We start from the raw sequence: 51,026 nt of genomic DNA on the forward strand, positions 1-51,026 counted from the left end.
AGATTTATGACATAATCCTTGAAAGGTATTGTTAAGACTTGTTAAGATTGTTGTTTAGTTGATTGATTCCATTTACATTTCTCTAGCAATTCATTAGCTTGTAGTTTCTATCCTTTTTCCCCACTTTCTTTTCCCAGATAAGATTTCTATAGCCTAGGTGGATCTTAAACTCACACTTTTTTTCTGACTCAGCCTCCTGTGTGCTGGGATTACAATATTGTACCACAAATTACTGGCCTGTTGTTTCATTTACTTTGATTAACATCTGATAGCTCATAGTTGTATATTACAGTGATGTTTATATGTAATTATTAAATATAGTAAAAATTGTGGTCATATTAGATAGAGCTTCTACTTGGAAAAGTAGAATTGGGCATAATCTAGCTTTAAGTTTTATTTTTAAACAATAAGGAAGACTGGCAAGGGAGTACAAGTTAAGTAACTATTGGTTTCCTATTATTTGTGTGGCAGTGGTGCTCCTTATCTACAGTAATACAGTACAATCCCCATTTTAGAAATCTTACTTGAGAAATATGCAAGTTCCAAAACTAGCGTTCCTTGCAATTAGACAGTATTCACCTTCCATTTACAGATAAAGACAAGGAATACAATGTTATGGATTGTATGCCCCCACCCCTCCATACTTCCAACTCCACTATTCAATTTCTAAATCTTAAAAGTTTAATTTTCTTCTAACTATGAAAATAGCAGCTAAAAAAAATCATTAGCAACTTATTTATTTTGAAAGTTGAATAATTCTATGTTAAATTCTAATTCTAGTTTTATTTTTATAACTAACACTTTGTCATTAGGTTTCTAAAATGAATAAAAATACACACACACACACACACACACCACACACACACATGAAAACTGCCTTGTTCTGTATCTCACTTAGTTCTACTCCACTCCACCTCTGTTTCCTTTAGAAAAGAGCATGTCTTCCAACCAACATGACATAACAAGTTAAAACTAGGCACATACCCTCATATCAAGGCTAGACAAGGCTACCCAGTAAGAGGAAAAGGTTATCAAAAGCAGGCAAAAGAATCAGAAACAACCCTGACTCACATGGCTACACAAGTTTGCTTTGCAAGAAAAGTCAGTAAAATGTGAAGGAGCTAAAAGTAATTTGTATCTCCTCTTTGTAGAGTTTTGGTTATGAGTATCAGGAAAAGGACTTACCTCATTTTCTGACTTCACTTTTCTCTTTGCTTTTTCTTTCTTCCTTCTGCACCCCCTTTCTTTAAAGTAATACTTTGGAGAAAAGAAATTTATTACATTCATCATCTGAGGAAAAGAGAAAGTAAGGAGGCCAAGTGATGAGATGGAAAGTTTCACTGGAGTACACAAGGAATTGATTATAAGTTGACATTTATTTTGGCTAGATCAAAATGATAGAGGCCATACAGAAAACATTTAAATACTTGAAATTTACTGTTAGTATTTATGGACATAGAAATTAAAAATTTATGCAATTTTTTACACATGAAAAAATATAGTTTTTATTCCCAATGATTTTAGAATGTAAAACATTAAACTTGAACTGTTAAAAAAAGAGATGGAGGTCTAGATTTGACAAATGACCTATAATTTAGTGACTTTTGCTGTGTATGGATTAACATTTGACAGGAAGTTTATGAAAAGCCGTTAGTAGTGTGTATGGTTCCTAGTTTAGAGGCATTTTGCATGTCCTGAACGAATGTATATGTCTTTTATATGCCCTGAATTTGGCATTCAGGCAATGTAAGGTATCATTACAGTAATAAACAGAAAAGAATACTACTTAATATAATTGATTCTGCCAGTTTCTTGGAGGTTTTATCATGACCTCTTTTAATTTAACTTAATTTTATATTATTATTATTATTATTATTATTATTATTATTATTATCATCATCATCATCATCATCATCATCATCATCATCTTTGCAAAAGGTAACTCGGTGTAGAGAAGCAGGTCAGTATAAAGCAGTTACTCTGCAATCTCCCCTTTAGAAATAAATTTGAACAGTTCAAATTTTGGAATCAACGCTGGATTTTAATCTTTTATCAAATGTATGGATTCCTTGTCATTCCTCTTAGCTTTAGTGGAATGGGAGTTCTCTTGGCTGAGGCGCATACTTGTACAAATGATAGCAATTACAGCAATTGCAATAGTTATCCAATATTTACTAGTAGAGTCCAGTATATAACAGTATATATTCTACTAATTTTTTTAAGAATTTTGTACACGATACTGTGCATTTTGATCATCTTCACCTCTTGTGTTTCTTACTGCTCCCGAAATCTACCAAAATAGTGTAAGCACTTATAATTCTTGAATCATGAAGATTCCCAAATATAAATATCATCTTAATGAAGCGAAAGCTGCGACACAGAATGGCTAAGTAGTTCACCCAGTTACAGACCCTGTATGTGAACTTGAACAATCTGGCCTCAAAACTGCGAATTTCTGACTGCTACAATTTCAAACTTCTGGATTGAGCCTGCCAATAAAGTGACTAGCACATCCATTTTCAATAAATTAGAGATAGATTTATTTATACAATGATATATCATTTATTCAGGAAATTTATATACTGTACCTAGATAGTATACGTGATTGTGAATTTCAGATTGGAATTTTTGGAAGGTTTTGTGTTCTACTTGTATATTATTTACAGGATTTCTTTTTTCTCCCATGAAAGTTTTTCGAACTGCTGGTGTTAAGTAATTGTTCATAAATTATCATCTGTAAAACAGTGATTGGAAATATATTAGATTCTGAAACTGAAAGTCTTTCTGACTCCTTTAATGGTCATAGTTATAAGATCTCAATTATATGATTTGACTTTTTCAGCTCTGTCTCTTACTGGCTGTAGATTGAAAATATATTAAAGGTCAAGTTTCACATGATAATCAGAATGCCTGCCAGTGTGCTGAGTTTATTACTGGGCATTGAGGGACTGATAGACAAGTTAAAGGACTCAAGATAGTAAAATGAGGCCTAGAAAATTAGTTGTATAAGATCATGGAACTAATTACATGGGAGGAATGCCCTGAGTGGATGTAGCAGTTGTCAATAAAGCACTGTTAAGCAAATCAACTGGGCAGAAGAACAGGACGTGGAAGGCACGGCTTCAAGGGGCGGTTGGAGCAAGGGAGTAGACAGTGGACAGTTGACAGAGGGAGTTGGAGAGAAGCTGCTGGAGGAGGATCAGATCGGTAAGTGATGGGGATATATGTATGTTATGAGGACATAGGATTAGCTTATTTTAGTTTACTAGTAGTTTAGTAGTAGTTTAGATTGCTCTGATTTCTCCTTGCAGTATTGACAGTTCTTTATCCATCTTGTAGGGAAGCATTTTATATATACAAGGAGGGTTTTATGTCTTATTTTCAGACAAAACCTAGTACTCTTAAGAAAATATTTTGAACTTCAAAATAATACTTAAAAATCATGGATATAAACTGTGGACACACTCAAATCATGTAGATGCAGTTTTGAAACTGATTCTTACCTACTGATACTTAGTACTTTTTATTATTTAACTACATACTTAAAGGGGAAAATCATGGATGAATTAACTCAGTCATGTCATTTAGAAAATACTTAATATTTTGAAACAAACAGGTTCATCCGGCATCTATAACCCTGGCTTTTGTCAGGGATTTAGCAGGAAGGGTGTTGGTAATTATTTCATTTGGTGAATGCTGTCAGTTTATTGGAGCAGATTGTTGTCATTAGACATTCTGTTCTTCCCTAAATACTGGGATATATGTTTTCGTTGGTTGATCTCTAACTCATATTATACATTTTAAACTTTATTTTCTGTGGATGTATGTGACTGGGCATATGCTGTAGTGTGTGGGTAGAGATCAGAGGACAACTTGTAGTAATTGGTTCTGTCCTTTTACCAAGTCGGATCCTGGGATCAAACACCAGTCGTCAGGGTTGGCCTGTGGGTCATTCTCTATTTGCACACCATGTTTGGTAAATGTACAGAGAATATTTTTTAAATATAAGCACTGGAATTAGTTAGGAATTTTTGGCATACTATTCTTTGTTATCTGCTTGTGTTGTTTGGAGTTAAAATTTTAAGACTTATCAGTAGTGCTCTATTACTTGTTCACCTCTAGTGTCATTGGTCAGTTCTATAAATAACAAATAATGGCATGAAGCTTTAAGAATGAAATTAGATAGATTCTTCCTACTTGGAGTTTCTGTGCTTGTAAAGTTAAATCCAAAAGGATAGTTTTGAATTATATTACTGTGGACCGAGTATACAGTTCTTCTTAAATTGTGGTAATCTCAAATAATAGAATTTTAGGGTTTTTATTTTTGTTTCGTTTTTTGTTTTGTTTGGCTCAAAGATTAAAATTTTAGATTCAAAAGTATAGAGTTAGATTATTTAGAACAACTCTTTGGTTGGGAAAATAATTCATTCCTTAAATTTTATTGATTACTCTGCCTGGAAAATGATAATTGAATGTTAATTTTTATACACAAAGTTGATGAAGTAAGATGCATATGAATTTTCCCTAATGGAAGTTAAAATAGTTGTATTTCCTAGGTCAAGGATTTAAAGAACAGGTTAGGGACAAGTCTAGGCTCAAGGTTGTATGCCTTAGTGCTACTTTCTCTTGGTGTAATATGAGATTTAGATGGTTTATTTGTAAAGCACTTTTAAACAATAACAGTCTCATGATTGTTAATTGAGGGAAAATTTCTTACACACTAGAAATAAATTTGGTGTTAATTGCAATAAAGTATTTGAGAGCTATTAGAATGAATTAGTATATATATATAGGAAAAACTGGAATGGAGATATAACACAGTGGTGGACTCAGGATCTTTATTTGTTGTTGTTGTGCTAAACAGTATAAAGGATAACATCCCATCAAATTAAGCTTATCTTTTTAAACCAAGAAAAGTGTACCATATTAAAATGATAATTTTATAAGATGCTATATGTTATTGTAGTTTCTTAGAAAGTATTTCACTTCTGAAAGTATTGTTTTACTAGTTAACACTGGAAGGGGGCAATAGTGAGTTTCCAGTTACTATGTCTAAGTATTTAGTTTATTGCTTCATTGCTTAGCTAACTTTTGCCTTATCTGCTGGGCTTTATTTATGAGCTTACTAATCACTGTGCTTATTGTTCGACTGTCTGGTACAGGAAGCGAGCAGCTGCAAAGCATCTAATAGAACGCTACTAACACCAGTTAACTGAGGGCTGTGGAAATGAGAGGCCTGCACGAATGAGTTTTGTTGCTTCCTGCCCGACTTTTCTTCGTATGGATAACAATGCAGCAGCTATTAAAGCCCTGGGAGCTTTATAAAATTAATGCAAAACTCTGTGATCCTCATCCCTCCAAGAAAGGAGCAAGCTCACTTATCTTGAGAACTCAAAAGGTGCACCAAACAACTCAGAGATGAACAAGAAGGAATGAAAAGAGCTAGAGCGATTTTAAAGGTAAGAGATTGTATTTCAATAGAATATAGTTGTGAGCTAGATCAGATATTTAAATGTGTTGTTTTATTTTCTTTTCCCTCTTTGTGCTAAAGACATCAGAGTATACTAAAAGGCATTCTTTTGGTAAGGTTATGGTAAAGGACACTTTTTAATTAGTTGCTTATATTACGTCTTATCTATATACAAATATATATATGTGTTATATATTGTATATATATACACACACAAACATATATATACAATACACATTTGATCTAGTATTTGTCAGTTATAAGGAGATGTATATGTTAATGAGTTGAACTCAACTTGTGTAATAATTTGGATTATAATTAATAGTTTATTAAGTCACAAAAATTGTATTACATATAGTACATTTTCAGCAAATATATGATATGAGAACTGGAACTCCAGAGACTGTGGTTAAAGAAGTAGCAATACAAATATAAAGTAGTATTTGTTTTCCTGTTTTAGAAAGGTAGGCAAATTTGCAATACTTATCTGAAAAATGCATTTGCCTGCTAACATTTTCTTTTTTCTCTTTCTTTTTTATTGTTTACATTTATATTATTATACATATATACAATAAACTACCTATAGCAAGAAGAACCATGACACAATCAGGAATTATATAAATTTTACATTCTTAGTGTTTTGGCTATTTGTATTTAACAGCCTTGAAGAAAACATCTTTCCTATCTTGGTGCGTCTAAAATTCTGAATGTAACATTTGCAATTGTTATATGAAAAGTGCATTACCTTCTTACATTTTCTTACTGTGTACTGCTTTCTCTATCTCAAGCATTTGGTATTCTCATAATGCTTAGGGACCTAACGTACCAGTGGTAGTCTTCACTCGGGTCTTGTCGGGATATGTTTTGTTTGTTTTCTACGAGGTAGGTGAGACTGTTTTTTGAGTTTTAATACCCCTGCCTCTACTTACCCAATATAGAAATTAAAGGTTTGTGCCATCACACCTGATTTATGTGGTATTAAGGATGGAATGCAGGGTTCTCAATTATTCAACATAAGCAATAACAACTGAGCTATATCCCCAACGCATCCTTTTTTTTTTTTTTTTTTTTTTTTTATAAACAGTCCTATGTTTTGAAAATTCTTAAAACTTCCCACTTCCCCTCATGGTGGTTCTTTCTTTCTCATAATGGAAGTAATTGTATTAACAATAAGGCAATTAAAATTTTCAGATTGCCATGGGTATCACATTCTCAAGTGAATTAGTGAAGAAAGTTATGTTACAGCTTTATGCTGTTACTTCAGAGTAGTATGAAAAAAAATCAGAAAAAAATTAATTTATACAACTTTGTAACTCAAAATGTATAGCCAGTTCATGAATTGATTGCCTAAATTATAGATAAGTAGGGAATGCATTCAATATGCTGAATGTGGAAGCTGCATCAACTCCATTATACGTGTTTCTGCCCACAGGGTGGGCATCAGAGAGTCACAGTAAATGAAGTATAATGTGCCACCACCATTGTTGAATGCAACTAGCTGTGGGAGAATCTCGTATATAATGGCTGTATTGGTCTGGTTTTTTTGCCAATTTGTTCTTTTTTACAGGTTCTTGTTTGCAGGTCACTTTAATTTTTATTGGCCTTTACTTATTTTCTTTAAATATTTTTAAATGCTTAATCATATTACTGCTCTTTTTGATAACTGTATTTGTGCAATGTCGTCGATGTGTATGTATCAATTACATACAGTGTATTAACAACTCTGTTGGGCATGAAACTACTTTTAAAGAGTATAAAAGTTGTGTTTTAAGAATGCTTTTTGAACTCAGTCTAGTGACATTGTAGTCCACGTATTCAGGAAGCTAGGGAAGGAGCATCTTGAATTCCAGGCCAGTCCTGTTTACACGCTTGAGATGTGACCACATACTCTCAGACAAAACACATATATTCGAATGCTCTGGTGAATGTAAAAAAATGTTTCTTCACTACCTGTTTGTTGAAACACAGACTGTACTTTTTATTTCTGATTGTAATGCTTTTACACACATACACAAATACCAAACACACACACACACACGAGAGAGAGAGGGGGAGCGAGGGGAGAGAGAGACAGACAGACAGACAGACAAAGACAACAAATAGAGTACTATTTGGAATAAATATTGGTACATTTTAGTTCGTATATCAGAATCATTTTATGAATGTGCTCTGAAAGGACACATTGCAAGCAAAAGGTATGTAGATCTAGAATAGTATTCTCCTACAAGCAGAATATATATGTTTTCTATGTATAGAAAGTACTTTCTAAATATCTTATAATTCAGTGATAGGGAAATAAAACATCTCCTAACAGGCTTTTATTCATTATAGATTTTTTTGTTTACATTTAGAAAAATTAGATAGACTTGAATGCTCAAAAAAGATAATATTTTTTCAGTTAGAATAATGAGAAATGAGCTTCATGTTAGTATTCTCATATGTAACTTAGTTTTAATAAACTGAAAAATTAGAGCTTAGGTTGACATGCCGGCTCAGCTAGGTACATGTATCTACAACCAAACCTCATGACCTTAGTTGTGAAAACCAACTCCTTTGGGTCATCCTTTCACCTCCACATGTCTGCCATCCATTCACCACAGTAAATAAATAAGTATAATATTAAAAAAAAATTTTAGATCTTAAAATAAGCGTGTGTTAATACTCTGAAAAGGCCATAGATCAGGTTTATAGTGTATAAAGTTTAGTGCTTCATGGTTTATCTTTTGGAAGCCATTACATCAATGATGACGTAATTTTTTTTTTTTTTTTTTTGACTGTGCCACACTTTATTTTATTGAGGGAAAAAAGCTGTGGTTAACGTCTAACCAGCATGAGTTCTGACTGGGATCACGCATACATCACCCAACATTTACTGAAGACATTCCTTACGATTCCTCTGAGTACACGGCTGCCAGGGATAATGGGTCCTGAAGGAGCTTACCCTTCTCACGGCACATGCATTGCCAACTCAAATATTGATCACACTAAGCATTAAAAATGTGCTTTTGTGAGACAAGTCTTTTTGACTAATAAACATGAAAGCTCTCTACTGTGTACAGCACAAGAAGTCCATGAATTTATAAACACAGATTTCAGGGCACTGATAAGAATTTAATGCTTGTACAAACAGAAGAAAAATGAACACATAAGCACAGAACAAGAAGGCTTAATTAATGTGCGGCAGATGTGACAGGTGGATGACATAAATTTTGAATAATATGTAGGAATCATAATAATGATACTGTCAACATGGGATGGTTTATCAGTGTGACTATAAAATATCCTCCCTTAAATATATAATGATTATAGTATGCTACTCTTTGATGAAAGTCATTAAGTTTGGTTTCAGTATTATTTGATAAGTAATATTTGATTTCTAAAAAAATTAATATATAAAAATATTTTTTACCAAGAAGATGAAATATCTTTTGTTTTGTTAACCTGAAGTGGTAAAGCCTTTGTTGAAAGTAACATTTATCCTAAATACGAGAGGAGCTAGGAAATGTATGATCTCAATTCTGTGCTTAGGAAAAGTAAATGTAAGTTTTGGTGTTTATTGTCTTTGCTTTCTTAGCTTCTACTTTCTGTTTGTTTTCAATTGCCTCTAATAACTTCTAGTTGCTCTGTAGAGTGTTATTAGATCCTGAGTCATGATAACAGGTAGTTGTAGCAGTAGCAGCAGTTTTAGCTTCAAAGTTTACATGAGTAATAATGTCTTCTCAGTCACAGAATGGAAACTCTGGAAAAAATGAGGAATATATAATATGAATCTGGCTTAAATATAAACAAAAGTAGAAGAAGAGTTGCTTGCAAATGATGGGGCTGAGAAACCTTTGTTGTAAAAACATTCCCTTCTTAGTCAGGAATAATGCGAAGAAAAATGCATTCAGGATATTAGTGTAGTAGCTCTTCATCCAGGTTGTAATAAAGTATAGTGATGAAATGATATATATATATATATATATATATATATATATATATATATATATATATATATTCATACTTCTAGTTAATGTTGCATACTAATACATGTCTTAGGTACAAAGCAAGGTTTGATTATGAGATAATTAATAATCATATATAGCTGAATGAATGCCAAAAAAAGCGTGTGGTTGTTAGCATTACTTGAATGAAAAAGGGATTGGTTAAGTATAGTGTCTTGATAGATAATTAGTTATATTTTTAGTTCCCTGTTTATTAGATATTTATTAGGTAACTCAAGATGAGATTGCTTATTAGTTTACTTTTTTATTAAAACTTATTATGACAAAATAACATGTATATTACAACAAATATTTTTCTTCCTATTTTCTAGATGTGAATTACTTAACCGAAGAGATAGTATATGAAGTATATGAATTATGTAGAGAGAGTGAGGATTACTCCCCACTAATTCGCTTAATTGGAAGAATTTTTTCTAGTGCTGAGGCATTGGTTCAGAGCTTTCGGAAAGTCAAACAACACACCAAGGAGGAATTGAAATCTCTTCAAGAAAGGATGAAGACAAGGATGAAGATGAAAAGGAAAAAGCTGCATGTTCTGCTGCTGCTATGGAAGAAGACTCAGAAGCTTCTTCTTCAAGGATGGGCGATAGCTCACAGGGAGACAACAATGTACAAAATTAGGTCCTGATGAAGTGACTGTGGATATTGATGCTATTAGAAGGGTCTACACCAGTTTGCTCGCTAATGAAAAAATAGAAACTGCCTTTCTCAATGCACTTGTATATCTGTCACCTAACGTGAATGTGACTTGACATATCATAGTGTGTATACTCGAGATCCTAATTATCTCAATTTGTTCATTATTGTAATGGAGAATAGTAATCTCCACAGTCCTGAATATCTGGAAATGGCATTGCCACTATTTTGCAAAGCTATGTGTAAGCTACCCCTTGAAGCTCAAGGAAAACTGATTAGACTTTGGTCTAAATACAATGCAGACCAGATTCGGAGAATGATGGAAACATTTCAGCAACTTATTACTTACAAAGTCATAAGCAATGAATTTAATAGCCGAAATCTAGTGAATGACGACGATGCCATTGTTGCTGCTTCAAAGTGTTTGAAAATGGTTTACTATGCAAATGTAGTGGGAGGGGAAGTAGACACAAATCATAATGAGGAAGATGATGAGGAGCCCATACCCGAGTCCAGCGAATTGACACTTCAGGAGCTTTTGGGAGAGGAAAGAAGAAATAAGAAAGGTCCTCGAGTGGATCCACTAGAAACTGAACTTGGCGTTAAAACTCTAGATTGTCGAAAACCACTTATCTCCTTTGAAGAATTCATTAATGAACCACTGAATGATGTTCTAGAAATGGATAAAGATTATACTTTTTTCAAAGTTGAAACAGAGAACAAATTCTCTTTTATGACATGTCCCTTTATATTGAATGCTGTCACAAAGAATTTGGGATTATATTATGACAATAGAATTCGCATGTACAGTGAACGAAGAATCACTGTTCTCTACAGCCTAGTTCAAGGACAGCAGTTGAATCCCTATTTGAGACTCAAAGTCAGACGTGACCATATCATAGATGATGCGCTGGTCCGGGTAAGTTTGACTCTTACTGAAAATCAGAATTAAACTAAAAGCTACAAAGTCACATATTTCAGTGTATTCATTTTATCTATGATTTTGAAAAAAAAAAAAAAGATAGGAACATGTTGGTATTTCTGATCCATATTACTACACTTTGTTGGTACTCAGCAAAAATATTGGTTATACTGGTTGTCTAATCTAGTGATTATTCTCTTTTTGAACAAGAGTAGATTTTCTAGTGCTGGGGAGATGACTCAGTGAGTAAAGCATTTGCTGTGCAAACATGAGGGCCAATGCTTCGATTCCCTGAACAATGTAAAATAGGATGTGGTAGAACCGTTGTAATACAATGTCCTGAAGCAAGATGGAAGGTGAAGATGGAAGGATCCTCAGAATCTTGTGAGTCAGATAACCTTGTATATAAGGTGGCAAACAACTAGACCTTCACACATGTATTATCCCCTTTTAACATACACACACACACACACACACACACAAAAAAAAAAAAAAAAAAAAAAAAAAAAGAATCTATTTTCTAAATCTTGAAATTCAGCCCCAAGTATTTCCATTCAGAAGAAACACTTGTTTTCAAAGACTGGGAGACAGGAAACACATGACAAATGGAGATGTGATACTGAGTGTAAAGAACAGGCATAGTTACACTAGGGAGAAATAATCCAGTAAATCTCTTTGTAAAAGTATGAGAGCTGCCTATCAAATTCTATTACGTGGGAAACAGCTCAGAGTTGTATTATAAACTTGTTTAAATGAAAACATGTTAGTCCGTGTTACCAGTTTTTGGAGTTCTAAACCATTCACTGTCTTGTATGACACTGTAGGTTTTTTGTTTTTGTTATTTAAACTATAATACTGACTAATGAAAATAGCTATTTTGAGGATTTGGGGATTAATGCTAGTGCTATTATATCTAGAAGATTTAATGGGAAATCAGGAACTTCTAACTCCCTGTTTTTTGTTTTTTGTTTTTCAGATACATTACTTCTTGTCTATTCCTTTCTTCCACAGGTGACAATAATTGCAGAATCCCTGTCAATTAAACCAGATAACTGGTTTGCAAATTGCCAGCCATTTTGACAGAATTATATATAACAAATTCAGGGTATTCCTTGCTATTCATTATTCCCATCAGTGCTAGTTGTTTATCTTTGAATGTGATATAAAATGTAGTACCAGTTTTTTTTTTGTTTTTTTGTTTTTTAAATATTTTATTAATTTATTCATATTTCATCTCAATTGTTATTCCATCTCTTGTATTCTCCCATTCTTCCTCCCTCCCTCCCGTGTTTCCCTTACTCCCCTCCCCTAAGACTGTGACTGAGGGGGATTACCTCCCCTGTATATGCTCATAGGGTATCAAGTCTCTTCTTGGTAGCCTGCACTCCTTCCTCTGCGTGCCACAGGTCTCCCCATCAAGGGACATGGTCAAATATGGGGCACCAGAGTTCGTGTGAAAGGCAGACCCCACTCTCCACTCAACGGTGGAGAATGTACCAGTTACAATAGAAGTATCACTCATTAATAGATCTAATACTAACAATAATCGTAACTTGTAACAGATAACTAACAAATAATATTTACTTGAAGATGTATTGTTGTTTTAGAATGGATTTATCTAAATCTGAAAGATCATAAGCTTGTTTAATAAAAATTATTCACCTTTCCTACCTGTTTCTTCCTTATTTACTTCTTTTCCACTATTTTTTCTACAATAAATGAAGTTAAGAACCAGTAAAAGTTTACATACGATTTGGTACATTTAAAAATTTTGTTTAGGAGGAAAATTAGCCTCTTCTATATTTTCTAAAGGATTTGTTGGAATAAATAAATTAACAGTAAGCCTTGTAATTATGCTAACAAATTCTTCCTAGTAAATACTACTTAATTATGTCAACTAGTCATATGGTTTGATATGGTATAACTCATGATTTATTTGATATCTACTACCAGTTTTACAGAAGCCGTACCTTCAGCTAATCCCATGTGTCTGTCTTATTGATAAGTGGTAGAATTATAAATAGATAGTATTTATTGAGAAGTCTACCCAGCTTTTATCCTTTCTCCTATTTTGCTTCCTTTCCTCATTTCTTCCTCTTCTTTTAGAGGCATTTTCACTCACTCCCCTCAATTTTCTATATTCCAATACCAGTGTAAAGGGTTAGAAATATAAGCTTAGTCAGAGGCCTTAAAGATTAATTGAATGGGTCCTAGCATATGGTAATTATTATAATCACAGTAGATTAATAACAGAAAGTTGGAAGTTTACAGCAAGCAGTATTTAAAAAAGATTCCAACAGATGAACTGATGGAGTAAATGTAATTCTTTCCCTGTCTTATTCTACAGAAATCCCTTCTGTTTTCTAATTACTTAGTCTTCTTTTATAAAACAGCTTCAGAATAATCCTGTTGGTTATACTTCTTATGACCGATCATTTAGAACTGCATAGTAAGGTTGTATAGAGAAGAAGGAATGAGAAAATTTGTAATGAATTCAATATGAATAAATAATAAGCGTTACAGTACCCTAAACAAGTAAATTTTTATCCTTAGTTTACAAAATGAAGCCTAACAAGGATAAATTGTGGTTTTTTTTAATAAGGTTTCTATTGAAAACTTCTATTTCCATTGTTTAATAGACTGTAGCTTAATAGTAGATAGCAGGTCAATAAATTAGAATTAATAATTATGAATTTTATTTGATATAGAATGTTTATATATGCCTAGGCTAACCTTGTATTATGAGGTTCTTGTTCTACTTTCCTGGTTGAGTGCCAAAGTTATGTGTGTATGAACATTCCTACCCATTTTTTTTTCTTTCCTTAGCAAGAGTAATGTCTATTAATTTCATGCTTTATTGAGTTTTAAATCAGTCTAACAACTCTTTTCCGCAATGGTGCTTTACGGAACTAATTGACAAGAGGATAGTCAGTGTATTAAGTATAAAGTACTATTAAAAACAAACTAAGTATAAGGTTTCTGTTTCTTAAAAAACACAATTTTATTCCTACTAAAAGATAAAGAATAACTGCAATATTTTCTCAGTCTTGTTTTTATTGCTTTTGGCTTTTTTCTTAGAAAACAATACAGAAATAATATTGATGAGAAACCTGTTTCATTTGAATAACAATCCTACTATGTTAGTTTTACATTCTTTAAAACAAACAAAAAATGTTAGGCTCCATGATATAGTTTAGTGGGTAACGGCAATTATCAGCAAGCTTGATGGCTGAGTTTGATCCCTTAGGTATACATGGTAGGAAAGAACTCAATCCCAATTATTCTGTGACCTTCATGTGTGTTTTGTGGCACTTGTGTCCCTCTACTATCCAGTAAATAAATTACTCATGTTCTCTTCCCCCCTCTTTTTAAAACAAAACATTTTGAAGGATGTAACCTATATAAAATCTTAAACCTGTGTTTTAGAGTGAAGAGCAAATGTATCAAGGAAGAGACAGTATCGTCATTTACGAGATGCTTTAAACTGCCTTCACAGTTTAAAGGGAGACTTAACCCAAAATAAACACAACAACAATAAAAGTCAAGGTCTTGTCTTTTAGGGGTTCAGATAAGAATTCTGATAGAAAGCCTAGAGATACTTTAGATATTTTGGTACATCTATTCTGTAAACCAATATTTGGGAGACAGTGATTCGTACAGTTTATATGCATAGGTTTTTGGCTATATTCACTTACATGAATAGAATATTACCAATATTTCAAATAGTGCAGGCAGTGTGACTAAAATAGGGACTGATCGTGTTTTAGTACCTGATTAAATTTAAATTTAGTAAGTTGTAGACCAAAAGGAATGGCTAAGATGTAGAACTAAGAAAAGTCAAAAAACCAAACCAAACCAAACAAAAATAAACCCAACAACAACAAAACACCAGGAACTGGTACACAAAAGATGAAGAAAAAATTCAAAGAAATAGTTGTTTGAATTGCTGCTCAGTTTTCACTCAAAGTCACCAGCTCCATATAGTTTAGAGTCTAGAAGCATTGTCTATGTCAACTTCCATAAATACCCTTAGTATCAATACCTATTGCAGCCTGAATTTGATTTTTATTATTAGTTGACGTACAGTGCTTTAATTATGGGGGTTTTCTGTGCTATTCTAGGTGTACTTAATTCTGTTGTTCATTAATAAAATTGTATTTAATGTTATTGCTACTATTAAAATTATTCTAATAGAAATGAATAGAATCCTTTTAATTTTTCTTCAAAGTAATTTCTTAGAACCAGATTCAGAAATGAAGTAATCAGTATCATAATGGCTTAACATAATATGATAACTTAAAAGAATGAAATTTATCAAACTTACTGTTGCATGTAAAAAAATGGAATGTAGAGAGATTCTTACTTCTAGAAATGAATGTCATAATTGGACTTAGAACTTAAGATCTAATCATTTGACTCAGCTGTTACCCACTTAGGCACAATAGCCTGGTCTTCAATTTTATAGAGAACACAAAATTAAAATTAAAAATTTTAATACAGTATAATATCAGTGCATTTCATTTTCTCTAGTGCTATTTATGAAGGCAATACTGACTCTTATACATCAAGAGATATATATCTACTACTTTGCATACAAATTTCTTTTCAAAATTCTTATTGGCATATCTAACACTTTTCATATACTCACCTACATATAAAACAAACTGATTTTACAAGTTCAGTTTTAAATAAGGTAATATAACTACAATTTTAATTTCTACACTATTTGCTTGATACAACAATGGCTTAGGATTGTGTGTGTGTGTGTGTGTGTGCGTGTGTGTGTGTGTGTATCTTTGTCTGTGTTTTAAGTGTTATTATTTTTTTTTTAATTTTGGAGACAGTTTCTCTGTCCTAGGCTGTCCTGGAATGTACTCTGCAGACCAGACAGGTCTCAAACTTAGAGATCTGTCTACCTTTGCCTCCTGAGTGCTAAGATTAAAACATGTGCCACCACTGTGCAGAGTTACTATTTTTAAGAAAAGAAAAATTTAATGTGACTTCTTATCGTAATGGCTTTTGTCAATGGCTATTATTAAATTTTGTTTTGTTTTTGGTACCACAGTTTTAAAAAACAGGCTACTCACGCATCATCCTCAAGTGAGATAATAATTTGCAAAATCACTTTGGCACATTGAGAATGGTCTTCTTGAATATCTAATTGGATATTTTCTCCTACAGAATTAAGCCACCATCTATTTCAAAATCACTATCCTGATTCTGAAAATAATATGTGAGTTTTATTAAAAATATGGAAAGCCAAAGAAGAAAGTAAAAGACACATAAAGTCTAAAATCAAATATCATTTCTAGTTTCTTTGGAGCATTAATTTAACCATAGTTTAAAGCTTGTTCCATGGATTTGAACCTCTTTTCTCTGATTTACTGTTTCTTAAGTTATTCAACCTTTATTTCTTTAATGGATCAGATGTAAGAAGGTTTTAGCAGCCTACTTGCTTATTTGTAAAGTGATTTATACATTTTATATACTGGCTGTTGGTTGTATTCCTGGAATTTTTCTTTTTGTTTTATTTTTAAATCTTGTGGTTAAACATTCTGACAAAACAGGAAATACTTACTTATTTGTTAATCTTATTTTAGATAGAGAATCACTTTATAATCCTCACTGGCCTGGAATTTTCTATGTAAATGAAACTGTACTAAACTCACTGGGTTTGCGTTTAGGGATTGAATGCGGAGGAGGCACCATATATAGAAAGCCACAAACTTAGGCTTGATTGAAGGGAATTAATCTAAGCACTTCACTTGTTAATTTATTTGATGCTATATTATTATGTTTATCTTATATTTCAAACCAAAGTAAAAAAAGATAGAAAATTATGATTTTTAGTGATCATAATAGAACAAATAGAATTAAATGCTGGGATTAAAGGTGTGCATCACCATGCCCGGCTAAACCTATATTCTAATTAGAATTATTTTCATTTACAATATGGCACAAAGGTTGAACTTTTCTATTTCTATTCTAATAAGTACTTACTTATAGGTCTACTACTAGTAAACAATGTATAGGTCACATTTCTATACTTGTTTTTGCTAGAAGACAGTAGTCAAACAAATTGGCATTTTGCTGCCTCCACATTTTCTTAGGTTTTATTCTATATAATATTTCAACATATATAAAATATATTAATATAGTATATAAAGAACATAGTACAAAATTTAGTTACCAAATTATAAATAACCAGTTTATGCAATGGTGGTATTGTGTCAATGTTTTGTGGTGTATGTTTGTCATTCATGCACATGAGTGAGCTGATTTGTGTACCCAGGGGTGAACATGAGGAAAGGCCAGTGTACGATGTCAGGTGTATTTCTGTTTTTAGATATAAGTTTATTGAGTGCACTGGAAGTTCACGAGTTTGGGTAGGCTGACTAACCAGTAACCCCTAAAGATCGAGCTTGTTCCCCACTCCAAGTCACTGATAACATGACATTTAGAAAGGCATAACTGCTTGCATTTCCATTCTAATAATTATTTATAGGTCTACCATAATTTTTACTAATAAACAATCACATTTCTATACTTGGTATTGCAGGCATAGGTGGTTATGCCGGGAGTTTTACATCATTGCTGGGGATTCAAACTCAGCTTTTGATGCTTGCCGGTGAAGTACTCTTACCTACTGAGCCGTGTCCCCAGCACTCTGCCATATGTTTTTTGGGCCTGGGTGTGGGAGGGGGTGGTGGACAAGACGTTCAGTTTGCTTCTTGTTTTCATTCAGAAACAAAATTGATTCCTACTACCGCTTAATTTCTCTACTTACTTATATTTTACTTTTATCTTGTTATCAACCGTCTTTTTTTTTTTTTTTTTTTTTTTTTTTTCATTTTCAACCAACAGCTAGAGATGATTGCTATGGAAAATCCTGCAGACTTGAAGAAGCAGTTGTATGTGGAATTTGAAGGAGAACAAGGGGTAGATGAAGGAGGCGTTTCCAAAGAATTTTTTCAGTTGGTTGTGGAGGAAATCTTTAATCCAGATATTGGTACGTGTTTGTGCTATGATTATGGTGTGTTAGTCATTTGAATTAAGAACTTGTTTTATAATAGTCTAAATTATGATACACAGCAAAAGAATTGAGTGTACATCATTACCTGCAATTACAGATAACAAATTTGTATGCTTCAGGAATTGTTCTGTCTCTCATATATTCAGGTTATTCTTTAGATTACTTAGCCAAATATTCTATTAGAGAATTAACCTTCTAGATATTGATAAATTTAATTTTAAAAAATAGAATGGTAGACAAGAAACAACTGAAGTCATGAGAAATAGTATAATTTATACTTAGTGTTCATGAGACCAAGAGTATCCATTGGTGACATTCTCTTAGATTTATTATTTGTCAGTTGGAACTTTTGGTACTCCATGATCTAAGACTTGGCTTGCAAATAAATAAATAAATAATGAATGAAATAAAGAAAATAAACTTAGAAAGATTAAAAGATATTTGTTTTAAATGTTTTTCTGATGTTCAGTTAGAAAAAGAGACAAATCTATTAATGCTCATATAAGTAAAATAATAATAGGAAAAAATATCTCTTAACTTTGGATTTGAATAATGAAGATCATGTGAAGCTGAAAGTTCACAAAATGCTTTTTTAGTAATATTAACCCACATTTGATATGTATCTTAAGTTACTTAACCTTATTAAAAATTTTTTTTGCTTGATCATGAGTTTGTTTCTTATATAATTTCAGTCATTGAGTGGTTAAAATGACAGTAAAATATCTTTTTTTGTCACGGAAGATTGCCAAACAATCTTCTGAATTTAATAAAACTATATTTTAAAAAACCTTTATAGAAATGTCACACAAAATTTCATTTTATTTTACTTTGTTGGCATCTCTGAATTGTATACCACCAATTAACACATTTATAAGATACTATATTTCTAAAGTTTATTCACATATATGTAATAGAAAAAACTATATCTACTGTATTTAAATTTTATATATTATTTTGTTTAAAATTATATTTAAATTATTAGTCTTTCAAAAAGTAGAAATTATTTTTAAAATTATTTTTTGTAGGTATGTTCACATATGATGAAGCTACAAAATTATTTTGGTTCAATCCATCCTCTTTTGAAACGGAGGGTCAATTTACTCTGATTGGCATAGTCCTGGGTCTGGCTATTTACAATAACTGTATACTGGATGTCCATTTTCCCATGGTTGTCTACAGGAAGCTAATGGGGAAAAAAGGAACCTTTCGTGACTTAGGAGACTCTCATCCAGTAAGTTGTTTGTCATTCCTTGAATAGTCTTTAAGATACTATCTTAAGTACAGAAATACATCTGAATTTATGCAAAAATATGTTTTTCATTTGAAACTTTTTGTTGATACTGCTATCCAGAAGGGTAAAGTACCTTTAATCTGCTTAGGTATAATCAGCACTTAAAATTGTATTGCTTTATAGGATGTTGTTTTTCTAGATTGCATCTTGCAACTTTTGATTGACTCCTAGTGAAATGTTGTAAATATTATGTTTTCATTGTAACAAAGGAATCTGCCAAGTATTTCCTGATCCTTGATAGATACAGTTGATGGGTGTTTTCTTTTCCCTATACCCTGCCTCAGCCTGGAAACACTGTGGATGTTCTAGAGCACAGTATGAAATCTGTTGCTGAATTTATGATTTGAAGAAGTTCTAAGGAAAGATTGACACATCATTGATAGCCGTTTCTGTTTTATTAAACTACTTGGGAAATTGGGGGTACTTTTGGCTTCATTTTCATTGACAAGTTGTTTCTATAAAAAGTGAAACAAGATTTTTGTTTGTTTTACTAGTTATTTGATAACTTCATTTCTCTTTCTTCTTGTTAGGTTTTATATCAGAGTTTAAAGGATTTGTTGGAATATGAAGGGAATGTGGAAGATGATATGATGATTACTTTCCAGATATCACAGACAGATCTTTTTGGTAACCCAATGATGTATGATCTAAAGGAAAATGGTGATAAAATTCCAATTACAAATGAAAACAGGAAGGTAAGAAAATTTTTATGTCATTGTTTCATAATATGTAATTTCAAAGCAGTATTCTTAAAAAGGTTTTAAAGAATTATCTAATATGGTTTGAAGCGATAACAAAAATTCCCATGAAGAAATTCCTCTAAATATTAAAACTACAGTTTGCTAGTGTTAACTCTTACATAAAAGCTTGTGTGAGTGTACACAATTAATTGCTAATTCCCCTTTAGAGAAAGAGTAAACAGACTAGGAGAGAATGAATTGGTAAATATAACTATAGCATAACACCAGAAACAGCATTATCATATTAAACCTTAGAGGTGTACAGGGCCCAGTGATTAAGGGACTTCCTGTTGGGACTCCAAGTGAGAGAGGTATAGGAGAATGGGAAAAGAGAAGGATCCAGAGGGTCCAGGTAGCCTACAAGAAGACCATCAAGGTTGGTGGATTTGGACCCATGGCGGTCTGCTCAAACTACCGTACCAACCAATGATTAAGATCCTATATAACGTGTAGACATGCTACTCATGTGAAAATTATTCTTTATGTAAGATTTGTTTTTAGTAACTTAAAAAGCTGTCCAGTTGGGAACAGGAAATAACTCTGAGCATAATAAGAAAATTATAATAAAAGCTATAATTTTAAGAAACATGTCAGTTTATATTATTTGCTGAAATATACTATCAGGATATAGAATAGATTTTTATAATTTGATATAGTAGCTTAGTTTACCAACAAAAAATTTTTGCTGAACTGGATATGGCAGATAACACACCAAAATCGTTATTAGAAAGTACAAGGCATTATGGTTTCCTCGGGTATTCATAACTTAAATTTTTATTTATAGAACTTGAAACATTGTATTGAGGCTGCTTTTATATTAAGTTCCTTTTAACCCTTATATTAATCTTACTATTACACAATTTTATCATATATTATAACTCCTGTTTAATTTAACTTCAGAATTACAATTTATGTATAACTTATGTGCATGACCTACTTATAGCTTATTATCTGTCAGAAGTTAGAAATTGTGAAAATATTTTTCTTTGGACATATATCATTTCATTAATTTTTTAAGACTTACTTCTTTCTTATGAGTGTTTTGCCTGTACATATGCTGGTTTACCATTTGCATGTATTGCTCATGAAGGCCAGAAGAGGTGTTTAGTCTTCTGGAAGTGGAGTTACCGATGGCTGGGTTTTGTTTTTTATTTTCTTTAATTTATTTATTTAATCACTTTACAGCCTGGTTGCAGCCTACTCTCCTCCCAGTCCCACCCTTCCTGTTCCCCTTCTCTTTGTTCTCATAGAAGGGGAGGACTCCATGGCACCAACGCACCATGGTACATCAAGTCCCAGTGGGACTACTTCCATCTTTCCCACTGAAGCTAGCCAAGGCAGCTCAGCTAGGGAAAAGGGATCCAAAAGCAGGCAATAGAGTGCGAAACAGCCCTTACTCCCATTGTTAGGGAACCCATATGAAGAACAAGCTGCACGTATTTCACATATGTGTAGGGGGTCTAGTTGCAGCTCATGGATGCTATTTGGTTGGTGATTCAGTCTCTGTGTCCCGATGGGCCCAGTTTAGTTTACTCTGTAGGTCTTCTTGTGGTGTTCTTGGTCCCTCTGGCTTCCTCAATCCTTTCCTCACACTCTTCTACAGAGCTTCCTGAGTTCTGCCTATTGTATGGCTGTGGCTCTCTGCATCTGTTTTCATTAGCTTCTGGTTGGAGCCTCTCAGAAGATATTTTTTGTTAGGCTTCTTCTGTCTGTAAGCATGTCAGAATAGCAGAGTGTCCTTAATAGTATCAGGAGTTGGCTCTTTTCCATGAGGTGGGTCTCAAGTTGGGCCAGTCATTGGTTGGTCGTTTCCTTGATCTCTGCTCCATTTTTATTCCCTACTTTACTTGTAGTAGGCATGACAGATTTTGGGTCGAAGGCTTCTGGTGGTTGTGGTCCCCTCCCTCCATTGGAAGTCGCACTTGGCTATAGGAGGTGGCTGCTTCAAGCTCCATATCTCTTGCTGTTAGGAGTCCAGGTAGGGCCACTGCCATAGACTCCAGGAGGCCTCACTCCTGATTCCCAACCCTGTCCCCTCCCCAACCCTGCAATTCCTCTTGTACCTAGTTCCCTCCTCCATCTACTCAGATGTCTATTTTATATCCCCTTACAGATAGTTGTTAGCTGGCCTGTGAATACTGGAAATTGAACTTATATCTTCTCTAAGAGTTGCTAATGCTAAAACCACTGAATCAAATTTTGGAAATTTATTTTTAAATAATTTAAAGAATTACTGCTGAAGGTTTTCTTTGGGAGTGAGGGGTAGGCATTAAAATCAGCTATGTAGCTATGTTGCTAATTGTGTTTCACTTGTATAGCATGTGATTTCTTATTGTTAATATTTCTACAGGAATTTGTCAATCTTTATTCAGACTACATTCTCAATAAATCAGTAGAAAAACAGTTCAAGGCATTTCGAAGAGGTTTTCATATGGTGACTAATGAATCTCCCTTAAAGTACTTATTCAGACCAGAAGAAATTGAATTACTTATATGTGGAAGCCGGGTAAGAAAGACATCTGCAAAAAACCCTCATAATTTTTTTTTTTTTTAATGCTTTGGTATGGATGTTAAGATATATTTTTTTTCTATAATTTTCAGAATCTAGATTTCCAGGCACTAGAAGAAACTACAGAGTATGACGGTGGCTATACCAGAGAATCTGTTGTGATTAGGTGAGGTGTTTAATTCTTAAAAAGGATTTTTTTTCATCAAAGAAGTGTATGTGTACTTTTGTGATTCTGTCCTGGATCTGTAGGTATTGGTTCTCAAACAAGCTCAAAGGCTGACACCTATACAAGTAGACCTGTATTAATAATACTACCTTTATATAGTCTAATGATTTATTTCATGAATTAAATGACTTATTTAAGTCTCACATTTCTTTCTGCTTTTGTTTTATTTCTGGTAATGTGTAAAATGATAGATGTAGTTTTTAAGATACCTGAGAAGAAACGTGTACTAGTAATTCTGAACAATTCTCAGGACAGTATTACCAGTATTATCTTCTCTAGTCAAATGCTCTTGATATTAATTTTCACTTCTCTGTATTGTGCTACTATTAACAGTCTGAAACATCATTTTTCCCAAGGTCCTAAAGAAATGGTCAAAATGACAGAGATGTCATTTTGCCATCCACTGTTTTTGTGAAGTCAGACTCAAGTATGTGAACAACGGAATGATTAACTATGTCTAGTAATGATACATTATCTTTGTTAGTTTTATATTTTATCATTCATTTAGGTTTATAGAAGATTACTATATTGCTTTGCTCTTCCAACATCAGTCCCCAAAAGAGTTTACTCATGACAACCATTATATTGCTGAACAGTTTCAAAGGTGATTCATAAAAGCATTGAACATAGAATTAGGAAAGCCTTGAAGGGAATATCATAGCATCTCTGTAACAATGCTGATTTCAGGTAGGGTCTTAGAAACCTACAAGAAGAACATTATGGCAGGCTGATCTGGGCCCAGGGGTCCTGCTCAAACTATGGCACCAGCCAAGGGCTATATACATGCAGTAAACATTGAACCCTGACCCAGATCTAGCCAATGGACAGGACATTCTCCACAGTTGAGTGGAGAGTGGGGACTGACTTTCACATGAACTCTGGTGCCTCATATTTGACCACATCCCCTTGATGGGGAGACCTGGTGGCACTCAGAGGAAGGAGAGCAGGCTACCAAAGAGACTTGATATCCTATGAGCATATAGAGGGAGGAGGTCCCCCTCAAATCACAGTCATAGGGGAGGGGAGTAGGGGAAAATAGGAGGGAGGGAGGGATGGGAGGATACAAGTGATGGGATAACAATTGAGATGTAAAATGAATGAATTAATAAAATAAATAAATAAAAATAAATAAAAAGATAAAATAAGAAAGATGTTATTTAAGAATTTCTATCGACTGTCATAATCATAAATACAGAATCCAATAAAGACAGTGTTTATAATGTCTAAAAAAAGATAAGCCTTCTCACAGAAGTACTGACAGAAAACTAGCATTACTATTTGTTCCTTTTAAGAACAGTAGAATATCTTGGACTGTTCTTTTGGATAAATTATCTAAGAAATTAAAGTTTTTTGCTTTTGTAGCAATATCATTCTTACTTTATGCATACCTTAAGATTATCTGTGAATTCAGGATTTCATGGCAAGCAAAGTCCAGCAGTAACATAGCTTCAAACTTCACAGTTTCTGGAATATTCAACCTTTTGAAACTACTTCAACATTTTGATTTTTGTCAGTATAAATATGGTGGAAAACATTGGAGTTTAGTTGTAAGAAGTTAAACAATAAAATAATCTTTTTATACTTGCCCTATGCCTTAGAATAATTAGCTTATGTATTCAGAATTTATAAAATTAAAATACATAAGTAAGGATTTATGCATATAAAATTTTCATCTGGAAAAGTTCAAAGACTTGATTCTGTTCGTATTGAATTCTTCCCTACCAGCTAGAGGAACTTTAAACTTAATCTCTGCCTTTTATTATTTTATTGCCATGGAAGAAGTATTATCTGCAGTACTCAGCCATTTTTGGTTTTCCAGAATTAGAGATCATGTATCTTGTCTACTTTTCAGAATAAGTGAGTCTTTCTTGTTGTTTTTTTTTTTTTTTTTTTTCCTCACACCAAAATCTTGTAATAGATTAATTGCTCTGCAAATAATGGTTCTCTAAACATTACCAATATGGTCTTGGTCATAATGGTGGTACTGATGTGTGATGTAAGGTTTAAATACAGTGAAATATGCAGAACTTTACAGGAGAATTCAGAGATTCAGATAATACACCCTTAAAACATCAACGTATAGACTGTTATCCCAAGTCCCTATGAATTTTTTCCAGTTGATTTTTCCCCTCTGACAGGCAATTAATTACTGTTTAAATTTTTGTAACATTAAGTAGGTTTCTCTTTTTCATTCTCAATCTCTGTTGTTCTTCTTTCTCCTTCCCTTCCTCTTTCTTTCTTTCTTCTTTTCTTTCTTTCTTTCTTTCTTTCTTTCTTTCTTTCTTGTGTTTGATGAAATCATAAAGTAAGCATTTTTGAGACTCATTGATGTTGGCACCGTTTCACTGTGCAGTTTTTTAATGGCAGACTTTTAAGTGAATGCATGACATTTGTTTATTCTGTTATTGATGGCAGTTGGATTATCTTGAGATTGAAGCCATTACAAATAAATTGATCTATTTTTAATGTTGAAGCGTTTTTCATTTCTTCTATACAAGCAAAGTAGGTGGAAATTTGTGGTTGTATGGTAGATAGATACATTTTTAACTTAAGAAGCATTACAAGAGTGTTTTTGTAAATGGCACTGCTATTTTACCCTAGGATGACCAGCAATGTGAGAGCTCAGCTCTACATTTCCTCTAGTCTTTGGTCATCTTTTCATGGAGAAATATGAGAAAAATTTCATTGTAGTTTAAATTGCATATCTCTAAAGACTCATGATCTTGAGCTGGCTTTAGGTATTTGTTTTTTAGCGATTACTTGTTCAGTTTTACATGACTAGGGTAAAATCTCATTGAGATTTTGATTTGGGTTACTTTGATTGAGTAAATCAATTTGAAAATTGTTATTTTTTATCAGTTCGAATTTTCTAAACCTCAAGGATGACAAAGAGCTTTCCATTTATTTATACCTTAGTTTCTTCCAGTATTGTTTTGTAATTTAAATGTGGAAATAATGTAAGTTTTAGTTTGGATAAATTGAATATTATGCGTTTCTTATGCATTATCTCATTTTTTATTTCTGAGACCAAGCTTATAATTACTCTTTAATTGCTTTAAAAGCCTTGTCAGATAATTTAAACATTTTGTTTATTTCTGTTGGCATCAGTTGTTTTAATTTCTTGTTCTTGATATGATAGTTTTCTTGATTGGGCTTTTGGTTTTTGAGAGTTTTGTTTCATCTAAAGAGGAATTTTTTTCATATAATATATTCTGATTATGATTTCCTCCCAAGTCCTTCCCACTTCCTCTTCTGTCTAGATCCGTGCATTTTCTGTTTTGTTTTGTTTTGTTCTTTGTTTTGTCTCTTGTAATAAGTAAGCATTTAAGGAATAATAATAAAATAAGATAAACAAAACAAATTGGAATAAGACACAACAACCAAGCAAGAAAAAAAGTCACAAGAAACTCACGTATAGAGACACACACTTGTATACTCGAGAATCTCATAAAAATGTAAAACTTTAAGCCATAATACAGAATCAAAGAATTTTTAAGGTAGGGCAGAAAATACCCTGACTAAACATTATGGGACAACTTATGTTAGTTTTGCATTGGCCATTTGCTTCTGGACATGGTGAGTGGTATGTTTCTCCAGAGAAACTCTCTTACAGAAAACTAATTTTTTATTTACAACTGGCTATCAATTGGAGATAGCCTCTGGATTAGGGATAAGTTTGTGTGTGTGTGTGTGTGTGTGTGTGTGTTTTCAAGTTTCAAATCTGGCACCACATCTGGTACAGACCAGTGCAGGTGCTCCATGCTGCCACAGTCTCTGTGAGTTGATATTTGCAACAGCTCCGTTGTATCAAAAGGCCTTAAATGTCTTCTTCCATGTTCCTCTTGTTCTTAAATGACTATCTCCTTTTCCACAGAGTTCCCTGAACCCAGATTCCTTTTAGGCCTAAGTGTTCCAAAGATCTCACTCTCTGGGTGTTTTCTGGCTGTGAGTCTGTATTTGTTACAACTGCTGTAGGAAAAACTTCTCTGATGATGGTTCAGCAGGGCATATATCTGAATGTAGCAGAATGTTGCTTGGAGTCATTTTTATTGCTACATTCTTTGAGCAAAACAGTAGTATTTGGTTTGCCTCTAGGTCCCATGGCTATCTTGTGTCAGGTTCTTAGCCATCTAAGCAGTGTTGGGTGTGGGTTCCAGCTCATTAGGTCGGCCTTAACCCTAAAATCACATACTGGTTAGTTCTGCCCACATGCTGTTTGCCCACTTGTGCACCAGAATATCTTGAAGGAATATCACTTTTGTATATAAAAGGATTTGTAGGTACGTTTTATGTTTACCTTTCTCTTTTGGTAGCATATGGAGTACCTTTCAGTACCGTGAATACTAGTTGATAGGTAGATTTTTGTTGTTAAACACTTCATCTAGTAAGTCGAGACTTATGATCCTATTTAAAATGTTTAATAGGCAGTCATTCTATACATGGTAGTTCACTTTTGTAAGTTGTTCTACCTACAATCGGATGTTCTTAGACTTTTTGATTCTCATATGTACTGTTTTGTTTATCTTATTATGTCCAGGCTTATCCTAATCTTTTCTGGTGCTGCTTGCCAGGTCTTCTATCAACTGAGTTGTATACACATCCTGTCTTCAAGTAAAGGAAGATCATTCCCCAGCTATTTGTGTGTTGGAGAATACGTACTTCATGTAGCTTGTTGGAGGCTTCCTGCTGTTGGTCCCTCTAGCAACCACCCAGCCCATGTGGTTATCTTTGACTTACTTAGGGATCATTAAGACTCACAGGAAAGGAGTCCACTTCAGGGACAGAACTAGTCATAGCAGAATGTTCCTCAGTGCGTAGTAATACTATGTATTTGAATCAGAAAGAATATCTAACATGGTGCAACTTAATTGCTTTTTAATTCTGAAGATTTTAATCTTTCTATCTTGGGTTTTTATATCATCCTTATATATATATTTTTAAATTTAGCTTTAGTTTCTTTAATTTTGGTATAATTTTAAAACCTTTGGAAGAACAGCCAGTCTCTCCAGCCCCTAGTTGTTCTTTCATAGCCTCTGTTATTTCAAAAACTTAGTTTTAGTTTACTGTTTGTAGTTTTAGTTTTCATCTCTTGTTGATGAAATGCATATACTTTTTAATGAAAACGTTTGTGATGTCTTATTGTGATCCTTATTTCTGTTTCACTTTTTTAAAAGTAACTTTATTATGGATTTACATTGCAAAATAAAATTACCTTTCACTAAATTAAAATGAGACTAATAGAACATAATAGCTAATTATTTATAGGGTTACTTTTAAAAATAAAATTTTTACTTTTTAATATTATGGGTATGGTGGCTTGCCTGTGTGTACCTATGCACTGAGTGTGTGTAGTGTCCACTGAGGCCATAGGAGGGAGCCAGATCCCTTGGCACTAGAGTTGAGCCATCAATTAGGTGTTGCAAATCCAACCTAGGTCCTTTACAATAGCAGCTGGTGCTCTTACCTACTGAGCAATCTCTCCAGCCCTACTTCTAGAATTTTAAATGAAAAGTTGTATCACTTTTTCCTACATCTAATTTTCTTAGATCTTGAGGCATTCAATTATGTTGAAAATCTTTGCTTCTGTATGAAATACAAATAGTTTTCATACAATGTGTTTAGTAGGGTCACAGCATACATTGTAAATATTATAATACATAATTTCATAAAAGTACAAGCTTTGTTGGCAGTAGGTTTTTAAGTCATTTTGATTTTTGTTGTTGTTGTTGTTCTTTTCTGTGTTTTTCCCCCAGTGGGGAAAATGGTTCTCCACTTCATCAGTCTGTCTTCTTCAGGAAGACTTTGAAACTTTAAGAATCAAAGTTACATATTACTGTGGAAAAAGGGGCCAGTCAAATTGATAGGTTCCAATTTCATTGTATGTTAGGTTAGATTAATTTTTGATATAAAAGGCCATAAATTAAATTCTTTCCTTCAAAGTAATAAATACTTTAATTGTTATAAATATTGAAATCCACAGCCTATGTTCTATAAATTTTTCACCCTTGTCAAATATGACTTCTGTACAACATTGTGATAAGTGTCAAATGTAAAGGGATGTCTATGCTTTAGGTGAATGTCTAGTTTTAAAAACTTATAAATGGGAATTAAGAACTCAACATTGTGGTCCCCCCCCCCCGTGGCCCCCTCACAGAAAAGCTAGCTGAATTATAGGAATTTTAAAAAATACTTCCTTTCTTTTACCTTTTATTATCTGGTAGAGACATTGGTCCTTATGATAAATTAACAGTATTTTCTCTATATTGTTATTTATCTTTACTTATTAGGGTTTTTCCTTTTCTTGGTTTTGTTTGTTTTACCAAGTGAAAGGTTTTTATTAATGTACTTAACAATTTGTTACAAATATTCTAGTTTGGTATGAATTTCTTTAGTTTTAGATATTTTGTTTTAGCTCCTCCCTCCCTCTCTCTCCCTTTTCTCCCTCTTTCTCTCTCTTCTTTGCTCTTGGCTTTTTGTTTGTAGACTCCTGTCAAGTAGAAATGCCAGCTAGCTGTCAGATAGAAATGACTTTTATCCTTTGCTCACTTCATTCATAATTCACTTTTTATTTCTAGAGGTCCTGTGCATATGCTACTTCAGAATTTTAAAGTATTATCATTTCTCTTTGAATTTATTCATCTCTTTATTTCTGATCCATGGCAGTCTTTGTGATTAGACTTTTCATGTTAGAGTTTATATTATTCATGACTCAGGCTTATGTCCTTTTGCATACCAGAATGCTCTGTTTCTCATTTTCAGGACTCTGTATAATATTTCTTTTTGGACTTAAAATTACATTTTTCAAGTCATTTACTTTTTTATATATTTTCTCCCTGGACTTGCAGTTAGTAAATGTCATGTGAGAACCAAGTGTAGTACAGTCACATTAAGTGATTTTTTTCTGTTGAAGTGGTCCCTTTTACTGCAGTACAATGTTACTTTAAGATTTGGTTCTGCTTTATGTGACTCGGTGCCTTCTAGTTTTTCAGTTTCATCTTCTTTTGTTTAGAGCCCCTTCAGCAGGCATATGTATCTTTAAAAAAAAAAAAAAAAAACTTAGAACTTTTTTCTTCAGAACTTCTGCCACCTGCCGAGTTTTTGTCCTATTCTGGTCATTAACTCTATTTATATTGTATATTGTTTTCTCCACTTATCTTTTTGAGTTTATTTGATTTCTAAGTTTTATTCTTGACATAGATTACAGATCTTTTTATTACACTTTTCTTGGTTTTGCAAAATCTCTTGATTGATTTTAGAGATGTGAATAGGATGCTGTCTGTTTGGTGCTTTCTTCTGAGCTATCTAACTACATAGAAGTTTTAATTAAAGGTTAATGTAGGATGTAACAGGAAGAGGAGAATTTGCTCAGCAATTGTTTTAAGTAGAATTTGTGGTCCTCTCAGGTGTTTTTTTTTTTTTTTTCCTTATATTTAAAAATATGCAAAATGGCTCTTAAATAACATAACTAGACCTGGACACTGTGACTGTGATCCACAGTGTTGCCTGTAGTTTTGCCTCCTTAGAGGACTGATTAGGCCAAGTCAGAGCCTTCCTACAGTGTTAGCAGGCCTTTTTTTTTTTTAATACTACCCATCTTGCAGTATAGCTTTACAATTTAAAATAATTCATACATGTATACTGTGTATTCTAATAATATATACCTCTCATACTCTTTTCCAATTCCTGTTAGATTTGTTGCACTCCCCCCAACACCCTCCCAACTTTAGGCCTTCATTGATTGATTTATTTTTCTGAGACAGGGTTTCTCTGTGTACCTTGGCTGTTCTGGAATCGCTTTTGTAGACCAGGCTGGCCTCATTCTCCTAGAGATCTGCCTGCCTTTGCCTCCCTGAATCCTGGGATCAGGCATGCAGCTGGCTTAGGCCCTCTTTTAAAAAGCAATCCCTTGAGTCCAAATTGACACCACCTAAATATGCATGTTTGTAAACCCATCAACTGGAACAGTTTCAACCTGTCCAGGGACACCCTGAAAGAAAACCTGATTTTCCCTTTTCCAACAGCCATTAGTTGCTAATAGCTCCTAAGATGAGCATAGGTTTTGTGTTCTGGTAGAGGTCTTGTGGCTTCAGTAGTCTGCTTTTATCCTGCCAACCCCCAAAGAGGAACTCTACAAATGGATGTCTGTTCTTTTTGGTCTTACTGGGGGATTCTTGCACAAATTCCTTGTTCAGTTTCCTATTGGCTGTGTGTACCATTATTATTTCCTGTGTGTGGGTGTTATTTTTGTGGGAGCCAAAAGTTGGGCCATTATAATGACAAGAGTTTTTAAAAAGCCTAGAAATCTTACAAAGCTTTTTGAAATAGGTGATTATTGTCAAAATAATGGTTTACAGCAATAAAACTACCAACATTTGGGTAATAGTAACAGTATACCAGAGACTGGGTGTGGTGGAGGTAGAGTCAGGTGGACTTCTGTGAGTTCCAGGCTTGCCTGGTCTACAAAGGAGAGCCAGGGCTATCTATACAGGAAGACCCTGTCTTGGGGGGAAAAGTATACCAATATATCAAAAATAGAATCCCAATTACAAATTTGGAAAGTGTGATGTCTCTCTTGTGATTAAAATTTTTATTGTATTTATATATTTTGTACATATGCATTTGTGTTTATGTGTGTACAGGCGTGCTCCTGCACAGGTCTACATGTCATGGAGCTAGTGTATATGTGAAGAAGTTAGCAGATTTTATGGCAAGTGCCTTTACCCCCTGAATAATCTAATTATTGTGAAAAGAACATTAAAATAAAACATAAAATGTATTCTGTTGCCAATTAAATATACTTTTGAATTTTAAAAAAAAATCTCCATTTTCTCAGCAGTGTATTAGTGCTGTATTCATTTTATAGGTAGCTAATTCAAGCAAACCAACATTGTTCTTTATGAGCTTGAGTGTTGGTTTTTTTGAACTTTGAGTAACATAAAGATTATCACATTTAATACATAGGTTTTAGTTGACCAGATATTCTATCTTGTAGAAACTTCGTGTGGGATAAATATTAATATAGCTTTCTTGCTCAGGAACACTGCATATAAAGTACATTTGTATTCCTAATATTAAGTGTGATTTTTTTTTAAAGTTTATTTATTTTTTTAATAATTTAAATCCATTACCACCTTGTTTTCATTAAGTTGAGTAAGGAATGAATAAACAAGAGCGTTATGGAAGATTGGCAAATAAAATATGTTCCGGATGAGATTCGCATCCTTAATATTCACCGTAACATTGTCCTTAATGATGTTGATACCATGAACTTTGGTTTGTAATGAATGTCAAATTAAAACCAGTATTGTATCTTTTCTCATTAGGGAGTTCTGGGAAGTTGTTCATTCGTTTACAAATGAACAGAAAAGACTCTTCTTGCAGTTTACCACAGGCACAGACAGAGCACCTGTTGGAGGACTGGGTAAATTGAAGATGATTATAGCCAAAAATGGCCCAGACACAGAAAGGTAATTATTGAAGTGCAACTGTGTACCTATTGTAAACCTTGTCACCTCATGCAACACACACAAGCACAGCCATCATTAAGCTTGTATGCACTTTTCTAATATTATATAGAAATATCCAAGTCAACAAAACATTATTAGAGAATATATTTTGCTTTTATTATTTGAATAAGTTTTTAAATTGGGCATATCTAAGCAATAATTATGGAGCTTACATGAGTTCTGAGTTTGTCAAGTTGGTATGATTTATCCCTTTGTTTTACAGTTTAAGAAAGCCTTATTATATAACAATCTATTTAGAGTGCTTACACTGAAATTTAGAGGATTGTTTGGAATGTGTTTCAAAATTTTGGCATTTGATTGTTATCAGTCCTCCATTATATATTGTTTATTTTATAGTGGGCCTGGACACTATATCTTCAGTAATTTGTTGACTTTGGTATATATTACTGTTAATTCCACATGATTGCTCTAATTTAAAAAAAAAAATTGACATTTGCCTTCCAATCATTTTCATTGTTAATTTGCCAGCAGTATTTCTAATCTATAGTAAAGAGAACAGATTCTGAAATCTTTAAAACTAGGTATGAATATTTTTTCAACTTTAGAGTAGGTTTTTAGTGACTTCAGCTATTAAGTAGGTTTAGTAATATCTTGGTATGTTTGCTGTAAGAAAATTTAAATGAACTTAAAGGGTTAAGTATCTAATGTAGTAAGTAGCTTACAGAGAGGAAACTCAGCACAAAATGTTACTATCATCACCATCACCGTCATCACATTTCATTATTTCATGGGATAAACTGATCTTTGTAGATGAAAAACACAGTGTTTATGATTTAATCTATAGTTTATTACAAACTATCCTAACTAGATGTGTATCTAATAGCATTAAACACTGAGCATATTTCCTATAACTTACAATTTTCCTGTTTCTCTCTTTCTCTCTATTTAGGTTACCTACATCTCATACTTGCTTTAATGTCCTTTTACTTCCGGAATATTCAAACAAAGAAAAACTTAAAGAGAGATTGTTGAAGGCCATCACATATGCCAAAGGATTTGGCATGCTGTAAACAAATAAGAAAAGAAAGAAAGAAAGAAAGAAAAGGAAAGAAAAAAGAAAAAGATTTTAAAACGTAATAAATATAATAGGAGGGATAATTTGGTGGTGATAGTGTCCCAGTACAAAAAGGCTGTAAGATAGTGAACCACAGTAGTCATGTATGTCTGTGCCTCCCTTCTTCCTTGGGGACATTGCGGGCTGGAACAGCAGATTTCAGCTACATATATGAACAAATCCTTTATTATAATTATTTTTTTGCGTGAAAGTGTTACATATTCTTTCACTTGTATGTACAGAGAGGTTTTTCTGAATATTTATTTTAAGGGTTAAATCACTTTTGCTTGTGTTTATTACTGCTTAAGGTTGAGCCTTTTTGAGTATTTAAAATATATATACCAACAAAACTACTCTCGCAAGGAAAACATTGCCACCATTTGTAGACCATGTAATCTTCAAGTATGTGCTTTTTTTTTTTTTTTTTTTTTTTGTCCCTGTATCTAACTCAAATCAGGAACTTTTTTTTTTTTTTTCCCTAACAATTTCTTTTTGAAACTTGAAGTTTGGAAACAGTGTGGTACAAGTACTGCTGTTCTAGCCCCCAAAGAATTTTTCTGTACAAAATTTTGAGAATCCATAAAGATGGAAGGGAGAACTTGGAATGTTTGAACCACAGCCCTCAGAACTTTACTTTAGTAACAGCACAACAAATTAAAACAACTCATGCCACAGTATGTTGTCTTCATGTGTCTTGCAATGAACTTTTTCAGTAGCCAATCCTCTTAGTATATGAAAGGACAGGGATTCTTTTTTTAATTTTTGTTGTTGTTGTTGTTGTTTTTATTGTTTTAAGTTTACTGGGGAAAGTGCATCTGGCCAAATGATAGCATAGTCAAGCCTATTGCAACAGAATTAGAAAGTTTGTTGTATAAATAAGCATGTAAAAGTGCACTTAAAATGAATCTTTATTATTACCTAGATTTTAAATAGACAATCCAAAGTCTCCCCTTCTGTTGCCATCATCTTGTTTAATCAACTGTTTTTCAAGGCACTTGATCAGTGTTGCAGCATAACAGAAAGGACGGCTACTGTGCCTTGTGTTACTTAGTTACACAGTAAGCAGGCCTGGAAATGAATGGAACTAGGACTCCTAAGAATTACATTGTATATGCCCCAATTAAATTTTACATCAAAAGTGTTAAAGATTACATGTCCTATAGAGAAGTATAAATAGGCTTAAATTACTGGATATTTCATGTAGTTCCCCATCCCTAGTCTTCTATGTCTGTGATGTTAATTTGTTTTGTTGCATAATAAAAGAATTATGTATTTTTAACTAAGGAGAGACATACTGGTATATCATTTTACTACAAGGTACAGCTAACTTGTTGAGCTTGTTCCTTGATTGTTTTTAAAACTAGTGCAAATCAATCTGATGTTTTAAATTGGCAGGGGAAATGTAGCTTTCAAATCATTGGAAGGGGGAAAAAGGATGTCTTTCAAGATTATTTTCATTCTTGTAGTAGTTGAGACAACTATTTACTGTAATGCTAAATAAAACAGTGGCTTAAAAAACAAACTATACTTTAATGAGAAAAAAGAACACAGTGCGTTCCATATTGTGATAAGGTATTGTGGGTTTTTCTGGGCTAGCCTTTAGAACACTGTTGTGGTATGTATGCTACCTTCATTATAGGACTCCTAAATGTCATCTTTAAGGGCCTGTCATCCACTGTGCTTCTTATGTATTATGAAAGTGATAAGAAGACAAATTAAGTGGGCATATTTTATAAAATAAATTCGTGAAGAGATTTGTGTTCTTCGTTCTCAAGTTTATTACTACAGTATTGAACTAGTTGTGATACTGCATCTGTGTGAAAGTTGTAAGTGATAATATAGGTTATCAGAAATAACATCGATCTATTGAATAGAAAGTGGGAAAAAAACTTAAAAAGTTTTAAGAGATAAAATATACTCTCACTTCCTTCCTAATCAGTTTTTCTCCACATGTAACCACACTATTATGGCTGCCTTTTCATTATTGTTTTATTAGATTGTTACGGAACAATATCTTATGAGTTATAGAACATTTCAAACTTACAGCATAAAAGCACAGCCTGCACCAAAATTTTTCTGGAGACTTGGCAGCTGCAGCAAATGAATTGAGTGTCTGATTGTATGTATTGTGGTCTATAGTTAATTGTGTGACCAAGTCCAGTTACAATAATCTTTGCTTTATTTGGAAGTACATCCCTGGGTAGGAAGGTATATATTCAAAGAAATATATAAATGAGACTTCAGAGAACTTTTTCATATTAACATGTGGCACATGCATCACTGGGCAGCATCACTCCTTATTACTATACAGTGGCTATGCTGAAACTTCAACCTCTTTAAATTTTTTTTTGTTTGTTTGTTTTGTTTTGTTTTGTTTTGTTTTTGAATCCACATAGCCTGGCAAAAGAAGTGTTTTACTGAGGCTACTCTTTGTGATTTTCATACCTTTGTTTAGCCTAAAGACCATCTTTATCCTTTCTATCTTCCCAGGACTACCAGAGTAAGAGAATGATGAGGATAGTAACTTTCACTTGTTGCTTCTCTTATCTTTATCTTCTTATTCAATGTCAAGAGTCTAAAACAATCCCTGGTGGTTGGTGGGGAAGATGTTTACACAATAGAGTCAGAGGCCTTTTTTGTTTTTCTACTTTAAATTAGTAAGTTGACTTTGCTAAGTTAAAAGAAATTTTAGGTACATGTGTGTACTGCATTTCACTTTGTAAAAGTGGCTAATCCAGTAATATGTCACTGAAAAATGTACTTTGCAGGCATACTAATAGTCTCCTATTTTCCCAAATAAAAAACTCTTGTTTTGAGTCCTTGGTAGCCTTGCACAGTTGGGCTACTGCTTCCTGAACTGCTTACTATTCCATCCCAACTCATCTACACATTGCCTGGATATTCTTCTGATTGTACTTACAAGTACTTGTCTCAAAGGTCTGGTCAACTGCAGTACTTTCCAAAGATTTTTCTCTAGTTACATACTTATCAGACCCATGTTTCCAGGATGTCTTTCTGGTACCTGAAAGCCAGTACAGTACAGAGCAGTACCTGTCAAAACAAAATTATTGATCTTGTATCTCCTAGCCATTTCTTGTTGCTTCCTTTAAAACTCAATTTGGGAGACTTGTGAGGTGCCTTATTGGGCAAAGGTGCTCACTAAAAACTTGATGACCTGAATACTCCCCCCAAACCTTACATAAACTTGGAAGGAAGGTATTATCTCCACAAAGTTGTCTCCTGATCTTACTACATGTGCCATGGCCTTTGCTGTCTCCCACCCTTGTACAGTTTATGCATATATATATATGGTCTTACCTTTACCACAGTTAATGAAATCTCCCATCCCTTATATTGTTCCAGGGTTTAATTATTTTCTCTCAAACATATTTCTATTATACTTTAGGTCCCAATCTTTTGATTTACCCAGGTTATTACATGACTCTTAACTATTTATAATTATTTCCATTCTCCTAAGCCACAAGTTTTTTTTTCCTTGCTAAATATAATTACTTCCCCTTTGAATCAGTCTCCTGCCCTGTACAGATGGATTTATGCATAATTTCCTAGTGTCTCCTGTTCACCAGAATCCCTCTGCATCCCTACTCAGCATCTCTTTATTTAGGCTTGCTTTGCCAAACTCATATATTCTTCAAGTTGGAAATTTGAAAATGTCATGCTCATAAATACTTCTGTTAGGCACAATATGTCTCCATACTGTAACAGCCTGTGGGACACAGCCTGATAGATCACATTTGAATCTAAGTAAATTCATAGTGGAAATTACCTTGTAATGATCTTTCTGTCTCTCAGGCAATAGGCACATAATCAAGAAATATTTTCTGGAATCACTGAATCATATCGGCCCATTAAAAAGGAAGTCAGAGAACTGGAAAAGACTAGATCATTGAAAGCAAGATGTTTTTGTAACTGTACATTCTGTCTTCTGGTATACACTAGCAATCAGGAACCACCTTTATGCCACTCATACTCTTCCCCTTATCCCAGCAAAAATGGCAGCTCTTACCTTAAATCTTTCTACTATTACTAGTTCCTCAGACTTTCATGGAAGAGTCCTCCAGATGCTGCTCTCTGTAAATGTATCTGAGTCAAATTTAACATTTTCTTAATACTTTGCAAGTCAGAATCCTATAAATTCTGACAAGAAGTTCCAGTGATTACCAAGTACCTGTGCACATGGTCCATATAGGTCAATCCAGTAACATGAGAGGTTATACACCTTACCAAAAGTATACAGCCAGGAAAAAGGATAACTAGTGGTATGAGTAGGTCCACATGACCATGTAAAACGTTCATCTTCTCCTGAGGGGTGGGGCAGGGAGGGAGGAAATCAAACATCAAATTAAGATTCTTTGGCTGACATGCATGAGCCCTGGGATTATTATCCTGATTATTTTCCATTCCCCAGAAATCCATAGAAAATAATATGGAATGTATCTGGAAAATAGTACACATTGATTGAGGTTAAAGCCTTCAGTCAGATGACTGGATTTTAGTTTTATTCCTGCCAATCCCTTCACTTGCATTATGTGCACTCCTACCTTATGTCTGTTGTGTGGTTTCAATGAAATCACCAAGCAGATGTAGAAAACATCTCGGAAGACATCCTGAGAGCAGTTCTCCAAACATTTACTTGTTAACTAAAAGAAAAATACCAGGAGATTGGAAACATCTATAATGAAGATATATTTTGGACAAGTTGACATTATCTCATCCACCTTTAAATGGAAAAGATAGGCTTTCCCTCATCTTTGAGATACAATTCACATAGTATAAAATTCCCCATTTTAAAAAGTGTAAGATTTGTGGTTATAGTATATTCACAGAGTTGTGAACTCGCCTTTATATAATTCCAGAGCATTTTCATCACTGTAAAAAGTTTTCTGTATCTATTAGGAGTGACTACCTGTTCTGCTCCCTAGCCCCTGACAACTATTCATGTACTTATGCCTATGAATTTGCCTATTTTGGACAATTTATGTTAACAGACTCAAAATATGTGGCCTTTTTTTGTCTGTGTCCACACCGTCCCCAGAGTAATGAGTTCAAAGTGCATTTATGTTATAGAATGTATTGTTACTGTTTTGTGGTTGAATATTGTCATTTCATTAGTATACTGGGATTTTTGTTTGTTGGTTCTTTTGCTTTTTGTTTTTTTGCTTTTGCATTGTGCTTCTTTTTGCATTATTATGAGTATTGTACCTATGTGTGGTTTATGTACATGTTTTCATTTCTCTTATGTCTTGTAAGCAGCTTATGGTTTTAATTCTTAAATTTAGGTCTTTGATCCATTTTTGCATGTGGTCATTGTAGGGATCCAGTTTCATTCTTTAATATGTGGATATCTAGTAGAACAAATAGTAATTGTTACAAAGATTTACTTTAGTTTCTTTATGGCCTGGCATCCTTTTCAAAAACAAACAAAAAGAAACACATACACACATGACCGTAAAATTGGCTAATTTTGGACCCTTCAACTTTACTCCATTGTCTTATGTGTCTCCTTATGCCAGCACCATGCTGTTTCAATTACTGTAAGTCCATAATAAGTTTGGAGTTTATGATGTGTAAGTCCTTCTACATCAAGATCATTTTACCTATTCTGGGTTCCTTGCATTCCACGTGAATTTTTAGAGTCTGTTAAATTCTGTGTAACAAGCGCGTGTGCGTGCGTGCGTGCGTGCGTGCGTGTGTGTGTGTGTGTGTGTGTGTGTGTGTGTGTGTGTGTGTGTGTGTTGAGTTGGTATATCAGATTGGAGTATGTTGTATGTTGATACTTTTAACAGTATTAAATTTTCTAATCCATAAACATGGAGTGTCTTTCCATTTATTTAGCTCTGTAATTTCTTTCAATGCTGTTTTTTATAGATTTCAGTGGATACATCTTGATTTTTTGGGTTAAATATTTTTCAGTGGTGTTCTTGTTGATGCTTTTACAAACATTTGTTTTCTTTTTGGATTATTCACTGCTAGCATCTAGAAAGAACTGATTTTTGTGTATTGACCTTGTATACTGTAGCTATTCTGAGCTGATTCTGTTTTTATTATATTATCATTATTTGTATACAAGATTGTGCATCTGTGAATATAAATACTTTTGTTTCTTTTGAATCTGGATTCTCTTTATTTCATTTTTCTGCCTAAGTGCCCTGGCTAGCATGTCCAATATAATATTAAATAGAAGTGGTAAAAATGGACATCTTTTTCCTGTTCTTGATTTTAGGGGAAAGCATTAAGTCTTTTCACCATTAAATATGATGTTAACTGTGGGTTTTTCATAGATGCTTCAAGTAGTGGAAATTTCATCTATTCCTACCTTACTGAGTTTTTTCTTTTTAATAAAAAAAATGGGTATTGAATTTTGTCAAATGCTTCTTCTGTATCTGTTAAGGTTGTCATGTAGTTTCTGTCCTTAATTTTATTGATATGTTGTATTTCATTGATGGAATTTTGTATATCGAACGAACCTTGCATTCCTGGAATAACCCCACTTGTCTATGCTACATAAACCATTTTCTATGCTGCTGGATTTGGTTTGCTAGTATTTTGTTTAACATATTTGCATCTATATTCATAAAAGATACTGGTCTGTAGTTCTCTTGTTATATTTGTCTGGTTTTGCTATCAGGGTAATACTGATACTGGTCTCAAAGTATTCAGGAACTTTCCAACTGTTTTTAATCCCAATGAGGTGTGTATAAAATGATATACTTTGAGACTTGCTCTGTGGTCTTTAGATTCTGGATGACTCACAGGTGATAATTGACTCTTGCATGGATTCCTAGGTAAGATATTAAGCTCCACACACTTAGAAGCTGAGAGTCATCCAGTAAAGAAGCTTTCAGGGTAGGAAACATTGAAAGACAAGCTGGTGGGGATTGCCAAGATGGTAAATTCCTGAAAGAAAGTTACTGAAACATCACTCCCTACCGCCACTTGTTATAATCCTAACAGCTTGATAAGCAAGACAGTATTCTTTCTCTAGTACACAGGTGCCCTAAGCAGCTCTTAAGTCTTAAGAACTATAGAAAGCAGCAGCTGGGGCAGGGCGCTGGGAGGGCAGTTGGGGGGTTCAAGTCACTGTAGGTCCTACATTCAGGCTTTACATCCACAAGAGGGTCTGAGAGGAAGAAGAATTAAGTCTTCAATTAGGAATTGTTCCTTTTAATATTTCACTGCCATGGGCTGTTTGGTGCTTCCAAAATGAAAAATTCATTTTTTGGAATATGACCAGGGAAATCTCAAAGCTTAAGTGTTATCACCAGAAAAATCCAGAGGCCAGGTTTTAAAAAAGAAGACTTGTTCTGCTTTCCACCAACACTACATAAAATCTGCATCATTTAACAAATTAGAGCTATGTAAAGGATTTGAGAAATGTGGAATATTCTCTTTGACAAAGAAAGATCTCTATGGTAAAGTTTTAAGACTTCTTTTATCTTAATCTCTAACAGAAGTTTGAATTTTCATTTGACATTTCAATGACATCATTTTCATTTATTGGGTGTTAACTATTTTGCAAATTGCAGGATACTTCAGATTGATTCAGAGCTACTTTGCTCAATTATGTTGTCCTGCACAGAGAGTAACTAAGTGGGCTAGGTATACATGCAAAGCACAAAAGGGTTATAATAGGAATGTTTAAATGCAGGGTTTGGACTGAGAATTCAGGTCCAAAAACTGGTGTGTGATAAGGATTAGATGTGTACTAGGCAGACAAGATGAGCATTTTAACAGCTGGAACATGGGGGCTTGATAGTAGCATGGGATTGGACAACTAACCAGATCATGCAGGTCCTTGTAGGCTGTATTTCTTTGGCTGGCCATAAGAGGCAAAGACAAAATTCATAGTGACCTAAGTGTCTATATATTCTTTACACTTATGAGACTGTTGCTATAACTCCAGAAAGACCTGCTATGATAAAAGAGAAGGGATAATGGATGGGGTAGAGAAGACTCAATGAACAGGTCCCATGTGTTTGATTTGGGGGATGGATCGATAATGGTGCTGTTGGGTTTTAATTGGGACAGATTGGAGTGGGTGGGGTTCATAATATACTAAATCACATTCTTTGTGAAGTGTCTGATACTATTTAAGGGGACTTGTCCCAAATCAATAAAGAGCTGAGTCTAGAGAGCAATCTTTGCAGAAGGTAAAAATGTGTGGCTCCAGCATGGCAATCAACCTTACTATTTCCCCCACAGTATTATCACCAGGGAACAATAATGAAGCAAGGAGAGAAGATCAGGCACAAAGCCCATTTGAGAGTTACACAAGGAACCTACAGTAAAGGAAAATGAAAAAAAAAAGTAAATACTTTAGTGGTTTGCTTGACTTTATCTGTGTTCTACTCAGTAGACCAAGTTTCTGAAGGTTAGGAATGGTGTTTTGTTTGTAACTGTGCCTTAGAAATCTGTGCATAGAAATCTGTACGAAATCCAGTTAGCCAAGTGAAAGTATTTCAAATAGTTGAATTATTCTCTCTCAAATAATTGTTATTAGTTATTCTCTTGGGTCACATTATTGTACCTCATAGTACTGTTTGACCATTTTCAAGGTATCCCAAAGAGCACAGTAGTGAGGTTTTCATTTTTTAGGGAGCGGCATGGTGCTTGGATGATTGGGTGTTGGAGCACAGGTCATTATATAAGCTAGACAGGCACTTTTCTGAGCTATATCCCCATCCCGTCCAATTAATTTCTAGATTCAAATGAAGGATTTGTCAGGAACTGTTTTCAAGATAAGATTGGGCAGATGGATTCTAGTTTGTAAGTATCTGATGTACATGTGTGTAATGGAAGTTAGACTATTACATAACTGTTTCAGAAGTTATTGCCTTTGTGCTTGGATTTTTTGCCTACCTTCACTGAGCACCAAATATAATGATTTAGGACCAATAGAGTTTTATACTGTGTTTCTCAGTATTTATATCATAGTTGTTACAGGACATCTGTATTTGTGTATTTGCTTGAATTATTGCCTTTGTTTTCAGTTGATCTGTACTAGAGTAGGAATGGCTTCAATCTTTCACTTTTTTTTTTTTTTTTTTACCCTCAATGCTCAGGCTGTAATACATATCGGTTGAATTAATTTATGAATGAAATGATTGCAAAGACTTTTGCCAAACAGATCATATTTTCAAGTTTCTACAAAACTACCAGTGAAAAGAAAAATCATTACACAAATTGTTCCTATATATGAAGACTCATCCTGGACACAACTTTACTAGCATTCAGACACTCCTTACCTCTTATTTCCGTTGTGCAGGGATAACACAATCAATCCTGCGCTGGTCTTAGTGCACACCTGTTTTGAGAAAGCAACAGGAAAAAAAAACCCAGCTTGTTTTTCATTTATCCTTACAAGATAATGGGCACACACGCGTTTTTGTACATAACTTTAAAGCATTCCTTACTATGCTACTCTCTGCTTATTCCTCCAGGTTCTCAATCATGTTTGTAATGCCATTATTAATGTAAGGATATATTTTGCTTTTCTTTACCATCTTTGCTTTTTTTTTTTTTTTTTTTGTTGTTGTTGTTGTTGTTTCTCCATAACACATTCATAAGGGAAAATAATAAAAGTAATCTATGTGAAAATGTCAAGGGAGATGCATCCTTTATCTATAGTTAAGTGTTCCTTTAGTTATCTAGTAACACTACAATCCTTTAGTTATTTAATGGTGAGCTTTGGTGGTGTGAATTGAGTTTTTTTTTTTTTTTTTTTTTTTTTTGTTTTTTTTTGTGTTTTTTTTTTTTTTTTTTTTCTGTCAGGGAAGGTAATTTGGAAAATACACAGTAATGGTCAAGAAAAATCCTAACAGTTTCATTTAAGTTTCCAGTATTCCTCTCTCTTCTCTCTGTCTCTCTCAATCAGTTTTAAGGCATAAGGTTTTAAATGCTGATCCTCCACTAGAGAAAAAGGCTTGTATTTTAGTTTGTACAAGGATAACTTTCCAATATTTGTTTTTGAGATAACTAATTTGATTGAGGATGTTAGGGGCTAAAAGTAACCCAAAAGATTAAGGTCGCTCAACTTTATTTAAATATGTTCCAGATGACAACCTAAAAATCACTTTTGCCCAAGATCACTTAAGCCACTGCATACATATAAATACAGCTAGAAACTACAGCCTCCACTTAAAATACAATGTGATCATCTCAGCAGAGCATATTGGTTTATCCAGAGGAGAGAGGGAGATATTAGGTAGTCAGTTTTTTAAATTTTCACTCTAGAAAAAAAAATTAGAAATTTTAACCAGGTTCCCACCTCTAGCTGATTTTTAAAAATATATATTTATTATATATACAGTGTTCTGCCTGCATGTCCACATGCAGGCCAGAAGAGAGCACCAGATCTCATTAGAGATGTTTGTGAATAGCCTTGTGGTTCCCGGGAATCAAACTCAGGACCTTTGGAAAAGCAGCCAGTACTCTTAACCTCTGAGCCATCTATCCAGCCGTGAAGCTGATTTTTAAAAAAGTGAACGTTTCTCAAATTCGTGTCTTTTAGAGTAAGAACCTTGTTAACATGTTTCACAGAGTAATTTCTTCTCATATATTTCTTTTTGTAAGTTGAATTTGCTCCAATGATGAAACTTGGTACCGAAAGTTTAGAGGATACTCTGGTCCCAACTTGAGCCCATCTTTGTTGCATATTCTCACTGCTTTTTCTTCATTGTGTCCATCTGAATGGCTTACAGGGCTTGTCATGACCCAAGTCGGCTGTCTTACTGTTAAATATTGCTGTAGTTTTGTAGGAACAAGTTCCCCACATGTCTGCCAAATTCAGTAGCAGCCTTGAGGGCATGAGTAAGATTTTTTATTGGTAAGTATTGCACAAATGCTGAATATCTCTGGGAAGGATAAAAACACTACTTTCAGTCTCTTGATGACTATTTTTCTGGCCCTTTACTATATTTTGCATCCTGAGTGATGGGGTATGTAGTGCTCCCTTACATTTTCCCCCAGGGGGCTATTCTTAGTTCCTTGACACATGTGAAAGTCTTGGCTTTGGATATCTTGGTTCTGAGTTAGTAGTGCTGGATCTATATGTGTGCATGCATTTTTTAGGCTTCAGAGGTGTTCTGTGCTTTGTCTTTTTCAAGTACTGCATAGTTTCTCTAAGGGCTTATTTAAAATGCTTGTTGTTTTAATCACATTTAAAAATTACTAGTTTGTGTTTCTGAGGAGGGTGGAGATGAGGGTCAGAGGAAAACTTGAAATTGGTTCTGTCTTTCCACCATCTGCGTCCCAGGGATCATACTCAGATGATCACATTTCTTGCTGGCTTTTACCTACTAGGTTTCAAACTTGTGTTTTTGCTGCCTGCCAGTAGTTCTGTATGGCTCTTCAGTACTGGCTGTATAACCTCATATAATTTTATGTAACCATAAAATAATACGGTTTCCTTTAGTATTTTCAAACTTCCATAATGGTATTTATCCCTGCTTCCCCCCTCTTCAAGCTTCCATACACAATGACAAGGGTGACTTTTTCTCTTATGTCATCCCTTATTCTCATGAATACCCTCACATACACTGCTGCATCTGTTTTTAAGAAGTGTGTGTATTATACGACTCTAGCTGTTTTGTAGCTCAAGTTTGTTATCCACTAAGATTTCTTTATCAGTGACTCTCCTTTATAGTAGCTATGATCCTCCTCTTTGTGGGATCCACTGATAGTCATTGATTCCATGTGTAAATCATCTAAAACACTTTCCTCCTGCTATACCTTTATTTCCCAGACTGTCCTAAACTTTGAGAATTAGTGTGCCCCAGTCACTTTTACCAAACAGTGTATGACTGAAAAATTCCCGCTGCTTCTTGCAGTACATCAAACCTTATTCTCCTGGAGTTTCGTAACATGTAGACTCTATCTACATTTATCCTACCCCCCTTAAGAGTGGGCACTTTGTCTTTGGTGTGAAATCATTAACCTGTGGTAGATTTTTCACCTTTCTTACCAAAGATACTATGCCTTTACCCAATAGACCATACCTTAGCCCTATATTGAGTGCAGAGATGTTATTTTCATGGGTGAAATGAAATTACATAAAAGTGACTTCTAAATTAGAAGATGTTGCCTAAAATAAAATAAAATTTCATATATCTAGGCCATGCTTTCTCTACTGAATGGTTGTTAGGTAATTTGGAGTGGTTGATTCCAAATATATTCCTATTTTGATCTGAGGAATACAGTCAAGTCTCACAAATAGTGGACTCATGGGGTTCTGAGTTCTTCAGGCCTTCATCACAATCCAAATCTGGTGCCAAGTACAAATTGCCTCTGATCACTGAGCTAGCTCTGGGCAGGTACAAAATGTGTAGTTTCTCCATAATGAGTGACAGGTGCCTAAAGTGTAGACACAACATGAGAGCTCTGGGCTGCTCTGTTTACAATCAGGTCACATAGCTCAAATTATGAGGGAATCTGAAGCTTAGAATAGTATGGTGCTTGTTAGGGTTATACATGTCGTTTTGGTTCACTCTCATATCTCTCCCTCCCTCTCTCTCCCCTCTCTTGTTTATCTGAGACAGGGTTTCTCTGGGTAGCCCTGGCGCTTCAAGAACTCACTATGTAGACCAGACTCTCCTCAAACTCATAGAGATCACCTGTCTCTACCTCCCAAGTACTAGGATTAAGAGTATGTGCCACCACCACCTGGCTCATCTCAGATTTTAAGCCAGTACTCTACTACACTGAATTGCCTCTACTTGTTGTTTTGTTAGAGGAACATAAGACAGAAAACAAAGCTGACTCAATACTTTTGAGTACACCAGAGGAAAAACTATCCTAATTAGGTGGTAGCAATACATTTCCATGTTCCTGCTATTCAGAGAAAAGAGAGGTATTTTTTTCTGACCCTCTGCACAGATACTATAGAAGAGTATATATATATATATATACTCTGGTCCTCAGAAAATGTGTATATTGGCAGGCACGTTAAGTAAAACTTGTATGCACTTATTTCTTCATCCTAGCTCAATATGTTCTTAATTTGTGAAGGCCTATTTTTTAATTATTACATTATCGATCTTGTGTGCATGTATGTCATTTGATAAGGTTTACATATTTTTGCTCAGTATTCTTCTTGTGTAATGTGCGAGGACACTTTCCCAGAGTTGGTTCACTATCATGTGGCTTTTGGGGATTGAACACAAGTTGTCTGTTAAGTAACCCATGCCATTGGACCTGTCTTCTATTACTAAATGTATTGACCCAGAAAATCAGAAGGGGAAATGAAAAAGCTAAAGGAGAAGGCAATTAATATGCTTCATTGCAAACTGAGCTTTGCCTTTTCTGTGCTCTACAGTGTAGGGAGAGGGCAGTGGAGATAAGCCTGGAAAGAGGAACCTAAATCAGGTGAGAAGAATGCTGGATGGCTTCTTAGTGGTTAATAGCTTTATGGAACTCTGAGATTCTGTTAAAGTATCCATCGTTTCTTATGACAATCAACTGCAGGTTTCCGTTGTTACAGGGAATGTTGGCAAGGGCTAACATCTAGCTACCATAATGTTTACAGATGGCTATAACAGTTGTAGTGTGTGAAAATCAGAGCTCCTTAACAGAGGAAAAGCAGGGACCACAAGGAATATTTTAAGAGACAACCAAATACTTTGGGATTGATTAGTGATACATATAGATTTAAGGCCACTGTATCTGACAAGTATGAAAGAAAATTATGTCAGTTTGCATAGCCCATTGTCCTAAATAGTGATTGGAAAAATCTGTCATAATTTTCAGGTAGCAGGAAATGATGCAAAAGGCAAATATGCATCTTCACAAAGGAGAGAATACTAGGAATTCATGTACACAAATATCACACGTTTAATTTACAAAAAATAACAGTTATTTAAAGTTATACACTGTAGAGTTAATAAAATTTGAATAATAAAATCAAAGATGAGAAATGAGAAAGCACCATTTTGTAAGTTTCTTCTACTATTCAAAAAGGTTCTAACGTGAAGGTAAACCAAAAAATATTGTATACTGTGAGCTCTAAAGCACCCACTAGATCAAATAGTTGAAGTTAATAACAAAACAAACTTAAAATGCAGTCAGACAAATTATGGGCTGACCCTTCCCAAACATCATGTATTGAAGTACTAATACTTATGAATGGGAGCTGGTTTGAAAATAGCATCTTTCCAATTGTAGCTGAGTAAGGATGGTGGATTTAAAATGAGCTGTGGTTCAGTATGAGTGATGCCCTTATTCGATAAGGAGAGCAAACAGAGGAAGAAAATGAGTATGAAATGATCACGAGATTGGGCCATTACTTCTACAAGACAAAGATAGCCAAGGATTACTCAAAAAAAACAAAAAACAAACAAAAAACCCCAAAACACAAACATAGAAGAGACAAGGATTCTGCCATACAGGTTTTAGGCAAACTATGGCCCTGATCATACTTTGATTGTTCTTTTTTTTTTAATACAGTGAATGTTACTTTGTTTAGTATTCAAAATTAACATAATGAATTTTTTTGTACTATGTCACTTAGTTTGTAGTAATACAGTAATCTTAGGAAATAAATACAGTGTTTAATATAAACAAAGAGGAAAATGTATAATGGTGCTAACAAATTGAACAAAACTTAGCTGTACTATAAACTGCATTGAGAAGACAAAATTCCAATTTGATGCTTTAAAAAGACCTAGTTATATGCAGTGCAGTGCTTAAGAATAAATACACATTAAACAAGAATGGGTTTTTTTCAAAGGCTGGAGAGAAAAATAACATCTTAACAGGTTGTCAAAAATGCTAAATTGTGCTAATAGCAAAATATGTTTTGAAACAATAAAGTTAATAATAATAGAGTTATATAACCAGAAGATAAGCCTGACTATTTAGTTAAGAACAGTCCTATTTGACAAAATCCAACACCCATTCATGTTTAAAATTTTGGAGAGATGAGGGATACAAGGCACACACCTAAACATAATAAAGGCTATATACAGTAAGCCAATAGCCAACATCAAATTAAATGGAGAGATACTCAAGGAAATTCCTCTAAAATCAGGGACCAGACAAGGCTGCCCACTTCCTCCATATCTTCAATATAGTTCTTAAAGTTCTACCCAGAGCAATATGACAACAAAAGGAGGTCTAGGGGATCCAAATGGGGGGAGTCAAATTATCTCTATTTTCAGATGATATGATAGTGTACATAAGTGACCCCCAAAATTCCACCAGACAACTCCTACAGCTGATAAACACCTTCAGCAAAATGGCTGGATACAAAATCAATTCAAAAAAGTCAGTAGCCTTCCTATATACAAATGACAAACATGAAGAGGAAGAAATTAGGAAAACTTCCCCCTTCATAATAGCCACAAGCAATATAAAATATCTAGGAGTAACTCTAACCAAGGAAGTGAAGGACTTGTTTGAAAAAAAAAAACAAAACAAAACAAACACCTTCAAATCTCTGAAGAAAGAGATTGAAGATGACATCAGAAGATGGAAAGATCTCCCTTGTTCATGGATTGGGAGAATTAACATAGTGAAAATGGCCATCTTACCAAAAGCAATTTACAGATTCAATTCGATCCCTATCAAAATACATACACAATTTTTTAAAGACATTGAAAGATCAATTCTCAACGTCATATGGATTACTGGAAGCAAAACCTGTACTAGAAGAAGAGAGAAGAACAAGAAGAAAAAGAAGAGAGAAGAGAGGAAGAGAAGAAGAAGAAGAAGAAGAAGAAGAAGAAGAGAAGAAGAAGAGAAGAAGAAGAAGAGAAGAAGAAGAAGAAGAAGAAAGACATGTCTACAATTAAAGTTGCAAATTTTAAAAACCTGTTTGATTTATTGGTAGGATAAGAGTAAAGCTGTAGAATATTTAGTTACTTGAACATCAGTGACTACATTAAGTGACATGGAGCACTTCATACAACAGTGAAATGTACATTCTTAAAATTTGGATTTTGAGCATTGCCAAAACATATCACATTCTGAGCCCTAAAACAAGTTTTAATACAGCTATCATTGCTGTTGAATTAGTTCACTGATATAATGCTTAGCTATCATACACAAGTCTCTTAAAACAATTGTTTTAAGAAAACCTTGGTATCCTACACAACTACCAAAACCTGAAAAAAAGCAACATTTTTGGAGCTCTAGAAAGCAAAGCTCCCATTTAAAATGACTTTATGATTTTACTTTTACTTGCTAAGAAAGAGCCAATGTTTCTGAGGGCTGCTTAAAGGAATATTTCGTGTCTCAAGTAAACCAGAACATAGGAGAGTGTGCTGTGACTGGTTGGGAAAGTAACAGTACTACTATAGATCCAGAGAAACCTTGAGAAAGACAACAGAGGTTATTAAAAAGCAGCTTTTTATATAGGACCATTGAAAAAGTCACACACAGGCTTAGGAAGAATTCATGCCCAGAAAGATTAATGAGAAGACTCCAAGTTTCACTTAAGCTGATTAGATGTCTTTAATAAAGATGGGAATGTTGGGTGTATTTTCAAATGCCACTTCAAACAAACAAACAAACAAACAAACAAATGTACGAACAAATCCTGAGAGTGTCACAGACAAAGGAAAACAAGAGAAGAGTGTAAATTGGCAGAAATTATCTCTGAAGAAGTACAAATATGGAGAAAGAAACTGTGGTACATTTACACAATGGAATACTACTCAGCTATTAAAAACAAGGAAATCTTGAAATTTACAGGCAAATGGATGGAGTAGAAATGATCAGCCAGAGTGAGTTTAACCAGACCAAGAAAGACATGCGTGGTATATACTCACTTATAAATGGATATTAGCCCAATATAGAAGTCTCTGGGAGTCTCCACTCAACGGAGGATTGAGTCAGATGCTGGGATTCACTACAGGATTCCATATATATATGGAAGAATCTGGGGATGGAAGGACCCTGAGGATTCCAAATCCCCACAAGGAGACCATCAATGCTAGCAGATTTGGACCTGGGGGTGGGGCAGGCTGCACAAACTGTTGTACAAAACCAAGGAAAATGCATGCAGTAAATCTAGGCTCCCTGTTAAGATCTAGCAAATGGATACCTCATTCTCTATGGTTGTGAAGAGAGCAAGAACTGCATCTGACATGAATTCTGCTGCCTTCAATTTGGTCACTACTCCTTGGTGGGGAGGCCTGGTGCCACACAGATGGGGAAGTTGGCTATCTGGATGTGACCTGATTGTCTGTGGTCATATGGTTGCGGAGGAGGTCCCCTTCTGTCAGGGGTCTAGGGGAAGGGGATAGAGCAGTAGAGTGAGGGAGGGTGGGAAATAAAACATACAAGCAAGGGGAAAAAATCAGGATGTAATCTGAATAAATTATAATAAAATTAAAAAGATTTGAAACTCCCTTAGGTATGATGATAGAGAAAAAGTAAAACAGTAATAAACCTATATAAAGCAAGTAAAAATATCATCAAAGTACAAATTTCGAAAAAGGAACCAAACAAAACATGGGCTCTATTGCCATAGGCTCAATGCCTTGCCAACGCCATGCACTGAAATGTCCTCAAGGGTTTCTGACTCTCGGGCAGGGATGTTCATTGTGTCTCATGGGATTAGTGCAAGCAAGATTATGTCTGCATTATCTGGTGGCCA

General features: G+C 34.1%; 1 protein-coding gene across 1 annotated transcript; it reads left to right on the forward strand.

Moving 5' to 3' along the window:
- The first annotated feature begins 10,202 nt into the window (after positions 1 to 10,202).
- Positions 10,203 to 33,855, forward strand: LOC127186381 (ubiquitin-protein ligase E3A-like). The gene is made up of 8 exons (XM_051142774.1): positions 10,203 to 11,029; positions 17,897 to 18,041; positions 19,091 to 19,296; positions 19,887 to 20,051; positions 22,447 to 22,602; positions 22,698 to 22,771; positions 32,155 to 32,298; positions 33,248 to 33,855. Exons 1-8 carry the CDS (start codon positions 10,283 to 10,285, stop codon positions 33,366 to 33,368), a joined length of 1,758 nt encoding a protein of 585 aa, XP_050998731.1. The 5' UTR covers positions 10,203 to 10,282; the 3' UTR covers positions 33,369 to 33,855.
- The last annotated feature ends 17,171 nt before the right edge of the window (positions 33,856 to 51,026 follow it).

This window comes from Acomys russatus, unplaced genomic scaffold (genome assembly GCF_903995435.1).
Source record: "Acomys russatus unplaced genomic scaffold, mAcoRus1.1, whole genome shotgun sequence".
Classification (NCBI taxonomy): Eukaryota; Metazoa; Chordata; class Mammalia; order Rodentia; family Muridae; genus Acomys; species Acomys russatus.

Excerpts from the sequence above, each read along its gene's own strand:
- LOC127186381 (XM_051142774.1), top strand. The coding sequence starts at position 10,283 with ATGGAGAATAGTAATCTCCACAGTCCTGAATATCTGGAAATGGCATTG. Across the intron at positions 19,297-19,886 it reads ACTTAGGAGACTCTCATCCA|GTTTTATATCAGAGTTTAAA; the intron begins GTAAGTTGTTTG and ends TCTTCTTGTTAG. Across the intron at positions 22,603-22,697 it reads TACTTATATGTGGAAGCCGG|AATCTAGATTTCCAGGCACT; the intron begins GTAAGAAAGACA and ends TATAATTTTCAG.